Source organism: Stenella coeruleoalba (assembly GCF_951394435.1).
Source record: "Stenella coeruleoalba genome assembly, chromosome: 16".
Classification (NCBI taxonomy): Eukaryota; Metazoa; Chordata; class Mammalia; order Artiodactyla; family Delphinidae; genus Stenella; species Stenella coeruleoalba.
Genome location: NC_137162.1, coordinates 352,628 through 420,306, shown reverse-complemented (window position 1 = coordinate 420,306; position 67,679 = coordinate 352,628). Strand labels below are relative to the sequence as shown.

At 55.1% G+C, this 67,679-nt stretch overlaps 4 protein-coding genes and 2 pseudogenes across 11 annotated transcripts in view; 2 read left to right on the top strand and 4 right to left on the bottom strand.

Moving 5' to 3' along the window:
* ECHS1 (enoyl-CoA hydratase, short chain 1) overlaps positions 1 to 4,126 on the bottom strand; it is an 8,101-nt gene extending 3,975 nt beyond the window's left edge. The window contains exons 1-4 of the mRNA XM_079899641.1: positions 3,999 to 4,126; positions 2,629 to 2,826; positions 2,027 to 2,154; positions 1,096 to 1,195 (exon numbers count right to left, since the gene is read on the bottom strand). Coding sequence (XP_079755767.1) covers positions 1,096 to 1,195; positions 2,027 to 2,154; positions 2,629 to 2,826; positions 3,999 to 4,086 — 514 coding nt within the window. The 5' untranslated portion in view covers positions 4,087 to 4,126. The remainder of the gene's footprint in view (positions 1 to 1,095; positions 1,196 to 2,026; positions 2,155 to 2,628; positions 2,827 to 3,998) is intronic.
* Positions 4,127 to 11,827: 7,701 nt separating this feature from the next.
* PAOX (polyamine oxidase) lies at positions 11,828 to 20,146 on the top strand. 3 transcript variants are annotated; one of them, XM_079899640.1, is made up of 7 exons: positions 11,828 to 12,210; positions 12,635 to 13,121; positions 14,007 to 14,206; positions 15,769 to 16,021; positions 16,741 to 16,856; positions 17,593 to 17,750; positions 19,764 to 20,146. In XM_079899640.1, exons 1-7 carry the CDS (start codon positions 12,027 to 12,029, stop codon positions 19,965 to 19,967), a joined length of 1,602 nt encoding a protein of 533 aa, XP_079755766.1. In that variant the 5' UTR covers positions 11,828 to 12,026; the 3' UTR covers positions 19,968 to 20,146. The 3 variants fall into 3 exon arrangements, with proteins under 3 accessions (XP_079755766.1, XP_079755764.1, XP_079755765.1); XM_079899638.1 differs by having other exon boundaries at positions 11,965 to 12,210; positions 16,744 to 16,856; XM_079899639.1 differs by lacking the exon at positions 17,593 to 17,750 and having other exon boundaries at positions 11,965 to 12,210; positions 16,741 to 16,837.
* A 565-nt stretch (positions 20,147 to 20,711) lies between these two features.
* Positions 20,712 to 36,148, top strand: MTG1 (mitochondrial ribosome associated GTPase 1; the record flags this gene model as incomplete). Of its 4 annotated transcripts, none has more annotated exons than XM_079900058.1 (11): positions 20,712 to 20,955; positions 23,877 to 23,943; positions 26,368 to 26,470; positions 28,402 to 28,482; positions 28,985 to 29,041; positions 29,260 to 29,350; positions 30,601 to 30,662; positions 31,047 to 31,143; positions 31,446 to 31,527; positions 35,264 to 35,360; positions 35,615 to 36,148. In XM_079900058.1, the coding sequence occupies 11 exons, from the start codon at positions 20,712 to 20,714 to the stop codon at positions 35,699 to 35,701; spliced, it is 1,068 nt and encodes a 355-aa protein (XP_079756184.1). In that variant the 3' UTR covers positions 35,702 to 36,148. The 4 variants fall into 4 exon arrangements, with proteins under 4 accessions (XP_079756184.1, XP_079756185.1, XP_079756183.1 ...); XM_079900059.1 differs by having other exon boundaries at positions 35,264 to 35,354; positions 35,615 to 36,145; XM_079900057.1 differs by having other exon boundaries at positions 35,264 to 35,376; positions 35,615 to 36,127.
* A 1,286-nt stretch (positions 36,149 to 37,434) lies between these two features.
* On the bottom strand, positions 37,435 to 40,172 carry SPRN (shadow of prion protein). Its single transcript, XM_079900470.1, has 2 exons — positions 40,000 to 40,172; positions 37,435 to 39,173 (listed from the first exon to the last, which is right to left on the bottom strand). Exon 2 carries the CDS (start codon positions 39,155 to 39,157, stop codon positions 38,711 to 38,713), a length of 447 nt encoding a protein of 148 aa, XP_079756596.1. The 5' UTR covers positions 39,158 to 39,173; positions 40,000 to 40,172; the 3' UTR covers positions 37,435 to 38,710.
* A 4,111-nt stretch (positions 40,173 to 44,283) lies between these two features.
* LOC307175292 (ganglioside GM2 activator-like) lies at positions 44,284 to 44,869 on the bottom strand (annotated as a pseudogene). The gene has a single exon. The product of its transcript is annotated as a ganglioside GM2 activator-like (transcript).
* A 640-nt stretch (positions 44,870 to 45,509) lies between these two features.
* Positions 45,510 to 59,957, bottom strand: LOC307175150 (olfactory receptor 6B9-like; annotated as a pseudogene). Its single transcript has 2 exons — positions 59,894 to 59,957; positions 45,510 to 46,487 (listed from the first exon to the last, which is right to left on the bottom strand). The product of its transcript is annotated as an olfactory receptor 6B9-like (transcript).
* Positions 59,958 to 67,679: the final 7,722 nt, after the last annotated feature.

Below are 67,679 nucleotides of genomic sequence, written 5' to 3'. Positions count from 1 at the left end.
GCAGGTGGGGAAGCCGGGGGAGGCTCCTTTCCACACTCGGGACCCCTTGCCTGGTGCCCTGGGTCCCCTGCACCAGTACCTCTCATGCAGAAGTCAGACTACGGACAGACACAAGGAGCTCGCGGCCCAGGGCCCCAGACCCTGACTCAACCCAACCCAGGGGGCAGCTGGGGGGCAGCCTTCGAGCACGGCTTGCTCTGCTCCAGGTGTGGGACGACGCTCCTCTCTTCCGGGTTCCCGCCTCCCCGGCCCCGCTCCCCACCCGCTCCTGCTCACTCCACGGCCTCTAGCTGGAAAGAGAGTGGTCTGCCCGGTCATCCGCCCGTGGTGAACCCCAGGGCTGCCAGACCGAGCCAAGGAGCCACCTGAGGGGGGCACCCACAGTCCAGCAGACTTGGACACTGCCTCAATGCAGTGGAGACCTCAGGCACTGGGATGGGAAGACCCTGGTGGTCACCCTCAGCTGACCTCAGACACGCTCTCCTGACCCCACGGCTGCTCCCTGCCCAGCCCAGCTGGCTCGGGAGAGGCTCTGGGCTCCAGGCTCTACACCCAAGGCAGAGACCCCGTGGGGACACAGCCCGAAGTCCTCGTCAGGTGGACCGAGGGGCAGAGGTGTCACTGTTGGCCCACTGTTCCTGTCGCCCTGCCCATGGGGGATCTGATTCCCTGCTCTGAACCTGGGTGAGGCTATGGGACTCGCTCTGGCCACTGAAACGTGAGCTCTCAGTGTTGCCCCGTGGTCAGCGTGTTCTCTTCTCTGCGCTGCTGACCAATAAAGATCCAGCGCAGATGTGGCTCATAAGCAAGACTCTGCGGTTAGAATCCACCATGTGGCCAGCCTTTCCTGTTCGTGTCGGACAAGGGACCCAGCCACTCCAGAGGAGCCGGCACAGCTCCGAGGCCCCCAAGCCACTCTCAGCGCTGCTGTGCCCACGTGACCTTAGTGTGCAGACAGGCAGCCACCGTCCAGGCTCACACGACAGCCCCACGTGCTTTTGTCTGACACTGGAACAGCCCAAATGCCCCCAAGATGCGGGCAGATTGTGGACGATGACTTGAAGAACCAATACCAAAGCTACCATCAGTCTTTACCTGGGATGGTTCCTATTAGGATCTCTGGCTGCCCAAACTGGGCTTTCTCTCCGGCATAAATGATGTCACACATCATAGCAAGTTCACAGCCACCACCAAGCTGCAAAACAGCACGAGGTTCCACGGAGGAACCCGGTCAAAAATCACTGCTTATTTGAATTTTCTATTCAAGTGAAACACAGTCTAGGGTACAGCAAAGATTAACACAGAGATGCAAAGTTAGTTAACTGTTCCCACAAATTACCTATACAGTGGATGCCAGCAAACTTTCTGTAAAGGGCCAGACAGCAAATGCTTGCGGCTTTGCAGGTCCTACAGTGTCTCTCGTGGCAACTCCACTCTCTGCCGGGGGGGCTCGAAGGCAGCCAGGAGGGGGAGAACCGATGGCTATAACCTCTGCCCGCTGACCCGCTGACCCCAAGGGAGCTTTACTAAGGAATCGTGAGTTCAAACGCCCTCCTGGCTTCTCTACAGGCCACAACCAGTCCCAGAGCCTCTGAGCTGTCCAGGCGCCTATAGGAGACCCCGATGGACCAAACAGGGGAGGCAGAGCTTTCAACAGTGGTGAAAGAGGTTAGTTTACAGGGCAGTGCAGGTTGGGAAGCCATCAAAACTGCACAGAGAGCCAACACGTGTGCCCTTAACCTTGCCGTGGGGGAAAAGCACTCCCGGGGAGCCTCAGGACTGGGGGGACTTTACTAACAAAGGAATCTGAAGCCCAACAGCTGAATCCCCACTAACACGGCAGATGCTGAAACACCTCCTCCCTTTACAGCTCTTGGCTCTTCAGCGTCACTAGTCAGAAAAGGCCTGCGAGCCTAGGAACGAGACTCAGGTCTCCCCCAGATAAAAATCAGTTCTACTGCACACACACAAGTACAATTCCTTCAGGTGTTCTGAGTGCCAGGAGGTGGCATGGGCGGGCACTCACGGCGTAGCCATTGACAGCAGCTATGACCGGCTTCTTGACCCGAGAGAGTCGGTCCCAGTGGCTCAAGAACTTGCTGGAGTAGCAGTCCTGGAACGTTAGATTCTGCATTTCCTTGATGTCGGCTCCAGCTGTGGTGGAAATGAGGTCCCAGTTACCAGAGCAGAGACCCCACAGCAACAGGTAGCTACTGTGTGTGCCCCGCCCGCAGGCACCAAGGGTTGCAGGGGATGGCCACGTGGACACACAGCTGGGCTGGGGGTACAGTGCAATACGCTGTGATACGAGCTGATGGAGGTGATGCAGACGGATGTGGACAGGAAACAGAGCGGAGGGGGACTCAGAAGAGGCAGGGCTCACTCACTATTCACCCGCACCCGAGACGTGACTGCCCCTGAACAGACTGGTTTTGCTGGCGGGGCACATTCAACGTTAAACGTCAGACGGGCCCCTCCAAGCAGCCTGGGGTTTGGTCCCCTTTACGTAAGTAAACCCCTGAGTCGCAGAACCTTCCTGATGCATTCACGGAGGTGTAAGGCTGCCTGCCTCATGCCATGGGTGCGACCGCACACCTGGGCAGCCTGCCACCACACTGCCCGCCTCACCTGCAAACGCCTTCTCCCCGCCCGTGAGGACGATGGCCCCCACAGCCGGGTCCTCCTCGAAGGCCTGCAGTGCCTGGTTGAGCTCCATGATCAGGCCATCGCAGAGCGCATTGAGTGCCTTGGGGCGGTTCAGCTGGACCAACCCCACGTTGCTGTTCTTCCCCTTCTTGGCTGTGATGATGTATTCAGAGGCTGCGCCTGGGGGGAGAGGGGAAAAGGGGATGTCCACTCACGGAGGCACCAAACTGGGGGGATGCACCCGTCAGTGGACAGAGTGACCCTGACAGGACCCCTGAGGGCCCCTGCTCAGTCCCTGGTGGCTGCATCATGCAGCTTGTAGCTGCATGGGTGGCTTTTACAGTGCTCTCTGCTTTCACAGATATTGGAACACTTCCTTAAGTTAAAAAAAAACCCAGCAATGAAGAGCAGCCTTCCTTCTCCTGAATGCCTTGGTCAGCGCTTCCCAGGATGCGCACTAGAGACAGACTGGGATCCTGTAGAAACAAGGAATGAGGAAACGCCTTCTTTAAACAAATGCCAACTAGGTGAGGGCAGTTAAGCTGCAAACAGAACAGAGTTCCAGCCCTGCTGGGTGGACAGCCTGGTGGGAGGTACTCAGGCAAAGGGCAACTGCCAGGGTCTGGGCGGGGGCGGCCCGCTCAGAGCTGGGGCCAGCAATGACCTGGAGAAGAAAGTTAACCAACGTGGTGGCTTCCTTGAATGGGGAATCAGGGATCGCGGTACCTATCCCATGCGCTTGTGGGGACGTGACTGAAATCACACGTGTAAAGGCAGCATGCCTGTCACATACAAGACCAGGAATGATGGCTGGGTACAGGCCAGGATGTAGAAGCGGGTGGTCAAAGAGAACTCAGGTAAAACCCACACGACCTGGTAGCTAGGTCAAGTGGACACACAGGTGAAGGCAGAGGCCGCAGAGATTCTTTCCCAGCGACATCGACATGGCCAAGAGTTCCTGCTAAATGAGGGGTGGGGGGGTGGCGAGTGCGCTCAGGAGAGAGGAGGAGGGGCGCCCGGCTGGCTGGGGTGGGGCAGAACCGGAAAGACACACCCGGGGAGAAGCCGTGGACATGGGGAGGCCTGGGCAGGAGGCACTGCAGGACAGCACGTGCGACCCTTTCCAATTGCAGAGGCGCTAACCGCACGTTCTCTTAAAGTCTGAGGACTTTCACACCGAACGCTGAAATGGCCAGAGGTCTTGGCACTCCGTCCCGAGTCCTCGGAGTTGAGACGCTAGTGACCCCAGGGCTCCGCGAGCTCAGGCAGCAGGTGCTGGGAGGGGTCCGGCCCTGGGATGAGGGCCCGGAGGACCCCCACCGCGGGCCCGCCCCCCTCGGCCCCGCACTCACTGGAGGCGAAGGAGCGCGGCGCGGGGCAGCCGGGCCAAGTGCACAGCAGGACGCGGACGCTAGGCTGCAGGGCGCGCAGGGCGGCCATGGCTCTTGCGTGACGATAGGTCGCTACGGCCGCCCGCCCCGCAGAGCCACCGCCCCCCGGAGCCGCCCCCCGGCCGCACCAGTCAGGGCCCGCCCCGCCCACGGGCCAGCATCGCGAGATCTCGCAGGTCTCGCGAGATAAGCCGGGCGGCGGAAGTGGCCGGGGCGACGGGCCTGAGGTTTAGGAGTGAAGGTCAGTGTTCGGGGACAGGGGTCAGGGGGCGGGGGGAGGGGCACCGGTGTCCAGGAGGAGGGGCCGGGGCGGGGACGAGGGCTGGAGGTTCAGGTTCAGGTGGGTACCCTGATCCGCGCCGCCTTTGGCGGACCCCAAGCCGTAGGAAGTAGCCCTGAAGACCTGAGAGCAAACCCTCCGGGCTGGCCGAGCCGTGGGGGTGGAAAGACGCGTGGACCGCGCGCCGCAGCCCGAGCTCGGGGTGTGACCGCTCGGGGCCGGCCGGGACGCCCTCGTGGTCGAGAGGGACCGCCGGGAGGCCTCTCGAGTGCGCAGGCCCGCGGTGCTGGCCCGCCGGGCTCCTGGCGGAACTGTCCGCCGGCCTGCGCCGCCTCTGTTCTTCAGGCCCCGGCAGTGCCCTTAGCCTTCGGCCCTTCCCGCCGTTTCCGGGAAACGGCGTGTGTCTGGGTGCGGGGCAAGCGTGTCGTCCCCACACCCGGGTGACTGCGCCTCGAGCCACAGCTGGGTCCCGGATTCGCAGCTGGAGACAGTGGCTGTGGGGCATGGAAAGCCAAACTTGCTGAGGACGGGTAGACTGGAGCTCGCTAGAGCTGGGCGGATACACTTGTGACCTGAAGTCAGCCCTCAGGGCAACGTGCAGTTGTAACCAGCGCAGAAAGCCAGACTCTGACAGCGGGCGTTTATAGGACATCAAGCAAAGGAGTGGGAGACAAGCCTCAGATCCACTCAGACCAGCTCAGATAAGCCTCCGACCAACTTGATCTTTGAGGGGATTTTTTAAAAAGGGGAACAAAGAAAGAGGCTGGGATTCATCACTGTTTTGTGACATTTCTGTGACATTTGTGAATCTAGTTTCAGGAGTCAGGCTGTCTCTGGTTTACATTCTCAGGCCAGGCGGTCCATGGCTGGGGGGTCTGTGAGCTCATCTTGCCCTGGAGAAACAACCTGAGTGTGTATTAACGATGGTGTCTACAAGGGCACTTTCAGTACATTAGCGATGTTATCAACAGCAGTCATCTTAGTCACCTGACTCTGGTTGATTAGTGCTCAGTTAGCACAGGATTGAGGTCAGAGGGAACAAGAAAGGGAATAAAGTTTTGGGTGGAGAGACGAATCATGAACTCAGTAAGGGAACTCGGTTTTAGGGGGACTTGGTTTCAATAGCACGGAGAAATCAGAGATAATACTGCTAAGCAGTGTGGGAAGGAGTTGAGAGGCACAAAGTAAGTGCTTAGACAAGGAAAAGATAAATTATTAACAAAATGCTTCCTTTTAGAGGCATCATGTAACTGAGTTTTTCATTGCCAAGCACTGTGGCAAACATCCACCTTCTTATTTCTCTTCCTGTCCCATTTCGTGGTCCAGGTGCTCATGAAGTGTGTGCAGTATTATTCATAGCAGCTGCACGAGGTGGCTGAGGAACATTTTGCAACATTAAACAATTCATATCACTCTGAAATGTATGTATTTATAGGTCTAGATATAACAGGAGTGCAGCATAACACTCTTTACATTGGTAACTTGGTATCTATTGAACACTAGATTGTGAATAGTTTTATTTGTATAAAATAAGATGTAATTAAACTTTAACAATGAAATCATTAAATTACTTTGATTTATAAATTTCAAATGTTTAGACACATATTATTGGCCTCCGTTTGTATTCGTGCCCAAGTTCTGCAAATTCAAGGGTGGAGATAAAAAGATCAAGTACGTGGGAATCCCCTGGCGGTCCAGTGGTTAGGATGCTTTCACTGCTGCGGCCCGGGTTCCATCCTTGATCAGGGAACTAAGATCCCACAAGCTGCGTGGGGAGGCCAAAAAAAAAAAAAAGAAAGAAAGAAAGAAAGAAAGAAAAAGGTCATCTACAAATGAAGAGCAAAACGGATATTTTCAGGTAAATAATAAAATCCAAATCAGAATTGAATACTCAGCAAAACTTTATTTCAGGGCTGAGGATAGACTAAAGACATTTTCATGCAAAGAGAAACATTACCAAAACTCTTTACCAAAGGAGCCTCTGTCTTCGTATGGGCTGCAGTACTGTGACAGGTACCCAAAGGGAAATGGCTCGAAAGTAAAGGAAGTTTTTTCCTAACCCCCCCAGGGCTGGTGTTGAGGTCAGGTGGCTGCTATCCTTCATGAAGTAATTTAGGGACAAAAGCACAAGTGACAAAAGAAAAAAATATATAAATTGGACTTCACTCAAATTAAAAACGTTTGTGTTTCAGAAGATACAATGAAGAAAGTGAAAAGCCACCCCACAGAATGAGAAAAAATCTTGCAAGTCATAGATCTGATAAGGGTCTTGTGTCTCGAATATATAAAGAATACTTTCAACTTGCTAACCTAAAAAATAAAACAGCCAGTTATTTTACCAGTTTTCTCTATTTTATAGAGAAAAAGGAGGAAGTTGGGAGGGGTTGTTTTGAAGAAAAGTCAGTTGGAGGAAAAGGAGAGCTCAGGGTGCTGACAGCTTCTCGTTGGCCTGGCAGCTGCGCCATCACTTTCCTGTGAGATGCAGTGAATCTCCTGTTGGTGATCCTTCTCCTTAGGTCTGTAACTGACAGTCAGGAGGTACCTGCCTGGGCTTCCCTGGTGGCGTGGTGGTTAAGAATCCGCCTGCCGATGCAGGGGACACGGGTTCGAGCCCTGGTCTGGGAAGTTGTGCCACAACTACTGAAGCCCACGCGCCTAGGGCCGGTGCTCCTCAACGAGATAAGCCACCGCAATAAGAAACCTGCACACCACAACGAAGAGTAGCCCCTGTTCGCCCTTGACTAGGGCCTTGACTAGGGCCCTTGCTGCATGGCCAGTGGCAACTGTGAAGGGATGGGAAAGCCAAACACAGGACACAGGGTAGTTTCAAAGGTGACAGAGTCAGCTGATGGGACGAGGACAGTGGGGCTGCAACCTGAGAATGTGGCGGCAGCCATTGGGCCCCGCTGGCTGCCCAGAGAGAGGCCCCAGTGTGCCCGGAGTGGCCCAGGCCCAGCAAGGAGGCCTCCTGCACTGCAGGATGAGCACACAGACATGCTTCTCACAGCCCCACGAGGCTGCACCAGTAGCTTGATTTCAGGGGTTACACCAGGGACCTCACTGTGGGCATACCTGTGAGGGACCCAGAGACCAGTGGTGTATTTGTCTGTGGAGCTGGGACCCAAGGTCTGCAGGCTGAAGCGTCCCCAGGGTAGACCAGACCACTGGGACGTTGGCAGCAGCCCAGTGACCCCGCTGGGCTTCAGCTTAGCTGACCCTTGGGGGAACCTCACAGGAGGGAGCTACACTGAGCTGGGGACTTTGCTTCAGGTGGCAGAATGGGGGGTAAAATTTCCCCCTGCAAACAGGGACACCAGGGTCAGGGTGGCTGCACGCAGATGGGCTGTTTCATTAGAGTAGCCAGGTTGCCTGGGGTTTCCTCATTAGTTGCGGGATGTCAGGCTGAGTGACAAGGCCAGTGTCTGGCTCAGCGTTATGGCTGGTCCCAGGCCCAGCGCTTTAGCTAGGAGTTGGCGCTGCTGACCCCGCGCCGCCTCTGGGTCCAGTGGTCACTGCCATCGCCGAAGGCGCGACTTGGGCTCCCTGCCGGGCTTCGTGCCTCTCCTGCCCTGCGGGGACCGGACGAGGTGAGCCCCCGCCCGGGACGGGCACGCATGGCGTCCTCTTCCGCTGCGAGCGGGGCGCTTCATCCTGGCTCTTTCCCTGCGGGAGGTGGGGGGACCGCGACCAGCGTGAAGCGCGCGGGGCGGGGTGGGGGGGGTCACCAGCCATCTCTCGCGGGCCGCGGTGGGGTAGGAGCTTGGGGAGGCAGGACTCAGAGACGGGGGAAGGGCAGGGGGTGCTCCGCGGGTTGGGGGGTGCAGGGGTGGAGAGTGAAGAGCCCAGGGCCACGGGCCCAGCAAGCAGCACGCAAGCCACCCTCCGCTGCTGCCGGCCCCCGGGTAGCGGGCCATTGCTAGCAGTCATGCCGCGGGCACCTTGACCTGCTTGGCGGCCTGTAAGACCAGCCACCGAAACTGCTCAGGATCAGCAGCCGGTCAGCCTGCAGTCTGGGCACAAAATGGGAGCGTTTTCAGGGACTGCTTCGGGTCCACGGCAACAGCTCTCCCCAAGCCTTTCTTTGAAAGGGCAGGCATCCCTTGCATGCACATTTCATTGGAGAAACGACCACATATTTATGCGACTATTTTCTGTCTCCACTCACTGAGCTCCATGAGGGCTGGGATTCTGTCCGTTACTCAGGGGTGAGTCTTCACAGCTTGATTATTTGCATAGGTACTGTCTTATTGCTTAAGAAGCAGTTAGATTCCTAAACCCCTTTTCACATTCCAGGAAGTGGCACTGGGTGACTGGCAGCATCCTGGGAGGCTATTCTCTGCAAACAGGGATTCCAGGAAGGGGACAGCAGGCACAGTTGGAGGTGGGTCTACTGCATCCAGTAAGCTGACCCTCCCCACTCCTGTCCACTCTTTGGCTCCCAAAGTATTGGCAGCCAGGTCTATATGCTCCACGCAGGAGACTGGAAGACTCTTCCCAGGGAGCATGACCAACCCAAGAGGAAAGACCTAGGGATATGGATGGAGGTTCCCCAAATAACAGCCTACCCAGAATCAAGCTCAAATTTGATGAGCCCCACTCACAAACAGCCATCTGGTCTACCATTCCTCATCACCAGCAGACAGACAAACATAACCTGACATCTCAGAGAGCTTCTTCCTGGAAGACAGAGCCAAAAGAAACAGGAAGAAGAACCCAGAGCACAGCAACAGAGCAGAAGCATAGCACTTCACGCCTCCAGACCAGCGAGGACAATCTCCCTGGAAGATGAAGCAAGAAGACACCCTCCCCTTTCTAAAAAGAAGCATTTGTACGAGAAGAAAGGGCTCCTGGAAATGAACACTATGACAGCAGAAACGAAAGCCTCAATGGAAGAAATCACACAGAAAGTGTCACCGGGTTGACGTGCGTTATAACAAAATAGCTCTAACCAAGGAGGTCAACGGAAGACCCGGACCAGCAATCTTGGTTCCGCGATAGTAAGCAAAGAATAGCAAACTACCGCTTTAAGCTTAAGCATAAAGCTAAGTCTATTTAAGCATAGGTACACTCCCAGAGAGGGGGAGAGAGAGAGGGAGAGAGAAAGCGGGCTGTTTCAGCGAAGTGAAGCAAGACCAAAGCAAAGTTTATCAAAGCAAAGGTACACTCTGAGAAAGAGAGAGAGAGAGAGAGAGAGAGTGGGCTGTTTCTGTGAATTGAAAGCAGCATTCCCGTACAGGCTTAAGGGTGATATTTATTTATTTATTATTTATTTACTTATGCTGTAGCGGGCCTCTCACTGTCGCGGCATCTCCCGTTGCAGAGCACAGACTCCAGACGCACAGGCTCAGCGGCCATGGCTCACGGGCCCAGCTACTCAGCGACATGTGGAATCTTCCCGGACCGGGGCACGAACCCACGAACCCGTGTCCCCAGCATCGGCAGGCAGACTCTCAACCACTGCGCCACCAGGGAAGCCCCCAGGCTTAAGGGTGCTTTTAAGGAGCATTTTGCAGGGAGGCGGGGGCGAGTGACGGGGATCATTATTTGATCGACAGTCCCAAGCTCTGTAACAAGTTTACTGCTGCGCATTCTCTCATCCTTCAATCGCTAAGAAACGCCCACGGGGGCGGGGGGCAAAACCATACATGGATTTTATTATAATGATGGTATAATGAGTTTGGGTTTACTATAGGTTATACACCTGTCTGGTCTGGGCATGCGCAGCCCAGGGAAGTTCCCTTGTGTTACTGTGCCCCTCTTTAACAGGATAAGCTGCCCACAATATGACCATAGTTTCAACTGTTCTGGGTGGGGTCAGGGGAGAGTCCCCAGATGGTTGGGTGTGACTCGACTGCTTCTTCTCGTCTTTCTCGCCACTGTCACCTCCTTGCTGCTAATGTCTGACTACCTACCTAACAAAAGGAGAGCAGAAATGTAAAGTTGGGAAACAGGAGAGAACATACGTGAGCATTCAAGGGCCAGGCTCAAAGTCTGACAGCCTGAATTAAGGACTTTAGGAAGAGGTAAGAGTAAACCCTCAAGAGCTTGCTTAGGGATGAGTCATCAGTAGAAACAACTGATTAGTGAAATAATCAATGACATCATTTGCCAGGATTGAAGGATGGGAGTTTCCAGACTGAGGGCCCTTTGAGTGCCCAACACAGTAACAACCGAGGGACATGGAAGCACCACGTTGTGAAACTTCAGGAGAAGATCTTAAAAACTTCCAGGGAGGAAAATGTCCCCACTGCTTGTAAAGGATTAGAAATTAGAATAGCTGTGGATTTCTTCACAACACTCCTAGGAGGGAAGAGAAAGGGAGCAATGCCTTCAGAGTTTGAAGGAAGGAGATTCTGACCTAGAATTCTATGTCCAGGCAAACTACAAATCAAGTATGAGGGCAAAATGAAGACATTTTCAGCTTTGCAATATCTTTAAAAAAATGATCTCCCAGACACCTCTTTTCAGCTTCACCAAAACAGGAAAGTGAATCCAAGAACAAGAATATATGGCTGAGGAGGGCAACACAGGGAGCGAGAAGGGCTCCTCCTGGAGAAGGAGGAACACCCCAAACAGAAAGACTACCTACCCAGCCTGGGAGCTAGCTCCTCTCCCTGACTACCCTCACCCCACAGGGAACAGGTGGCCACGGAAAGTCCACGGAGGCACGGGTGCGCCGTGGTTTGGAGCAGCGGTACCCAAGTGTGGCTGAGAAGGAATGATGTGCCCTAACTGGGTTTACAGGGAAGCCTGAGGACCCTTTTAGCAGAAGGCAGGAGCTTTCTAATCCCTGCAAGGCAGTAGGGGAGACCTGCGGGAACTAGAGGAATTCTCCAGAAATGCCGCAGGCTTGAATGTGTCTTCCTCTCCTGGGGCCGGAGGGGGAGGGGGGACGTAAGACTTGTTTCTCCATTTACCGTTTATCTTGAACTTTGTACTTTATGTGTGCTGCATCCTGTGTTTGTAGACTTGTGACTGTGTATATACACACACACAACACACAAAAGTGTCGTCGCCTGGAGGCTTTCTCCCCGTCCCGCCCTGACATCTCAGCACCCACCGTCCACGCGCTCCACCGGGTCGGGAGGTGACGGCGCTCGCCTCCGCGTCTGAAGCTAGGAGGCTCCTCCTCCGCCTTCTGGTCGCCGTCCCCACGTCTTCTTAGGAAGGGGACACAACCCGACTGGCCAGCCGGCCGCCCCGATTCTCCCTCGGTGGGGACGCTTGCCCACACCGGCCGGTACCGGGGAATACTCACGGACCCTTCTGCACTCGCCCTCGCCCTCCCCGGCGGCCTTCCGCTACCATCCTAGGGCGTGGGCCAGACCCATAGGGGCTGCCCCAGGCCCAAACCAGAGGGGCGCGCGGAGCCAAGGGGGGCCGACGCGGGGGGGACAGCCTTGCCCCACGCCCCTTGCTCCACCTCCAGTCCCGCCTTCCGCCCCGCCCCGGGCCCCCTTCCTCTTCTGGCCCCACCCCGCGCCCCCATCCACTTCCGGCCCCGCCCCAAGTGCCCGGCCCCGCCCCGTGTCCCCGCCCCGCGCCCTGAGCCCCTGTCCACCTCTGGCCCCGCCTTCTGCCCCGCCCAGCGCCCCGAGCCCCCTTCAAACTCCGGCCCCGCCCCGCGTCCCGGGCCAACTTCGCGTCTCTTCCCGGCTCTCCGAGCCTCCGAGCGGCGGGGACGCGCGGGAACTGCCCGGGACGGCGCGATGCAGTCGAGTGACCGTCAGGCGGAGGCCCCTGGCCGCGGCCCGCGGGTGCTGGTGGTGGGCGGTGGCATCGCGGGGCTGGGCGCGGCGCAGAGGCTCTGCTGCCACCCGGCCTTTCCGCACCTGCGGGTTCTGGAGGCCACGGCCCGCGCCGGTGGCCGCATCCGCTCGGAGCGCAGCTTCGGTAACAGCCCTCCCGGAACTCCTTCCCGGAACTCCTTCCCGGACCCCCTTCCCAGAGCCCAATCCGTGCCGCCAGAGCTCTGCCGACTCCTGGCTCGGCCTCCGTCCGGGGTTAAGCGACCCGGAACCCTTATCTGGCCCCTTGAGTGAATCCTCGCACTGCTTCAGTTAATAAACCGAAGTTCACTGGTCCCCGAAACTCAGCTGCCCGCATGAGCAGGGCCCCTCCAGCCTCCAGGTCGCCCCTCCCGGGTGTTCCTCTTAAACTAGGTCTGATGGGCCCTGCCGGGAGAGTCTGTGGTCCTCAGGGACCGTGCGGGCCTCCGGCTGATTTTCAGAGCATATTTGGGAAGGGCAGGGCTCCGTGTACAGAAGAAGGGCTCAGGTGAGGGAGCCTCACAGTCGCCTCTCCTGCTCCCTCCCAGGTGGTGTGGTGGAGGTGGGCGCTCACTGGATCCATGGGCCCTCGCAGGGCAACCCCGTCTTCCAGCTGGCTGCCAAGTACGGGCTTCTGGGGGAGAAGGCATTGTCGGAGGAGAACCAGCTGATCGAGACCGGGGGTCACGTGGGCCTGCCCTCTGTGTCCTATGCCAGCTCCGGGGGAAGTGTGAGCCCTGAGCTGGTGGCGGAGATGGCCAGACTGTTCTACAGTCTCATAGACCAGACCAGGGAGTTCCTGCATGCGGCTGAGACCCCCGCCCCCAGTGTCGGGGAGTACCTCAAGAAGGAGATCCGCCAGCACATGGCCGGCTGGACAGAGGAGGAGGAGACCAAGAGGCTCAAGCTGGCCATCCTGAACAACTTGTTCAACGTGGAGTGCTGTGTGAGCGGTACCCACAGCATGGACCTGGTGGCCCTCGCACCTTTCGGGGAGTACACTGTGCTGCCAGGGTTGGACTGCACCTTTCCTGGGTATGTGCGTGCCCCACCCACCCAGACATTCCTCCGTGTACCCAGACCCCTCCGTGCCTCCCAGGGGTCCCCCCATGCACCCCAAGTACCCCCCATGCACCCCAGGGGTCCCTACCCGTACCTCAGGCCAAGCTTTGGCAGGCAGGGGATGGGTGGGAGAGACATGGGGCTGTTTGTCTTCCCTGTTTTAGGGAGATTGGTCATTTACTTCCCTAGTTTTGCTCACTTACGAAAAAGAAAAGAATTGTTCTCAAAAACAAGTGATTAAGGGCTTCCTTGGTGGCACAGTGGTTGAGAGTCCACCTGCCGATGCAGGGGACACGGGTTCGTGCCCCGGTCCGGGAAGATCCCACATGCCGCGGAGCGGCTGGGCCCGTGAGCCATGGCCGCTGGGCCTGCGTGTCCGGAGCCTGTGCTCCGCAGCGGGAGAGGCCGCGACAGTGAGAGGCCCGCGTACCGCAAAAACTCCTCCCACATTTAGGAGGCCGCCTGCTTGTAAGCACTGTGCGGGGGCTTCGACCTCAGAGATGGGCAGACAGGCCCTCCTCTGTGTCGATGTGGCTGTTCCCCCATGGGGCACTCACAAGACTCTCCAGGACTGCCCTGCACAGGGAGGGCACTGTGACCAGGCAGATGCCCAGAACAAGAGCCCTGGGCTTGGTGAGGAGGGACCTGCTCTCCACAGGTTACCTTCGCATCCCTTTGCTCATTTAACCCTCCCATGAGACCCCCTCCCTCCCTGCTCTCCTCCCTGGCTGAGCCAGGCCCCCAGGCCAAGACCACAGCCCCTTGCAGCTCCTTGATCTGGTGTGAGCTTGGAGGGCTTGTTTCAGAGACTCACCTCCAGGGCCTGGTCGAACCACGGGACACCTCTGTCTCTCCCAGAGGCTACCAAGGACTCACAGACCGCATCATGGCCTCCCTGCCCAAGGACGTGATGGTTTTTAACAAGCCAGTGAAGACCATTCACTGGGATGGGTGCTTCGAGGAAGCTTCTGCTCCTGGGGAGACGTTTCCGGTGCTGGTGGAATGTGAGGATGGAGGCTGCTTCCCAGCGCATCACGTGGTCGTCACCGTGCCGTTAGGTAAAGGCTCTCCAGCTCCCACCCCAGGGGCCCCTGGCCTCTGGCTTTCTTCAGCCTCATTGGCTCTGGGGCGTTTGTTGGCTGCTAAGCCTGCGTTTTCCTTCTGAGTTTAGGACAGAGTTACTTGGTTGTGCTTTGTAGCAGTCGAGTGCTTTGGAATAAAGTTTCACAGGAAGAGAAAATGCAGGGCAGCAAGTGTCTTACTCCTTTTGGAGGTAATTTATGGAAAGGTTGGGAGGTTCACCAAACTGCTTCCTTAGCGGTGGAGAGGGCGTGAAAGCCAGGTCTCGAGTTTAGGTCCCGGTGGTAATCGAGGAAGGAGTCGTGTGTATAATCCTATTTGCTTCCAGATCTGATGCTTCACACGCAAGTCTTGGAGTAGGAGCGGGCAGTTGGGTAAAAGGTGGAGATGGTTGAAAGCAAGTCTGTGCCTGCTCATCTCATTTACTCCTGAGGCAGCCGGGGACACATCTGCCCCATCCCCATTTGACAAATGCGAACAGAGATAAGTCACTTAATTGCCCAAGTTCACAAAGCTAGCAGGTGCCAGAGTGGATGGAAGATGAAGGGCAAGAGTCTCTGCCCACCTCCCACAGGTCCCGCCTGTCCCCTCGCAGAGAGTTGGGTGTGGATAAGCCTGCTCAGTGCCCGGCTCCTTTTTCCCACGGTGGAATCACACCACGCGTGTTAGCACAGTGTTCTGCTGCTCCTTCGTTTCCGAATCAGCACAGACAGGTCTATCGTGGTGTGTTTTCTCTTACGCGGACGGCCTTGTTCATGCACAATTGTGGTGCGTGGTCACTGAAGCTGCTGCAGTCAGTAGGTGCGTCGCTACGGCTGTGTGGTCACTGTTCACAGGGGGCCAGGCACCTGTCCCGTTTGTTCTTTACAGCCACACTGTGTTTTCTTGTATGTAGGTGTCGTTACTTGATACTGATGCAAATTTAGATGGTGTTCACTTGTTCTGTTGCACACAGTGTTGTACACGTGCGTGTTTAAAAACACTTGTGGGCGCGTATGTGTAGGATCAATTCCAGTAGCAGGAACTACTGAGTTGAAGCTCTGCACTGAGAGGGCGGCCGTGGAGGGACGGTCCCCTCTGTGCATGCTCACGGCTGGTGCCTTGTTTCCTGTGGGGTTGTTCGTCCTTTTCTTGCAGACCTGCGAGGTTGGCTTGTGCTGCGAATGTTTCATCTCCTCGCGGTTTGACTTTGGGCTGAACCTGCTTAATTTTCAGGTGGCTTCTGGGTAAAGCCGGTATGTCTCGCTGCCCCTCCAAGCTAACCCTGGGCAGACTGAGAGGCAGAAGGCTCAGGGGGGAGAACTGTCCCCACAGAGGAGTCCGGGGGCCATGCGACCTGTTCCTGCCTGGCCAGGTGTTCAGGGGGCCTGTTGTGTCCCTCCGCTGAGGTGCTGGCCAGGATTCCCGATGGCCAGCCTGCGTGGGTCCCAGACACCTCTTTCTCTGACTCCTGTGACGGGGTCAGGGTGCCTTCCTGTGGCTATCAGTTCTGGTTTAAGCGATTGACGTGGTGTAAACCGAGTCTACTTATGAATTCCAGGTTTTCTTAAAGAACGTCTGGACACCTTCTTTGAGCCACCGCTGCCCACCGAGAAGGCGGAAGCGATCAGGAAAATAGGCTTTGGGACCAACAATAAAATCTTCCTGGAGTTTGAGGAGCCTTTCTGGCAGCCAGACTGCCAGCACATCCAGGTGGTGTGGAGGGACACGTCGCCCCTGGAGGACGCCGCCCCCAAGTTGCAGGATGCCTGGTTCAAGAAGCTTGTTGGCTTTTGGGTCCTGCCTTCCTTCGGGTACGTGCTCTTCCCAGGTTTCTCCAAGGAAACCTGGTGTGAGCTCTGCGTGGGGTCCAGCGCTATGTCGATTCTCTGTGAGGTGTTTCTGGAGAGTTGGAATGGGTAGGGATCCCAAGGGCACCTTGAGTGGTGAGACAGACACCCTGGGCCCACCCCGTGCAGGGACAGATGGAGACCCACTGTGTGCTGCTTGTCAGCATCTCTTGGGACCTGGAACGTGTAATAAATACTTGCAGTTGTTTTCCTTGTAAGAGACACACTTTGCTCATTTACAAGAAAGTGTCTGCCAGATACCCAGGCCCGAACGCCCCTGGCAGCCGAGCCAGGGTCCGCATGGTGTGCCCCGTCCCCTCCGGCCCGTCACACGGGGTATTAGGAAGACACGCACCCGAGGGTCAGGACTTGATACAGTTAGTGACTCGCTGCCTCACGGGACACTGCAGTGGTGGGGCGTTTCCCAGTGCGTGTGGGTGGCAGGGAAGCCACCGGCTCTGTTCATAGGTTCTGTTGAGTCCCCGAAGGTGCTGGGGGTGGCCGTCCCCACCGGCGCTCAGTTGTGGAGACAGAAGGAATCGTCTTAGTGCCCCGAGAGTTCTGACCTTGCAGACCCCATGTCGAGGGGCCCTGGGAGTTCACGGCCACACTGGCGGAGCCACTGGCCCTGGTGGAGGCCGTCTGGGTGTTGCGGGTCTGGTCCCAGCGCTGCTTCTCTCCAGCAGGGCCAGCCAGGTGCTCTGCGGCTTCATCGCAGGGCTCGAGTCTGAGTTCATGGAGACGCTATCGGACGAGGACGTGCTCCTGTCTCTGACACAGGTGCTCCGCAGGGTGACAGGTACCGACTGCAGGGGCCATGCCGCCTCCTGCCCTGGTGGCTGGTCTCTGACAGGAACCAGACCTCTCACCAGACAGGAACTGGGTTCAGCCCTGAGTGTCTGGGGACTGTCCTTCCCATTAGTGCGTCACTAAGAGTTCTTGTCTCTGAGGGACACTTCCCACTTCTCTTTTCTAAAATTTGCCACCAAGATGAACACAGTTGTCCCTAATCAGAGCTTCACAGACAAGACGCTGAGGCTTGGGAAAGGCGGCGGTGCCTGTCGGGGGCTCTGCTTCTAGGGCCTCATGCGGGGAGCCCCTTACTAACACCCTCTGGGCCTTGGTTTTCTCCCGGGCAGTATCTCTCGCTTTTAGCTGCTAAGAGTCCTTAAGGTGAGAGGCTCCTTGGTGTTGCTGTTGTTGTTGTTTTTTTAATTAATTAATTAATTTACTTTCGGCTGCGTTGGGTCTTCGATGCTGCGTGGGCTTTCTCTAGTTGCGGCGAGCGGGGGCCACTCTTCATTGCGGTGCGTGGGCTTCTCATTGCGGTGGCTTCTCTTGATGAGGAGCACGGGCTCTTCTAGAGCGCAGGCTCAGTAGTTGTGGCGCACGGGCTTAGTTGCTCGCGGCATGTGGGATCTTCCCGGACCAGGGCTCGAACCCGTGTCCCCTGCATTGGCAGGCGGATTCTTAACCACTGCGCCACCAGGGAAGTCCCAGAGGCTCCTTGTTAATGCGAGTGTCTCTTGGTCTAGGGAATCCCCGGCTCCCCGCGCCCAGGAGTGTGCTGAGGTCCCGCTGGCACAGTGCCCCATACACCCGGGGCTCCTACAGCTATGTGGCCGTGGGCAGCTCCGGGGACGACCTGGACCTGCTAGCCCAGCCTCTCCCTGCGGACGGCAGGGGTGCCCAGGTAGGACGCAGCTGCCTGGCGAGGGCACTGGGGTCCCGCTGAAGGCCCAGGGCCCGGGATAGGTCCCACGAAGGCCAGGGATGCTGGGTGCGATCAAGTGGGGGGCTGGGGCCCCGAGACTCAGAGTCCATTTTCTTTTTGAAACTAACAGTAATTTTACAATGTGTTATTTTTATCAGAATTATACATACATGTGGCTTAAAGCGTCAGAGGATTCTATGGTGCTGGCTAACAAAATGAAATAAACAAAATACAGCACTCTGCTGGGGGGCATGCCGTTGCCCCTTCCCGGACTGTTCTTCAGGCTGATTCTGCTCTCAGTAACAGGCTTGTGCTACCACTGTTTTAAAGCCATTTTATAAAATCGAAGTATAGTTGATTTACATTGTTGTGTTAGTTTCAGGTGTACAGCAGAGTGAGTCAGATACGCACACACACAACACGTATTTTTTCTCAGGTTCTTTTCCATTATAGTGCTACCACTTTTTACAAAACATCTAACTGTGTAAAACTTTAAATGTTACAAAGGTTGGCAGAACCTTTGGGTTCCTGTCTCCAGCTTCACAGCTGTCTGTTCCTGGTGTCTCACTGCCCTGGCCTCCCCCATACCTTTACTAGGCATGTCCCACAGGTGATGTCATTTTATTTGCAGATGTTTCGGTGTGCGTCTCTAAAAGATCAAGGACACAGCACTGTTATCACACTTAAAAATTCACAATAGTTGCTCCACATCATCCAACATTCTGTGTTCAGTTTTCTAAGCCTTTTTCTTTTTTGGCCGCGCCTCGAGGCACGTGGGATCCTAGTTCCCCGACCAGGGATCGAACCCGCGCCCTCTGCACTGGAAGCGCGGAGTCTTAACCGCTGGACCGCCAGGGAAGTCCCTCTAAGTGCTCTTTGATTTTTCAGTTTTAAGAATTACTGATTGAATTCTCACCACGGCACATAAAGTTTTAGCTTTCTTGCACTCATCTGCCCACCCAGCCCTCAGACCTCTCCCCACCCTCCAAGGTGTGCCGCAGTAATTTTGCTAAGACTGCTACTCACTGTTGACACATCCTGTTTGCCGTGGGCACTCTCCACACCTGAGCTGGCAAGGGTGCCTTTGTTTCTTTTCCAGCAGTGGAAACAACCACTTCTCTGGGCCGATGGATTCTGTAGGTGGGCACCGTGGGACGGTTGTTTCTGCCCCACGACATCTGGGGTCTCAGCTGGGAAGATGACGGGCTTGGGGTGACTCAGGGCTGGGGCTGGGGTCATCTGAGGCTGCCTCTCTCATGTCTGTCCTGAGCATGGCTGGGACGCTGGCTGGAGCACCTGCCCCAGGCCTCTCCATGTGGCTTCCTCACAGAGTGGTGGCCGTCACGCTGCCCTGTGGCCGCCTGGGGCTCCAGCGCAGGCCTTCTGGGGAGGGGCAGCTGCATCGCTCCAGTGACGGAGCTGGGAAGTCAGGAAGCACCACTCCTGCCACACCTGCTGGACAAAGTGGTCAGGAACCTGCCCAGATTCAAGGGGCCGGACACAGACCGCACTTTCTGTGGGAGGAGTGTCCGAGGATTCACAGCCGTGTAAAGCCCCACGTTGGGTGTAAATGCTGCTTGGAGAGCCATGTCCCTTAGGGTTTTGAAGACGTTCTCCTGCGTTGCTGCTGGAAGCCTGAGGCCGTTCCGATGCCTTTCTTCCCTGTGTCACCTGGTTTTCAAATCTCTGAGGAAGCTTGAATGAGCAGGAAGCCCCACACTCACGCTCACTCCGAGCCCAGCGGCGCTGCCTTCTGGCACATATTCACTCGTCTGGGATGCTCTTGAATTACCTCACCGTGGTTTTTTTTTTTTCCTTTTTCTTTTTCTGGATTTCTGGTTGGATGGTGGGCTTCTGAGTTGGCCCTTGAATTTTCTTATCTTTTTCCTGCTGGTGTCTGTCTTTTTGGTTTTTCGCTCTGTGTTTGGGGAGGAGCGTGTGAGGCTTGTGGCCGACCCCTGGCACCCACCCTAAGCCCACCCTTCTTTGCAGCTCCAGGTCCTGTTTGCAGGGGAAGCCACACACCGGACGTTTTACTCCACCACGCACGGAGCTCTGCTGTCCGGCTGGAGGGAGGCTGACCGGCTCATCGCTCTGTGGGATTCGCAGGCACAGCGGCCTGAGCCCGGCTCTGAGCTCGGCTCTGCTCCCCCAGTTCCCGGGTCCCGGGGAGGCTGGCCCCACCCTTTCCTTTGATGGACAAGGTTCAGTCGGGCTTGGGATTTGGGATGTTAATGTCACTGGGGTCAGCTCCCTCCTTTCCCAAGTCGCTGGAGTCCGGCCAGGGCTGAACTTGAGCTGAGTGCGAAGTCTTCCTGGAGAAGGGAGGGGTGGGATGCTGCTGCTGATGCGGTTGGAAGAACATAAACTGTGTAAAAGTGTCCTTTGTCCAGAGTCGTCCTTATGCCTCGGAGCTGCAGCATGGGTTGCTCTGTCCTCATCGTGCCCCGGGCTCAGGTCACTGCAGGGCCCTGTGCCCCCAGCACGTGGCCCGCCTACCCCGGCCACCCTGGACCCTGGGTGTGTTCACGGGTGTCTGAATTCTCGTTGCTGGTGGCAGCAGAGCCAGTGGACCTCCCCGTTGTTCAGGCACTGGCTGCCCTACGGTCTGGGCGAGGGCCAGTGAGTGTGAGACAGGAGTGTGCGGGGGAGGGGGCACCCTTTTCTGACCCGAGGGCCCAGGGCTTTCTGGAGGAGGTGAACAGTGAGGCCTGAAGGGTGCAGAGGAGTGGGTGCCCGGGGCGGCATTGCTGTGAGCGTGTGAGGGTGCGCTGGGCGGCGCTGGGGTGAGCGTGTGAGGGTGCCCTGGGCGGTGCTGGGGTGAGCGTGTCAGGGTCTCCTGGGCAGTGATTGGGTAGATGGTGGGGAGTGTATCGGGGGCCTGGGTGCTGTGCTCAGCTTCTCTCATCTTCCCTCGCTGCATCCTCAGAGCCCCAGGGAATGGGCTGCACGGCCCCCATCTCACAGCTGAGGAAAGGACAGAAGCCTCAGGTGAGGGTGGCAATGGCCAGTCTCATGGCTGCCACGGCAGAGCTTGGGCATCTTTCCAGGACCATCCCGGGGAGGCGGTGCAGCTGGAAGCTAGCCTGTGCAGGGAGGTGCAGGAGCTGCAGAGGCTGGGACTCCGTGTGGCAGGCACGGGGCCCACCGGCCTGGCGCCCACCGGCCTGGCACCTACCTCGAGGTCAGTGGCTCCTGACCCTCCTCAGACCTTGGGCTGCAGGGTGTGTCCTGCTTTGGGTTGGGGCCCTGGCTCCCTGGAGGAGTATATGCATGCCTGGAGAACTGCCTCTGGGCTTCTCTTCAGCCCCAAGTGGCCAGGCTCTGGGCCGTGGTGCCAGACACGCCCTCCATCCTTCATCCTGGCACCTTCTTATTGACTTCTCATCTTGGGTCAAATCACCCTCCCAGGGACCTTCCCTCTGCCCCCAGAGGTCTGTCTGTGTGTCCACTGCTTTGTGTCCCTGGAGTTGTCTCACTTGGGGCACCTGCCTGTCAGACAGCTGAGAGAAATCTGGGCTTCAGGAGGGTTTTTATTTTCGTTCTTTGGTCCTAGGGCCATGGAAGAACACAGCGTGCATCAGGCACAGAGTTCTGTGTTGTTGACGTCTCACGTTTCATGAGTCTGGGTGCAGGACTCAGGCTGTCTGGGCTGGCTCAGGAGGGGTGCTGGGAGGCCTGGCAGGAGGCCCAGATGGTCTCAGTCAGGCACCTGGAGGGCTTGTCTCAGCCCCAGGAACCATTAGCTCTGAGTATTAGGAGGTTTAAGGCCATCAAGATGACAGTAGTGATATCTTTGTGCTGAGAATCTGAGCATCTTTGGAGTTTTAGGAGCTTGTTTAAAAAATTCCATTAGGGCTTCCCTGGTGGCGCAGTGATTAAGAATCCGCCTGCCAATGCTGGGGACACGCGTTCGAGCCCTGGTCCGGGAAGATCCCACATGCCACAGAGCAACTAAGTCTGTGTGCCACAACTATTGAGCCTGCGCTCTAGAGCCCGTTGGCCACAACTACTGAGCCCATTTGCCACAACTACTGAAGCCCACATGCCTAGAGCCCGTGCTCCACAACAAGAGAAGCCACTGCAGTGAGAGGCCCGTGCACCGCAATGAAGCGTAGCCCCCGCTCGCCGCAACTAGAGAAAGCCCACGTGCAGCAACGAAGACCCCACGCAGACAAAAATAAAATAAAATAAAATAAAAAATTACATTATTATCATACTCTTGTAACTCGAAGTGCAGTCAGTAGTTACTCAGACTTGAGGTATAAAGTTAAAATCTGGTGGCCTAGTGGTTAGGACTCTGGGCTCCCACTGCCATGACCCAGGTTCAACCCCTGGTTGCACAACTCAGATCCTGCAAGCCATGCTGCGCGGCCAAAAAAAAAAAAAAAAGTTAGAATCTGACTACATTTATACAGAGTGTTGGGACAGTGAAGGGAATTTTGAGGCTGTTTGTACTAATAGGTTTAATTTAGCAGAACTGCAGTCAGTTTTTGCAAAGGTTTGTTTGTTACATTAAAATCCAGAGTACTTAGAAAAGGATGTTACACTTGTAAGTTAAATGTTAAATATCTGAAAAATTTTGACCAAGTTTGTAAAAAGGGACCAAACTGACAGCGGACTGCTAAATTTTGTTACTTATGCTCAGGATACGCTTAGGAAGAACCAGGATTTTTTAATTTAATGAATTACTGAACCCTGGACCCCGATAACCCCCGGGACTGCGTGGGTCCGCCCCTAGCTCGGAGCCACGCCCCTGGCTCATAGCCCCGCCCACGGGCCCCCGCCCCCTCTCGGGGTCCGCCGCTAGAGGCAGAGTCGTTCGCGCACGCGCGGGCCGCGCTGCGGAAGCTTGGAGCGTCGGAACCCTTGTGTGGGTCGCGGGCCCGGCGGAGAAGTCCGTTGATGGAGCGGTCCGCGGCGCTGCGCGGAGCTCGGGACGCGGCGCCATGAGGCTCACCACGCGCGCGCTGTGCGGCGCCGCCCGGGCCGCCTGGCGGGAGAGCTTCCCCCTAGACGGTCGCGACGTGGCGCGCTGGTTCCCGGGCCACATGGCCAAGGGTGAGGTCCGGCGAGACGCGGCGGGGCCCACGCTGTTTACCCGGCTCTTCGCGGGTCGCCCGCGAGCGGGGAGGGCGGGGGTCGTAAGGCCCTTCTGCCACTCGGCTCCTGAAGCCTCAGTTTACACATCTGCTTTGGAAAAGATAAAGTCCTGACGTTACTTTGGAGACTAGATGAAGTAGGGGTAGGAAAGCACTTTACAAGTTGTATTCAGCTATTCAGTCACCTCAAAACCTTTGAGACGTAGATCGAGTTTGTTGTCTTCTGCCCAAACCTCTCTGGGAGTTTCTTACCGTTCATTTGTCAAAGTTTGGCCCCAAGAAGACATGTAGGACGGGTCCAGCCCTTCCCCGTGTGACGGATTGCCACGCTCCCCCTGCTCCCGCCCCCTTTGGCGCCTGCTCTGCCAGGCTCGGTGACGGGTGCTCCGCGCGTCGGTGCTCGGGAGGGACGGGGCGCCCGCGGGGGGCGGCATGTGGGGTGAGGTGAGATGTCTGAGGATGTGCATAAATGACAGGGCTTGGCTGTGGGAGGGGAGGCTGAGGGGCGGTGTCACTGCTGAGCCGCAGAAGAGGAGCATTGTTGTGTTCCTAGTGCGGGGTGAGTTCAGTGCCTTGTGTGTGCGTCGTCCAGGGTGAGTGGCTCAGGTTGGTACCTACACCATCGTCATCTCCACACAGTATTGAGGGCCCCATGAGTCAATTCGTCAGTGTTTCTCTGCTTTATAGATGAAGACCCATAGAGGTTAAATATTCCACCTAGAGTCGCCCACTTGTGGAAGTGGTGTGGACGGATGGGCTCTGACCTCACCCTGTGATGTGCAGGTGTCCCTCAGGCAGGGACCTGAACTTTCTCTCCTCAGCCACCAGGGTTGAATTTGAAGGAGACACAGTTATTGTTTAATAGAGCACTGCACTCAGATGTATTCATTTTAGGTTGTTTATGATGGTGTGTCATTCTTGACAGTTCAACTGAAATCTTCTACCTCTCTTAAAAGGCCATGGACCCCTTTCTTCCCTTAAGCGTCCTTCTTCTGTTTTCCAGGGCTGAAGAAGATGCAGAGCAGCCTAAAGCTGGTGGACTGTATCATCGAGGTCCATGATGCCCGGATATCCTTTGGTGCTTGTGACATTGTGACTTATAACAAGCAACACATATTTGGTCTGTGTCCTGGTTCTGGCACAGAGCTCCTGAAAGTCTTGGAATTTCCTAAGTGAGGAGCTCCTTAAGGTGTCTTTTGTTATGTTAATGAGGTGATTTTGGAAAAGACCCTAAGTCACCTAAGGTGGGGAGCTGGTTGCTGGGGGAACCAACCTTGATATGGGAGCCTTAGAACTTTCAGTCCTACCCTCTGACCTTACGGAAAGGAGAGGGGCTGGAGATTGAGTTCAGTCACCCAAGCCCAGTGATTCATTCTGTCCTGCCTGTGTAATGAAGCCGCTGTAAAAACCCAAAAGGTTGAGGGGTGGGCTGGGGACAGCTTCTGGGTTGGTGAGGTGTCGAGATGCAGGCATAGTGGCATATAGAGGGAATGGAAGCTCCGGGTCCCTTCCCCGTCCCTCGCCCTATACGTGTTTTCCATCTGGCTATTCCAGAGTTAGGTCTTCTTATAATAAGCCTGATCTAGTAAGTAAAATGTTTCTCTTAATTCCTTGAGCCAGTCTGGCAGACTGATATTGCTAGGACCCAAGGAGGGGGTCGTGGGAACCCTCCTTCCATAGCCCGTTGGTCAGACAGCATGTTGGTTGTCACCAGGTGACAACCTCGACTTGCAGTTGGTGTCTGAAGTGGGGGGTGGTAGCAGTCCTGAGCCCTTAACCTGTGGGGTCTGATGTCATCTCCAGGTAGATAGTGGCAGAACTGAGTTGAATACTAGGACACCCAGCTGGTGGTGGTGGAGGATTGCTTGGTGGTGAGGGACGTCCCCCAACCCCATTGGCATTGGGTGCAGAACTGTAGTGCAGGGGAGACCCTCCTGAGTCAAGCAGAAGGCATTCCTGGCTTGTTACCTTGTTTCTGTCTACCTCCTCTGGTCCCTGCTCTGGTCCAGTCAGCACCACAGTGGTCAGCGGCGTCACCTGTCATAATTATTGGCATTTGAAGCAGTGGTTCTCAGTCCTCGTTACGCACGAGAATTCCCCCAGGAGGCTTTTGAAAATACCGATATCTGGGCCCCTTTACAGGCCAGTGAACCAGAATCTCTGTGGGGCCCAGAAAGCTCCCCTTTGATACGCAGGTGGCATCGTTTCTCTCAGACCTCTGCCTGGCACGCCCAGGCCTTCCAACCCAGTCCAGGTGGGATATGAAACCTCCATTAAAACGTTCCTGCCAACCAGACTTTGCCCGCTGTACTTGAGGCGTGGATTGGCAAGATGTAGCCATCTCGCTCAGTATACTTTTCAGAGCCTGCTTTTGTTGTACTTACCTGAGCTGTGTTTAGATTTTCCTTGTACGGCGAAGGTGTTGGCTTGAGAGTCATTGCCATCTCTAGGGTGGAGGGCGAGGGACTGTTTTCTCTTTCAAAGGCCTGTGGGAATTTCTCTACTGTAGGCTAAATGTATCAGTTCGTACAATACCTCATGCCAGTCCGAAGGGCTTACTGGCAGTTATATGTCTGATTATTGAAAAACAACGAAACCTGCCCTTACCGCTCCGTGTGCTGTGATGAGAGGCCGCCTCTGCTCCTTTAGTCCCTAGATGTTCGATTTCTCCTCCAGGTCGGCGCCGTGAGGGAGTCTGGAGGCTCTCAGCGTCATGAATTAGCACAGGCTTGGCTAGCCTCTGAGGGAAGAGGGCTGTTTACGGAAAGTCCCTTTGTTGTGTGGGTGAGGGCACAGCACTTGACTGGGTGCCTAGACCCAGGGCACGTTGAGGCCTTGGCCTCGTAGTAGACAAGCACCAGGTAGGGGCCGAGTGCTCACGAGATGAAGACACAGACAGACCTCCCTCCTGCCTGGGTCCGTGTCACGGGAGGTGGCACTTGGCAGTGAGCGCCAAGGGCCCCTGGCTGAGGGAAAAAGGGCCTGCCCATGGCAGTAAGGAGGCAGGTTCACTGGAGGTCTTCGTGGGAACTCCACAGGGTGGTGGCGGTGGGTGGCGGCGGTGGTCTGACATATGCTAGTTAGGACTCTGTGGGAGGGACTTTTTTTGAGCCATCAGATCGTTCTGGCAACTGAACAATGGTCTAGTCGTAAAACCTTCCAGTGGGCTTTGTTTTTTGCTTTTGCCACCGTCGTTCCTGTTTGAGAAGCCACTTGAGGGCCACCGCCCTGTCTGTGCTCTGCCTCTTGTCCACAGGAAGGGGCGAGGGGCCTGCAGTGGCTCCTGGCACTGGCGGGGCAGGCACGCTGGGGGGTTGGTCTTGGTGGGAGGCTGGGCTGGCCCGAGCTCGCTTGCTCCCAGACTGGGCTTCCTCTGCCCTGTCCCTTCTGAAGGTTTCCTTTCGAAGGTGGTCCAGTCTGCGTAACAAGACGAGGCAAAGTACGTTAATTGACTGGTAAAGCTTTGAAGGAATTTTGCCTTAATTTGGCCACATCCCACTTTCAGGCCGAAACCCTCTGTTTCAGGAGACCCTTGGGCTTAAGCCTCACTTGCTCGTCCTCAACAAGATGGACCTGGCGGATCTGAAGGAGCAGCAGGTAATGCCCCGCAGGGCCTTCCGCGTGAGCGCCCCTGAGTCGGACCGGATCACTGGGCGGACGTGGTGTCAGGCCGCCCGGGCCCGCCGGCTTTAGCAAACTACCCTTTGTTTAACTCATGATCCAAGTGATCGAAGCGTGCGCCTCCTGTAGCAGGTGGCCGGGAGGTGCGGCCGGAGCCGAGCGCCCCACGTGGCGGCCACTGGACCCGCGAGGCTGTGAGCACGTGGGTCGTAGTTGCTGCTGTGAGGCCGACGTCCACGTTTTATTTCACTTTCATTCGCTAACGTTTCTGTTGCCTCATGAGGTGAGTGGTCGTCCCCCGGACAGCGCTGGCCTGGAGGCCTCCTGGTGGCTGCATTTGCCCCTGGTGTCCTCGCTGGCCAGCCCCACGGCTTCCCAGACCCCTGGCTGACCTGTGGGCTACCTGCTGCCCACCGAGTGATCTGGAAGCTGGAAGGCGGGTGGCCCAAAGCAGCTAGGGGTTCCCTGAGCCCTGCGGGACGGGGATACAGTGACCAGGCCGGAGGTATGTTTCGCCTTGTCCCTGAGTAAGAGAAACGTGACGATTCAGGAAATGTTACTTGTGAAGTGTTCTGCTCTGCTTTTCTTGCTGTTATCAGATCCTTTGTAAAGAGGAGGTGTCAGAATCTTGAAATCAAGCCAGTGTTTTTCTTCTGTGGAGCTCTTCCTTTCACAGCAGCAAGAACACGTTCCTGGTTTCTTAGTTGGCTGTGGTACATTGAGTTATTTAAACCCCTGCCACAGGCCTGTAGCACCCGGTTTCCAGGGAGATGCAAGTGCTGAAGCCACAGGGTGCTTTGTTCATTGAGAACCCGAGCGGAAGACGTCGCCCATCAGGACCCTGCCCCTGCCGTGCAGGCTGCGCGTCTGCTCACTGAAATCCCTCCTGCCGAGCGCGCTCCGCTCTGAGAACAGAACCCCGCGGGTTTCACTGCAGGGGCAGTTGTCGTTACTGGTGATCACAAGTTCTCAGCTGCTTTGCTTCGCTGAGACTTGGGTTGTGTCAGCCATCAGTTGTTCCTGCTCCAAAATGCTGATTTTTGTGGAGTGACGGGCACACTGGGTGGCCTGACAAGGGGACACGGGGGTGGGGGGGTCTCACCTGTGGGAGGCGGCTGGGGTGTTTGCCCCTCCTCTCAGGTGCTGCGGCCAAGGGCTTGGGGAGGAGAGGAGAGGAGAAGCCCCCAGGGTGGCTCCGTGTCTGCCTCTGTGGAGTGGGTGGCAGCGTCCCGTGCAAATCTGTACACTTGAAGCGCAGCTTCACGTGTGTCTGTGATGCCTGACCTTAATCTGCGTCCTCATAACAAATAACATAAATGAGTAAAACTAAATGAATTAATGAACGATTTCTTTGTTCCTTTAAGTAACTCAGTAGCTGATCAAAGAGTGCAATACTGGTTGTAAAAATATCAGTCATGCGCTGATGTTGCTTCACGTTACGGCCAGTAAGTTCATATTAACCTTAGTTTACTTAGGGGCTTTTAAAGTATTCCTTGTACTTTGTAATCGGATGGGGCTCAAAGCTTAGTTTCAGTGGAGCTCGTTGTGTGGAAGCTCGTTAGGAGGAGTGGGAGGGATGGTGCGACCAGACAGAGACCAGCGCTGAGCAGTTCCAGTGCTGGGAGTGACTTGGAATGACCTGGTGTGGCCTCCTCTCTCTGTGTCCTCACATGGAGCCAGCCGCCCAGGGCCACCCCGGGGCCAGGCTGCCCTCCTTGGACGTCTCCTCAGGCAGCCTGGCCCTGGTGCTGCGTTGCCCCTTGCGCTGCCCGGTGGGCCCAGCCTCCTCCCTGAGTCCCTGGCCGCTGCGGCTCTGGGCTGGCGAGCAGATCTTGGGCGTTAGCGTGTGACACTGCCCATGTCTTCATTTAGTGTTTAAAATGGAAATTTCGTCTTGTCTCTTTCAGAAAATTATACAACACTTAGAAGGAGAAGGCCTAAAAAATGTCATTTTTACCAACTGTGTGAAGGATGAGAATGTCAAGCAGGTGGGTTTTTCTGTTTTATGCTCTAACGCTCTGCTTAAATACGTTAAAGAGACGCCACGCATTAGGCTGTGCTTCTGCAAGAAGCACAGTGTCGGAGACGACCCGTAATTGCTTGGGTCTGGGCGCGCTCATCTCCCGGTGCCAAGGGCAGCACGGGCCTGACGGCTGACGGTGGGGAGGGAGCAGAGTCAGCCTGCGAGACGCGTTCCGGGTCATAAGGTGGAAGGGCCTGTGGAGGGTCTAGTGCCTGTGTTCCCAGTTGTATTTGAGAATGTCACCGCTGGCGTGCATCTTGTTAGCGGGTGCTGGCGTCTGTCCTGCTGGTTCCTGGTGGAGGGACGAGGTGGGCACAGGCGACCCCCACCTCCGCCTGCCGTAGCGCAGCCTGAACCTTGACGTGTTTGGACCTGAGCTGTCCGGTGCTGGGCGCTGGAGTGTCCACCTCCAGAAGCTAAGGGTGGCCAGTTCCCCCAGGAAAGGGCCTGTGGTCTGTTTCTTGCAGATAATCCCGACGGTCACGGAGTTGGTTGGGAGCAGCTACCGCTACCACCGAGGAGAGGTTGGTGGTGGGCCAGTGCCAGCTGTGGGACGTCCCTCCCGCTGGGGAGCCCCAGACCCAGCTGCCGAGCACAGCCTGGGGAGCCCCCTGTCCTCCGGGTCTCCGTAGGTGGGTGAGCCGGGCCGGTGCAGCGACTGTCCTTCCTGTTAAGCTGGCCTGGGCGTGTGTGGGTCTGGGGGGTCTGGCTGGGCCGCTGATCCCTGCTCTCGCGCCTGCAGAACCTGGAGTACTGCATCATGGTGATTGGGGTCCCCAACGTGGGCAAGTCATCGCTCATCAACTCCCTGCGGAGGCAGCACCTCAGGAAAGGTAGTTCCCCGGGGCAGGCTCTGGTTCTTGTGCTGGGACAAACTTCAGAGCCCGAGACCCCAGCTCGTCAGGGGGTCTTTTCCCACCAGGAGGAGGTGACAGCCTGGCACGCAGTCAGCTGGTGAGACACAGTCATTCCCTTATACATTTTATGCTTCGTTCGCGTTCTCTCTTCAAAACTAAATGCTTAATTACAGTGTTTAGTATGTGCGATGACTTTCCTAAACGGTGGTAGTCTCGTCCTTTCATTTATCTGTCTCTGACCCGCTGTGCTCAAGGTGTGTAGGAAACGTGGGGTGCGACGTCAGGCCGGGACCTGGGGAGGGGGAGCCCCAGGCCTGTGTCCTTGTCCCACGCCTCTCAACTTTTGAGACCAAGTCTGCACGAGCGTGTCCTTCGGGCGCCACCCCAAAGCCCGAACAGTGCCAGACCGTCATCTCGGGCTGTTTCGCTGCCAACTGGGGAGCTGTTACAGTCAGCTGTTGTTTTGTTTATTTTTCTTTAGTTGTGGCTTTAAAAAACATCATTGGCATTAAGTACGTTAAGTGCTGTGCAAACATCACACCACCTATTTCCAGATTTTTCCATCTCAAGCGGAAACTCTAGACATAAATGGTAGCTGCCCTCCTGAACTCCTGGGAGCCTCTGGTCTACTTTCTGTCGTGTGGACTTGACAGCTCCGGTGTCACATAACTGGAATCACAGGATTTGGCCTGTGTCAGGCTTATTTCACGGAGCCTAGCTCTGCAGGGTCCACCCGTGTTGTAGCGTGATTCATAATTCATAATTCCCTTCCTTTTTCGGGCTGAATAATACTCTGTGGTGTGGACGGACCACATTTCGTTTATCCATCTGTGCCGACGGATGCATGTGTCCCTTTGTTCTTGTGTTGATTCAGCAGAGGGTGCAGAGTCTGCTTGGGCCACACCCTGAGCTGGGCCCCAGGGCAGCCAGTGTTCAGAGCACAGGCGGCCTCTTGGTCAGGAGTGGCCCCACCGACAGGCTCTTCTGGGTGGTGTGGGGGCAGATGCTTGGGACCCGGTCTTGCAGGGAGGAAGGTGATGGCGGCGGGCAGCTCTGGTCCAGACGTCACGGCCGTTGCTTAGCAGGTGCTGGGCCACTCTCAGGGCCGGGAGACAGTTCTCTCCTGGTGTTAGGGGCCCTCCAGGTCTCCACGTGTGTCGTTGCTCATTCTGTAGCTTACCTGCCTGTGTGTTTAACAGACACTGACACCCTCTTTTATCCTGCAGGAAAAGCCACCAGGGTGGGCGGCGAGCCTGGGATCACCAGAGCTGTGATGTCCAGGATTCAGGTAGGGGCCCTCGGCTGCCGGGCCTCCACCGCCCCTTCCCTCTGCTCTGTCCGCCAAGCGCCGCCCCAGTCCTCACAGCAAGCCTGGGGGAGGGCACAGGTGCCACCGCGTCTCACAGGTGAGGGAAGCTGCCCGAGGGCACACAGGGTCAGGGCAGAGCCCGTCCTCCTGGGAGGAGGGCAGCTGCTGGGTTCCTGCTCTTATTCGTTCTCCGCATCACGCGGGAGTGGCATCCTGTGGGGTAGCTGAGAGCTGGTGGCAGTGACGACACTGGCGGGCAGGCTCTGGGGCCTCCTCAAGCCTGGGGGGCCCAGCAGAGGGCCTGGCGGGAGGGGCTGCTTGAGGCTGCTCGAGCGGCTGGCCGACTGCCCTCTGTGCCCACAGGTGTGTGAGCGGCCGCTGATGTTCCTGCTGGACACCCCTGGGGTGCTGGCTCCCCGGATCCAAAGCGTGGAGACAGGCCTGAAGCTGGCCTTGTGTGGTGAGCCAGCCCCCCACAGTAGGCCCCCAGGCCCCCAGGCTGGGCGCCTCGTGCCAGCCTTGGCCTGGCTGCCATAGAGATGTCCAGAGCTGTGGTGCAGGACGTCTCGGGCAGCGTGTGTGGTCCTGGCTCACAGGTGACACACTCTGCACCCTCTGACCCCACCAGTCCTCCTGGCCTGCCCTGGAGGGGCGCCCTCCTCCCGTTTAACAGGTGGGGCGGGGCTGGTGGGGGCAGGTCAGGCCACGGCTTGGCCTCCTCAGCGGCACGTGTGTGCGCTCACCCTTGCTGCCTGTTCCCAGGAACCGTGCTGGACCACCTGGTGGGCGAGGAGACCCTGGCTGACTACCTTCTCTACACCCTCAACAGGCGCCAGCTCTTGGGGTGAGTGTGGGAAGGCGGGCCCTTCCTCTCCCATCCCAGACAAACGTGACTGAAAAAACAGAACCGTTAAAGTACTGTAGACAGATAGCGTGCAGTCCTTTGAAGTGTACAGTTTAATAGACGTGTGAAAGCGTTCCACGGTCCAGAAAACCCCCCCAGTTCTTATGCTGCTTTGTAGCCCCTCCTTCCCGCCCCTTCCTGCCCCATCTGCTTCCCATCACCTAGAATCTCACGAGTGGAGCCACATGGTGCGGACTCCCTGCTCAGCCCCGTCGTCTCGGGATTCATCCGTGTTCTAACACTGGTCACCACTGGGAGGTTTCATTGTGCAGACATCTGGTTGGTTCGTTCTCGCTGCTGAGGACGGTGTGAGCGCCGGTGTCCCGTGGGGCCCCAGAGCTGTCCTTTATCACAGGGGTCCCCAACCCGCAGGGGACCCGGTACCGGTCTGTGGCCTGTTAGGAACCGGGCCGCACAGCGGGCGATGAGCGGCGCGTGAGCGAGTGAAGCTTCCTCTGCCGCTCCCCGTCGCTCCGTGTCGCTCGCGTTACCGCCTGAGCCACCCCATCTCCCCCCAACCCCGTCCGTGGAAAAACTGTCTTCCACGAAACCGGTCCCTGGTGCCAAAAAGGTTGGGGACCGCTGCTTTATCACCTTGAGGACATCAGGCACAGGTTATTGACTGTCCCCAGAGAACCAGCTTTTGGTTTCATTGACTTTCTCTGTTCTCTTTCTTCCTGGTTGCTGTTGGTTGATTGCTGTTCGGTCCCTGTTCCTTCCTTGTTTCCGTGTTCCTGACTCTCTTCCTGTTTGTGCTGCCCGTGGGGAGACGGGCTCTCCCACCACCGCCTGGGCTGCTCTCTTCCCCGCTGTCCTGGCAGCAGCTGCTTCGTGAGTTTCCAGGCTCCGTTGTCGGGGGTGGAAAGCGTCAGGAGGTCATTGGGTTCTTCTGGTGGTTTGAGGACGTGACCCCCCTTATCCTTCAGGAGAGTCTCTGCGTGCTCATCTTTCCTGTCGCGTTGCTTTGAGCTTGTGCGTCTTTACTTGTAAAATGTGTTTGTCGGCTGCTTGTAGTTGGGCCTTGCTTTGTACGCAGTCTGACCGTTTCTGCTTTTATTTGGGTAGCCCATTTACATCTGATGTGGTCACTGACGTTAGGTTTCCATCTGTCATCTTGCCATCTGTCCCAGCTATTCTTTGTTCTTTTTTCCTCTCTCTCTCTGGCCTGTTTTATGATTCCCCTTTGTCAGCTTGTTACCTGTAGCTTTGGAGGAGGTAGCTTTAGGGTTTGTAGAACACTTTTCGGGGGTGTTAATGCCGGGTGTGGTGTGAGGGCCTTTCCGCTCTCCTCACCCTCACCTCTGGGCCGGTCTCGTCACACCTTTTGCTTTTATGTAGCAGACGTGCTGCCGAGCTTTGTTTATGCACGGATGTAAGTGGAGGCTCGATCTCGGCAGTTTCCTCTGAGCCTCGCCAGTCACGGCTCCTTGTCTGTGTGTGGACCCGCCCTCCCTCTGGGGCCATCTTCCTTTCCGAGGGTTTCCTGTGACGCTCACAGTGACGCAGGTTGCTGTTTGTCCGAAGATGTGCTCATTTCACCTTAGTTTTTGAAGGGCGTTTGCCCTGCGTGTAGATTCTAGATGGACGATTTCCTCAGTCCCGCAGAGCGGCTGTTGTTTCTGATGAGAAGTCTGTCTGTCTGTCCTTGTTCTCTGTATTCATGGCCCTCTGGCTGCTGTTAAGATTTCTCTTTATCAAGTTTTTGAGCAATTTATGGCGCTGGGCCTTCGTGTGGTTTTCTGCGTGTTTCTTGTGCTTTTAGTTCCTCGGGCTCTCGCATCTGTTGTGTAGTTTGTATCACATTCGGATGATCTCTGGCCATTCTTCCTCTCTCCCAGGACTCCACCACCCAGGCACTGGCCGCGGGTGCCGCCGGCTCAGCAGTGCTGGCTCTCCAGTCCCCTCACCCTCCCTTCTGCAGATCTGACCTGCTTTAATCCCGAGTGTGTGTTTTCACAGTGCTCTCCTCTAGATACTGGGTTTGGATCATTTTGTTTTACTATCTTCTGCGTGTTTTCTTAACTTTGTAACCACGGGAACGCAGTTCTAATAACTGATTCAACGCCTGGGAATTCTAACATCTGGGGCGGTTTCAGGTGACTGGTTTTCTCCTCGTAATGGCTCTGTTTTCCTGCTGTGTGTGCCTGACAGCTTTTGACGGGGGGCGGGCACGTGAATCGGACCTTTCTGGTGACAGGTGTCTTTATATTCCTGTTCTGGGACCGTTATTTGGAAACACTTTGGTCCTTTTGGACCTTCCTTTTACAGTTTGTCAGGTGGGCCTGGAACAATTCCCAGGGCATCCCGCCCCCTCCCCAGCCTGTGGATCTTGGGTTCCGTCTGTCCCGGCTGCTCCCCTCCTGCCTCTTGGGTGGCTCTTCCTGGCCTCTGGCCTTGGGAAACTTGCTCTGCTGACCATCTGAGGGTGGCTGTCTGCCAGTTTCCCGAGCCCTCTCCCTGGGCAGCTCTGCCCTGTCTGACTCGCCTGCAGCCGGCAGCTGCCCTGGTCCCCAGCGCCGTCTCTCCGCTCCGGGCTCCCCGGGGCCCCTCCCTGCACTCCTCCTTCCCATGGCTACACTCTTTGTGGCCTGATGTCTGGGCCTTGAAAACCATTGTTGTGTGAAGTTTTGGTTGTTTCTTCCTTTTTTGTTATTCCAGGTGGCGAGTAGACCCAGTCCCTGTTAGCCCATTTGCATGGAAGTGGGATTTGACATATGTGGGTTTTTTTTGGTTTTGGTTTTTTTTGGCTGCATGTGGCTAAGCGTGTGGGATCTTGGTTCCCCAGTCAGGGATTGAACCCGTGCCCCCTGCACTGGAAGCACGGAGTCTTAACCACTGGACCGCCAGGGAAGTCCTGGAAGTAGAATTTGAAATGTCATGTTTTGCTTGATGTTCGAGGCATTCAGTTTGGACCTCCGCTGTCCTCGGTGTTTCTGGGAAGCGTGACAGCCGACTCCCTGCGGGTGGCAGGTCTTGGGCGTGTGTGGGTGGGAGTCTTCCTTGCCTTCGATCTCTTGGGGACAGAGGGGCCTGCACAGCTGCTGCTCTGGGAAGTTTGATTTTGGACGCGCATTCCTCGGGGTTGTCGTTCCGAGACCGGCTCCGATGCTCACGTGGGGTCCAGGCGCGAGGCCTGAGGCCCGTCCGGCCTCCCCCACTCTGCAGCTGCAGTTCACATTGCAGCCCTGCCTGCCCGGCGGGCGGTGAGGGGGAGGGGCCAGCGCAGGTGCTGGTCCAGGGGTCCTGGCCCCGGGGCTCAGGGAGGCACGTGTCCGTGGAAGACGCTGGTCTCCTTTGGCCTCTCAGCCTCTGATGTGCCGCACCCGTCCCGTGCTGGCTCTTCCCCCCAGGCCCAGAGCACCAGTCAGTGGGGAATACCACCGTCCATCTCCGGCCAGCCACCTAGAGGCACCAAGGCAGCCTCGGCAGCAAACTGAGTGTGTGCCAGTGGCCGGGCTGCCATCGTGGGAGGCCAGCTCAGGGCCAGGGGATGACACCGCTGGGAGCAGCAGCCTTTCTGACCGCCGCCCCAGGACCCCGGTGGGGGAGGGGGTCTCGGGCAGCTGGTCGTGGCCACGCGGAAGGCAGGTGACGATGAGGCCCCCAGGTCCACGTGGCGGTCACCCGCACCCACGAGGGGTCATTGGTGGAGCTGCTGACCATCGCCTGTGTGCAGGTACGTGCAGCACTACGGCCTGGGTGAGGCCTGCGATGACATCGCCAGTGTGCTAAGGCGTGTGGCCGTGAAGCTGAGGAAGACCCAGAAGGTGAAGGTGCTGACGGGCACTGGTGAGACCCGGTGGCCCCAGGCTGGGCTCGGGGGGCGGAGCTTCTGGGGGAGGGGCTCTCGGTCTGGGCTGGGGCTGGGGCAGGGTGCGTGGGGCGGCCCCACCCTCTTCCTGTGGCTTCTGGAGGCTCCAGCTTCCCAAATGAGCAGCGCAGGCGCCCACCTGAACGGGCCTGAGGTGGGTGGGCTAGAGCTCCCGAGTGGGGCTCCGTCCTTACTGGGCCCTCCTGCTTTCCCCAGGTGACGTCAACGTTGTCCAGCCCAACTACCCTGCGGCCGCCCGAGACTTCCTGCGGGCCTTCCGCAGCGGGGTGCTGGGCCCCGTGATGCTGGACCGGGACCTCCTGCAGGGCCCCCCTGCGGCGGAGCCCTGACTAGTCCAGCAGGAGGGCCTCGCGGCTCCACGGCCAGGGGTGGGCACCCGGGAGTCCCCTGTCCACAGGCTCCTTGCTGGTCACTGTATACTCCCCGGTCTCTGCTCTAGGAAGGAGGCCATGCCCTCCTGCTGCCCAGCCCAGCCCCTGCTTACAGGGGACTGAGCCTGGGTGTGGACATCAGGGCAGTGGACGTCCCTGGGTTCCTGGCGGGGGGAGGAAACTCACTCATGTTCAGTATCTCCTAAATATTCTCTTGAGGAGAAGCTGGTGTTTTCTCAGAAGGAGTTGAAAGTGTAATCTGTAATTTTAAAATTAAAAGGCCTGTCTCTGTGGTTGGCCCTTTTGTTGTGCACCTGTGCAGCCCCTTGGGCCCCTCACCAAGGAAAAACGGAACGTGAACCACTTAGTACCCAAGGCTCTTGTGTAAGAATCCCGACACGGAGTCCTGGGTCCCGCAATAAGAAACAGTCTCATTGGCAACAGAGTGTTTATTTCACTACTAAAACGTGCAGACACACACGGACAAGAGGTCCCAAGTAGCCGTGGCAGAACCCAAGGACCACCTGTCCCCTCGGTGGCCGGGGCCGCTCTGCTCACAGCCCAGCTGCACACAGGCCGGTGTGGTCAGCGGAGACCCTAGGCCTCCCCACCGCCTCCCAGCACCTTCCAGCTAATGAGACAGCAGGACTTTTTCCCGGAGGCGGTGCTCAGCATTGCTGTGGTCGCACCTGAAGGGGTGCAGGAACATGACCACCAGCTTGCATTCTGGAGAGGCCGGAGGGGGGAAGGGGCGGGGATTGGGTAGGCTGCACCTGGTCAGCAGCCCCGGCCCTTCCTGTAGGCGCCCCTCTAGGTCCTGCCGCCCCGCGTGGCTGCCCCACCCCCAGCGCACCTGCCAAGTCTCCTGAGACACCCACCGGCCTCCTGCCGGGACCCTGACCCGTAGGGGTGGGAAGCATTCAGAGACTCGCAGCTGTGCCAGACGCCAGATGCCGCTGGAGTCGGGCTGGTGTGTGGAAAAGCTTGACGAGCGTGCTGGCGGCTCACGCTGCAGAGGCACGTGAAGGTCTGGGCCAGCCACAGTCCAGGTCCGGGTGGGTCTCAGGCTGAGCACAGCCTGGCCGGCCCATCAGGGAGAACTGAGTCAACCGAGGGGCCGCCCCGATGGGTCCCCCCGTTCAAGATTTTAAAACGGCCACGCTGCCTCTGAGGCCCCGGCCAGGGCTTGGCCACGACCTGTTGGTCTTTGGGAGCGTCGAGCTTGGTTCGGGAGGACAGAGCGCATCTGGGCGCCGCACCCAAGAATGCTGGCAGTGTGGACACAGGAGGCTGCAGGGAGCTGCGTCCTGCAGCGGAGCGCCTGGGTCTTCGGAGGAAAGTGCTTGGCCCAGGTCCCGCGGATAATCTGGAGACCTTCAGTGTAACCAGAGCCGAGTGCCAGCTGTGGGAGAGCAGAGGTGGCACGGCTCCTGGGAGATGCTGGTCTTGGCACTGGCGTCCATCAGCTGAGCCCAAGGGCCCTGCAGCCCAGGGGCAGGCGAGGGCAGATCCTGGAGGCAGCCCTGCCGGGGAGGCTCCTGCTGAGCACAGGAGAGCCTGAGCCGGAAGCCAGAGCCCGGGGCCGTCCTTCCGAGGGACAAGAGGCTATTCAAGCCACAGGACATGTGAAAGAGCTGGGGCCCCAGGCTGAGCTCACGGCCAGTGGACCAGGCTGGCGGCTTGAGGGAAAGGCACCTGAGAGGTGAAGGGCTGGCCTTCCGCGCGGGTGTTGAGTGCCAGCCGCAAACCCTTGTCAGGACGCGCCCTGTGGTTTCTTCAGAGGCCGCTCTGGCCTCGCTCTGACAGCCCTCGGGGTGTGGAGGAAGCTCGGCTTCTGGGCTTTCTTCTGCTGGACAGGTGCCCTCACATCTGGTGGCACTTGCTGGGCACTGGGGCCTGCCTTGTGGCCATGCCGGCCGTGGGTCTGACTGGAGCCCCGGCCCCTCCGGTCCACCTCGCCCTCAGCTTCCGAGGGGCTGCCTGCCACAGCTGCCGTCCCCGAGTACAGGCGGGGCTCTTATCCTGGAACGTGGACCTGGAGCTCAGAGCAAATGGAAAACTCTTGAAGTTTAAACAGATTTTCTTTTTCTTCCAAAATAGGTCCAAGAAGAGCTGTTTCAAGTCAGAGCAAAGTGGCTTTAAGGGAGCCCCTGGCGACGGGTCTCGCAAAGCGTCTGCCCGTGGGGGGACACGGGCACGGGCCCTGGGCCCAAGGGCAGGGGCAAGGCGTGGGCAGTTCCTGTGGGCGAGGGTATCCTGGGAGCCGTCTGGAGAACCACGGGGCCACGTCTGGGCTCACTAATCCACAGATGTGGCCCCCTTCCTTTCTGGAAGGCAGCACACTACAGCCTGCGAGGGAAACCTCTCCTCTCCCCCAAATCCTCAAGTCCTTTGGCCCACTGGGGCTGTTTCTGGGGGGGATGCCACCACGTCCTCAGGGGTGTGGCCGAACCAGCCCAGCCTGAGGGCCCACCTCTCTGCCTGGTGGTCAGCACCGTCCACACCTCTCAAGTGTCCAGGTGGGGTCAGGGGAGCTAGAGTGGCCTGAACAGCTTGTAGAGTGGTGGGCAGCTGGCCAGGATGGTGCAGGAACCTCAGGACACCTGCCTTTCTGGCTGGGGGGGTACCCTAACCTCCAAGTGGCAGGCAGGGCATCCTGGAGCTGAGGGGCCGCTGGTCCCCTGGTAGGGTGGGAGGTGCGGAGGCTGGGGAGGGGATCGGGCAGGAGGGGGAACAGGAGGTGCCTCTGGGTCATAGGAGGAGAGGCTGCTGGACTGTCGGGAGTTGGCCACGCAGCTCCTCTGGGCTCAGAGGCCTTGGGCAGTGGAGGCAAGGGGCGCTCAGTGCTGGGCAGCCTCTGTGGTGGCTCGCGGGGCAGGCGCGGGCTGGGGGCAGATCTGGCCCCCGAGCCCAGCCCGGCCTAGGTCCGCAGCAGCCCCAGGGCGCCCAGGGCACCGCCCAGCAGCAGGCAGAGGTGAGGGTCGCCCATGGGCCCCGCGCCCGAAGTCCACGCCCGGTAGCTGTAGACGCTTCGGTTCGTTCCGTTGCCGCCGGGTGCGCCGTCCTCGTCGTCGTCTGGGCCGTGCTCCCCGGGCCCCGCGGCCCTCCTCCAGCTCGAGCCCGCCGCCAGGCCCGCGGCTGCCCCCGCCGCTGCCCCCGCCGCCGCTCCCGCGGCCACGCGCAGCGAGGAGCCGGCGTAGCGGGGCGCAGGCCTCACGCGCACCCTCGAGGCCCCGCGCGCGCCCCCGCGCAGCCCGCCCCGGGCGCTGCCGCGAGCCCCGCCACGGCCGCCCTTGGCCGCGCCGCTGTCGCAGAGGAAGGTGGCCGCTAGCAGCAGAGCCCAGCACGCGGCGGCAGTCCAGTTCATCTTCGTGGAGCAAAACCTGCGGGAGGATGGAGGAAGGGACCTCAGCTTCTGCGAGGCCCAGGGCGCCCGGGGCCTGGGGACAGGGGCTCAGCATTTGGTGGTACATGGGGCCCCAGCACCTTGGAGCACTACCGGACCAGGCTGGCGTGGGCTAAGAGGAGGAGGTTGTAATGCCTGAGGATTAGGGACTCAGGCTTGGGGAGGGCGTGGGCTCTTGTTCAGTAACTGGGAAGGGGCGGCAGGGGGTGAGAGGGTTCAGCACCTGCGGGTTATTCTGTGCTTGGGGTGGTGGTGGTGGAGTAGGGGCAAAGAATGGGCGGTGGTGAGCACCATCCGGTGGACGGGGGGCGCTCAGGCCTGGGGAGGGGGCCCCGTATTCTGGGCTGCTCTGGAAGGACCGACTCCGGTCTCCAGGGCTCGGCAGGACCAGAGGCCACCCTGGGGTCTCAGGGACCGAGGGTCCCCAAGGAACCAGATCGGGGTCTGGAGAAGGGACCAACGGTGAGACTCGACCCGGCCCTCCCACCCCTTCCGGGGCTGCGCGGGGCCAGAGCCGGTTCGGGCCTCGCGGGCTCGTCACCCTGTGCGGACCCCGCCCCGCCGCCGCAGGCCCGGGCCCAGCTTAGCGTCGCCTCCCGCCCGCTTCTGCCTCGCGCTCCCCCCCCCCCCGCCCCCACCGCCTGGCTCAGCCGCTGGGCCGGGGGACCGGGATGCGACCACCTGCCGGAGGCTCCACCCTCCGCCCGGGCCCTGTCGGCCCCTCGCTGCGTCTTCATTTCTAGCCCGGCGGGCGCCAGCCCCAGCCTCCCGGTGCGCGCCCACATTCCGCCGCCCGGCCTTACCAGCCACGGGCCTCGCTCGGAACCGCGGCGGCCGCTCCAGGGACCGCTGCCGAGCGGGAAGGACGGAGCTGCGGCGGAGACTGCACGGAGCGCCGAGCGCCGACCGCCAAAGCGCCGAGCGCGGAGCCTGGCTTTTGCGTGAGGCATCCGCCCTAGGCTTGGGGGTGGGCAGACGCGGAGGCGCATCCCCCGGGAGACGGAAGGGAGGAGATAAAGGCAGGCGCTCCGAGGCGCAGCACCCCGTCCTAGCGGCCCCCCCCGCACCCCCCCCCCCCGGGTCCTGTCTCTCGACAGGACCCTCTCCCCCGCTGTCTTCAGCACCCGGTGCGCACACCGCCACCTTCCCACAGTCCATCCCACTCCACCCGCCCCAAACCCTAACCTCTCCCACCCCACCCTCTCCCGTTCCTCATTTCCATCCTTCCCGGGGTGGGTGTGTCCCAGACACAGGGACCACAGAATGCGACGTCGGACCCTGAGCTCCTGACCGCGGTGCACAGAGAGGGGAGGACGGCTCTCCAGGGCCGAGTCCCAGAGCAGCACCCCCTCGTGGGCCCCCCTCCTCCCGCCCTTTAGTGCCCACTGTTCAGGCTCCTCCGGGGGTCCTCAGGTAGCCCCGCCACCGGTAACCCGACTGCTCAAGCCAGCGGGCCTCCCCGGTCCCGGCCGGATGGGACTCTGGGGCCACGTCTGAAATGGTGCTGTCTTGCTTCCCAAGGTTGGTTTGTCCTCTGGAATCTCTTCCCCTCCACCCACTGACTCTAGGCCTTCACCCCAGCCACTCCACCTGGGGACACCAGGCCCTCTTGATGGTGTCGGAGGTGGGCACAGGGACCTCCTGAACTTCAGAGGGTTGTTATGTGATTCGATCTCTCAGCTTCCATCAGACCCTCGTGGTCCCTGGAGGCTCAGCACCGCTGCTCCACACGTTCTCCTGGGCAATCTCAGGGCCTGTGGGTTTCAAATGCCACCTGGGCCAGAGGGGCAGCGGCCAAGTAGAGAGCCTCCCGCCCAGCCTCAGGGACTGGGCTGCTGTGGTGATGGATGGCAGGAGGGGTAGGGACAGAAATGGGGGTTCGTCCAAGGTTTGCATTCTCTGGTTGAGCCCCCCCCACCCCCGGTCCCACGCACAGAACGGCCCCCAGCGTGTTGCTCACCCCAAGGAAACAAGGGCGTTTCTCTGACGGTATCAGGAAGCACCTGGAAGCCCCGGCGCGGTGTGGGGCCTGCTGGGGACAGCTGCCGCTTTGGCCTCTCAGCGTCCTTTCCCTGTTCCGGTCAAAGCATCCTTGTGTGTGCCCTGGGGAGCCAGCCCTCTCTTATGTTCGGCCCATGGGTCTGACTGTGACTGCCCCCTCCCCTGGTCTTGTGAGGGGATGTGGCATGCCCTGTGGCTCTTCCTGGCCACGTGGACCTGCTTCCCGGTGTAAGGCCCCTGGCCGCGGTCTGAGCTGCTGAGAGAGGCCGCTCTCCTTCCGCGGGAGGCTGTGCCTGGAGCCGTTGCATGCGAGGACCTGTCACCCTCGTGGAGCCTTCACATGGAGCCCGAGGGCAAGTGAGTCGGGCCCTGTGCCCCCTCGACCTCCCGGGTCAGGCAGCGCCACAGCTGACGCCGTGGACCTTCTCTGGATGAGTGCTTTCCGTCACCTGCACTTAGAGGGTCCCCAGCCCGATGGCCCGTCCCTGTCCCCTCATTCTCAAGGGTCCTGCCGAGCACAGGGAGCTTCCAGGTAGCCTTCCCACTGCTTTGCTTTAAAGTGTGAACAGCAAACAGCGTTTATCAGGCATCCAAAGACAGAAAGTCTGCAACACAACAGAGAAAGGCCAAGGTAAAGAAATGGGGTGAAAAAAAAGGCTCAAGAAGTTTGAGGAATTAGAAGATAACCTAAGAAACAAACAAAAAATATTCCAACTCATAGGCTCAGAAAAGCTGGGGGGATACTATTTATATAAGAACAGGATGCTGTGACAAAGGTCGCGGCTAAGAACGAACCTCTGAGAAACAACCAGGAGAACTGAATTATAAAGGTAAGGAAATTTCCCTGCATGAGCAGCAAACGATAGCAAATATGAGAGAAAGGGCACGGTTTTGGGCTCTGAGTCTGACAGATAGTTGTTCGGAGGAGAGAGAAGAACCAAGGGCACCACGTAGGAGGAGCCACGGGCTGAGGCTTAATTAACCCTTTTCGAGACCCTAAACCTTTTCTCTTAAAATATGTAAGGGAAGCACAGAAAAAAATTTAGACTATTTTATGTTTAAATATCAACATGAAAAATCTAAATAAAATGTTAGCCACTGAGCCCAAGAGTACATCGGAAGCAGGTCGCACCACTCAGGTCCAGGTGCTTTCAACAGCGTCAAGTATGCGGACGTGCTTCACTCACTGCTGCACCAAGGGAGAAGAACGCTCATGATTTTCTCAGAAGGAGAATACAAAGCATTTCATTTCTTAATTTTTTTTTGTTTGTTTTTTGGGGCGTTTTTTGCATGTGAAAATGTATTACTATCGTGCCGTCACCATCAAAACTTACGATATTGGTCCTTTCTTCTAACCTTTGCGTTAAGGCCAAAAGAGAGACATTGGCTACTTTGACAACCTACAAGACGACTCCAGGAATGTCACCAACAGCATGACCTTTGCGACCAAATCCAGCAACCAGAACTTCATCATTTTCCTCCGTAAAGTTCAAACAACCATCACTGGGTGCAAAGGCTGGGACTTGGGGGCCATCCTTCATTAACTGAAGCCTGACACACTTCCCTACGGCAGAATTTGGCTGTTTGGCTCCAACCCCTACTGTTCTGAGCACAGTTCCCTTTGCGTGAGAAGCGCCTCCGTAAGGGCTGGCCCTCTGGGCTCTGGTTCTTGTACCGTTTATCAGGCCACTTCTGGTCTTGTCAGTGGCTACGGAGCTTCCTGGCAGGATGAAGACATGCCATGGGCCTGAGCAGAAGAGAGCCATTTCTTAATTTTTAAATGTTATTTTTTAAATTGAAATACACATGACATGTAACATGTTGTAAATGTAAGGTGTCCAACATGTTGATTTGGTGCATTTGCATATTGTCATACGATCACCATTGTCAAGCATTTGATTTCCATCAACGCTCATCGGTGGGAAACATGCCAAGAACACTAGTTGTTGAAATGAGTTTTTTAACTCGATTAAGGCTGTATTTCAAAAAAACCCTCAGCAGACATCATACTTAGTGGAGAGCCTTTAAATGTGTTCCCTTAAAAAATAGAACAAGAAAAGCTTCCTACTCTCACCACTTCTGTCGATCAGAGTAAAGTCTGGCCTGAGACCAGGAGACAGCCATGCACTGGAGAAGCCACAGCCTCTGCAGTTCGACTGCTTACCACCCCCCGCAGCTGGGGAGCCAACGACCAGGCAGAGCTGACGAAGCCTGCATCCTCCTGTGGTGCTTACTGGCTAGAGCTAGACAGCAGCTGTCCCTACGGACCGGATGTGCCCTTTCCAACTCACCCCAGTCCCCTCATCCCTGATTATACCCCCAGCTCGAGACTGGGCAGCAGCTGCCTCGGATCGGTTATGTTATACGAAGGAAAGGATGGAAGATGTGCCCGGAAACAATGTGATGTTCTGCGTGGTCCACTGATGTCTTGCGCTTTGCCCTGCAGGCACCTGAGTTCGCAGACATCTTAAACACATAGAGCATTCTCAGATAGCTCTCCCATCACATGCCGTGCCTCCCCAGGATACACTGTGCCCCACTGTTAGCTGGGCAAGTCTAGAAAAGAACACTAAATCATAGAAGTTAATGGAGGAACAGACTGAGATCGACTCCTTCAGACCCTTCATTGTAAGAGGGGGTGGGAGTAAAATGAAAACTGTTAGTACTCTCACTCTGCTTTTAGGTCGGTGACACACACACAAAATCAATGAGAGAAGTCATAAAGGTACTTCAGGAGACCAAGACTGGGTCAGTCTGAACAGGGGGTCACAAAACACGTTAGCCCCCTTCCTTGACTGTTTAGAAAATGAGTTGAGTTCTTAGAAAGCCACGGGGGTGAGGAGGAAAATGCAGGGGCCAGCCCAGTAGACGTCCTGGGCTGTCAAAAACCACCAGGCTCATCCTCGCTTCGGTTAGGGCTGCTGGCCCACGCCTAACGATTTTGTAGGTGGCATAAAATGACTTTCAGCGGGGGAGTGTCATCATTGTAGAAAGGACAGAGAGTAGAATCTGGCCTTGGCCAACGTAAGACAGAGGGAGAGGATGCCTTCCTCACACCCCTTCATTCTGCTGTGACAAGTGCCACCTTATTTGCCCTTTAGGGAGGCGGAGACTCTGACACAGCCCAGACGCTTCCCGTTGCTCAGGATGATCTCCGACGGGTAGTTCCCGCTGCTGAGCCAGCTGGGCAACTGCAGGGCAGGCAGGAAGAAGTTAGACTTGGGCAGTGAGTAGGTGCCTTCTTTGAAGGAACAGTGACAGGGAAGCCCACAGGTGTGCAGGGGTTCTGGACAGGGATTCTCAAGGGGAGTTAACACTTCAAGCACATTACGGAAGTTCTCGTAGGCGCAGCTACCAAGTTGCTCCACACCTGGGACTTTGACCCAAAAGCCAGCCACTTCGTTCTCCGGAGCTAATACCACTTTCAGAGGATCTTTGAGGCCCACAGTGGTCCTGACCGCAGCATTGATGGTCACGTTCCTGGGAATGACAATGGGGTCAGGTTCCACAGTCAGGCTGTTGACCACCGCAGGGTGCTTCCCCTCATCGCAGTTACCCCAGGAAACGCCACCGAGCCTGGAGAGCCTTCGAGAGGATGTGTGCAGGAGCTGCTGGGCCGGCGAGAAGCAAGCCCAGGGAGATGGGGAATGGGGCCTGCATCAGGGCGTTCATCACAGAGGGTGGGTCCTCACCGGGTTAACTACAAGTTCTGTGGAGGTGACAACGCCTTTAAATGCCTGCCCGTATTGGTTATGCAAAGCTGTGCGTTCCAACATACACGCACTTCTGAAACCAAAAGGAGAGGAAGGAAGAATAAGGCAGATGCAGTGTTTAAGGAGGTAATGGCTGATAACTTTCCAAGGCTGATGAGAGAAAGCAAGTCTCGAATTCTAGAAGCGTGACAAACTCCAAGCATGATAACTACACACGCACAAACACACACAAGCATACCCTGGACACCAAACACAAGAAGATCTTGAAAGCTTCCAGGCGTGGGGGAAAGCCAGAGATTGACCAGGTCACAGGTGGTCGGGGGAGTGAAGGTGGAGGGGGACCTTCCCGGGAGCTCGGAGTGAGCTCGTCCTGGGCTGAGGAGCTGTCCCCTGATCGGGTGCTGAAGCTCCCTGTGAGAGGCAGCTGGAGCCTTCGGAGTTTCTCGGCAGCTCCCACTGTGCTCCCGTCTCAGGGTGAGGGGGGAAGAGAGGAGCTTGCTGGCTGCACTGGGAGAGAGCCATGGCCTGCCTGGTGTTGGCTGGTGGCTGTGAGCAGATGCCGGGGGACGGATTTGAAGTTCCTCCCCCTGCAGCTGGTGCTAGGAGGGGCCAGGGGCCTGGTGGGGTTTGGCCAGGGCCTCGCTGATGTCGTGGTTCGGCAGGCAGTAGATGTTGGGGTTGAGCCGTGGGGTCACAACCAAGTAGACCCTGAACACCAGCTTGTTGAAGTCGAAGGAGCTGATGGCGTGAGGCCAGGTGTGCGTGAAGATGGTGGTGGTGTAGAAGATGGCCACCAGCGCCAGGTGGGAAGCACAGGTGGAGAAGGCCTTGTGGTGGCCGGAGCCTCCTGGAATGCTCAGCACTGTGGCCACGATGTGGGCATAGGAGACCACGGTCACTGGCAGGAAGGTCGCGAGCACAGCCAGGGCTGCCACGAAGTCCAGCACTTCGATGGTGATGGTGCCGGAGCGGCAGAGCCGCAGCAGGGGTGAGATGTCACAGAAGAAGTGGTTGAGGACGTTGGGGCCACAGAGCCTGAGGCCGGAGGTGAGAGCCATGGACACAAAGGAGACCAGGAAGCCACCCAGCCAGGCGCTGAGGGCTAGACTCAGCAGAGCCTCGAGTCCGTGATGGCCGGCTAGCGCAGCAGGCGACAGATGGCCAGGAACCGGTCACAGGCCATGGTGGCCAGGAGGAAGCACTCAGGGGAGCCAAGGCAGAGGAAGAGGAGCAGCTGGTGAGGCAGCCTGAGAAGGAGACGGTCCTCGCCGAGGCCAGGAGGGCAGCCCGCAGCTTGGGGACAGTGACCGAGGTGTAGAGGGTCTCCAGCACCGACAGGTTGGCCCAGAAGTAGGACACGGGTGTGTGCAGTGGCTGGCTGGCTCTGATGGTCACCACGATGGCCAGGTTCTCCAGGACAGTCACCATGTAGATCGTGAAGAATGACCCGAGCAGTGGCCCCTGAAGGTGGCACAGCCCAGGGAAGCCCAGCAGGATGACATCTGTCACCAAGGTCTCAGTGGAGTTGGTGGAGTTTCTCATAGCCCTCCCTGGCAGGGGGGTCACTTCTGAGTACCCTGGACAGCAGAAAGATGCAGGTGTGATGTGTGCTGGGCAGGGGGCCGGGCCGTGAGAGCTGCATGGGGCACTGTAACCCTTCTCAAAGCCGCTGCAGCACTGACCCCCTCTCAGCCCAGCACGCACCTCGCCCTGAGCTAACACCTGGCAAGGGGGCCTCGGTGCCTGCACACCGCTGCGCGCAGATACACCTCTTACCTCCACACTCATGTGGGTGCTCTCAGGTGCGTACTGTTCCCTGTCCCAGCACCAGGTACGCGGACAGGCATGGGAGTGCGTGTGCCCGTGCACACACACACACACACACACACACACACACAGGTGCATTCCTGCACACACCCCCAGGTACACGCACACACACTCACACACAGGTGTATGTGTACACATAGCAGGAGAGAAGACCCATTCTGCCTGCCTGGTGTGCCGTCTTAGGCTGTGTGTCTGGGCACTTCCCTGGCCTCCTCCACGTGGGCCCTCAGGGACTGCTGCTCTGTGCTGCTCTCTGGCCAGGGCCCCTCAGGCCTCAGGAAGGACACCACTTCCATCAGATGGCCAGCCGGCTCTCCAGGGGTGAGCAAAACCTGGGCCAGGGGTTTGCAGGGCTGGGGGTGTGGGGGGAGGGGTGTGGGGGAGGGGGTTTGGGGGGAGGGGGGGGAGGGTTGATCCCCACTTTTGGTGTCCCCACATGACTCTCCGTGAACCGACCTGAGGTCTTTATCCTGTGTTTTCTGAGCATCAAAGTGGCCTTTGGGGGATGGTGGAATCGGTCCACTCAGAGCCTTTCAAGGGCCTCGCAGTTTGGGACTTTCGTGCCAGGACGCCCAGGAGTTGGGTGTCTGACGGATGGGCGAGTGGCAGGGAGGTGGGCGGGCTTGGGCGGAGCCGGGCAGTGCTCCCTGCTGGTGGGTGAGGGGCTCCTGGGGCCTCAGCTCCTCTTCAACCCCTCCCCCGCTCTGCGAGGTTGGGGTCTGTCCAGCAGGACCGGGGGCGCGCTGGAGGGGGAGGGTGATTCCCGCCGGCAAGTGTACTTCTTGGGCGACCCTCAGCCGGTTCCTTCTACATTGACCTTCCCTGGGCCGGGGCTGAGCTGGTGGCTGCTCCTGGCTCACCTCGAAGGGGCTTGGAGACCCCCACTGATGGCGCCCAGTGCTCAGCCCCCTGGGAAGGGGCTGCAGGAGGGCTCAGAGCTGGTGGGGGGTGCAGAGGGGACTGAGGACTGTGTCCCAGTCCCTGGCGATGTGAGACCCGTCGGCGATGCGGCAGAAGAGGCTGGGCCTGAGAAGGGGCTGCAGAACCGGGGTTGGTGGGCCAGCTTGGACATGGGACATCAGGGCTGGGGGCTCCAGGAGCCCGTGCCCTGCTGTCTATGCCGTGCAACTTGGTGGCAGGTGTTGGGGGCACCCAGAAGGTGCTGCCCTCGTAGCACCCCCAGACCCTTTGCCTCAAGACCAAGGTCACTGCCAACCTACCCCACCCCTCCCCTCGCAGAAGGTCTCCAGGGAGGGTCTAGGGGAAGTGCCGCATCTCATTGGGTCCTGCTGCCTCAGGGCCCAGGTGGCTTTTCTGGGGCTCATTAGAGGCTTTGCCCCCCCCCAGCCCTGTCTTCTGGAGGATGCTAATTGGCATTCTCACCAGCGGGACTCAGAGCAATTTGCAGGGTCCACGGAGGGACTGTGAGGGGGGAATATGATGTAAGGGGTGGGACAAATAGAGCCCGGCCTGTCACCTGCCCTCCAGGTGTCCTGGCCCTGGTGACGCCTGAGACTGGCTCCCAGTCTCAAGGCCCTTCCCTGAGGTCCAAAGGGGAGGGGCTGCTACCCTATAGCAATCGTTTTATTTCCTCTCCATGCAGAGCATTTATTTATTCGTTGGTATAAAATAAGGTAAGGGACTCTTGTAAACCGGCTCTCCACTCAAGACCTACACAGTGGCTAATAAGTGACCTTAGTTCCTCCCCTCTGCCACCCCTCCTTCCCTCTCAGAGGGACCACTCACGGGGGTTCCCCTGCTGCCTAAAGCATTTTAATTATAGATAACACATTGCTTAGTTTTGCTCGTACTCAAACGTCATAACAAAGGGTATCATGCTACATGCTGTCTTCTGGGTCTTGCTTTTTCTGTTGCGAAGATTCTTACCCTTCGTGGCAGCTGTGCTGCGCTCATTCTGACGCCTGCGCAGTAACATTCTATCGTGTCTGCCTCGCGGTCTGTGCATTTGCTCTCTGTGCGCAGCTCCTGAGTGCGGGGCGCCAGGGTTTCTCTTGCAGCCACCCCTATGAATGGGGGTGCTGGGGCTGAACTTCACATGCAACTGCAAGAAAATGCCAAGTTCTTTCCTCAAAGTGGCTGTAGTGATTACACTCCTACCATTGAACTACATCCTCTACAACAGATGGTGTTGGTGGATTTCCTAATATTTGCCAATTTGGAGGCTAAAAATAGCATCTCACTGTGAATCGTCTTTCGCTGCTTCTCTTGCTATGGTTAGTGTCAGTGAGTGTTTCTGCTTCTGTGAGATGCCTGTGTGTGTGAGTGTGTGTGTGTGTGTGTCTTTTGCCCATTTCTCTCCATGGTGCCACCTTTTACTTATTGATTTGCAGGAGTTCTCTGTATATCCTTTTCTAAATTTCTTTATTGAGGTGTAATTTACACAGTGAAGTGCACAGACCTTAAGTGTTAAGTTTGATGAGTTTTGACGAATGCACACACGCATGGAACCCGCACCTCATCAAGATACCCCAGAAGCACGCTCCTTCCCAGTCAACCCTTAATCCCCCACTTCGAGGCAGCCACTGTTCTGATTCTTTTCTTCATAGATTAATTCTGTTTCTTTCTAGAATGTAAGAGAAACGGAACCACCCAATATCCCCTCTTTTGTCTCTGGCTTCTGTCAGCATGTTTTTGAGGCATGTCCAGGGTGTCTGTGCCCGTTCCACTATATAGATAGACCATGGTTGTCTGGAAGAGTGTTATTTAATTTCCAAATATTTGGAAATTTTCTGGAGATATTTCTCCAGATATTTTAATTTCATTGTAATCAGAGCACATCCTTTGCATAATTTTGCATCTTTTAGAGTTTGAGATTTATTTAATGCTCTAGAATATGGGCCTGTATTGGGAAGTGATCTGTGTTCATGGGTCTATTTCTGGATCCTGTTCGGTTCCATTTGTCCCTCAGCTCGTCCTCTCTGACGCCGCACTGCCTCGATTACGGCAGCTTTACAGGCTTGAAGCAGCTGGTGCGAGCGCTCTGACTGTTCTCGTTCTTCAAAGTAGCTTTGGCTCTTTTAGTTCCTTAGCTTTTCCATAAATTTTAGATTCAGCTACTTGATTTCTATAAAAAAATTCTGTTGTAATTTTTATTGGAATTGCATTGAATCTAGATCAGTTTGGGGAGAATTAACATCTTTACAATATTGAATCTTCCAATACATGAACATGGTCTATCTCTTCATTTTTTGGTTCATCTTTGATTCACTTCATTAGTGATTTTTAATTTTTACCATGTTTTGCAAATATCTTTCCCCAGGTTATAGCTTTTCTCAGTTCCTTTAAGACGTCTTTTGATGAACAGAGTTCTTAATTTTTCAGTTATTTTAGAACAGTTTTAGATTTGCAGAAAAGTTGCAAATTTAGTACAGACAGTTCCCGTATACCCCATACCCAATTTCCCCTAATGCTAATGTCTTACATTAGTGTGGGGTATGTTTGTTACAATTCATGAACCGATGTTGATACATTATTATCAAGTAAAGTCCATCCTTTAGTTGGATTTCCTTAGTTTTACCCGACGTTCTCTTCCTGTCCCAGGACCCCCTCCAGAAAACCACTTTACATTTAGTTGTCATGCTTCCTTAGTTCCTCTTGGCTGTGAGCTTCTCATACTTTTCTTTTTTTTTGACAGTTTTGAGGAGTTTGGGTTATCTCTTTTATAGGATGTCCCCAAATTAGGGTTTGTCTCATGTTTTTCTCATGATTAGACTGGGGTTAAGGATCTTTGGGGGGAAGACTACAGAGATAAAGTGTCCTTCTCATCACGTCGTATCAGAGGTCCATAGAGGTCCATACTGTCAACAAGGATCGTCAGTGCTGGTGCTGACCTTGATCACCTGGCTGAGGCCGTGTGTCATCTCTCCTGTCAGGTTACCCACCAGCCTTCCACACTGTCCTCTCTGGAAGGAGATGATTACATCAGCCCACACTTAAGGAGTGTGGGGGGGGGGCGGTCACGCTCTCCCGCCTTGAGAAAGGAATATAGACCTAAATCACTTGCAGTTCCTTTGCATGGAAGATTGTCTTTTCTCCTCATTTCTTTATTTATCCAATCAGTCCTTTATATCAGTACAGACTCACGGATTTTATTTCATACTTTGGGTTATAACCTGATGCTATTCTAATTATTTTGTTGCTCGAACCATCCCAGCTTTTGTCACTGGGAGCTCTCAGATGATTCCTGGGCCCCTTGGACACGCCCCATCATTTTGGCTTTTCTTTTGAATACTTACTTTCTGGTGCTGAGATGCCCCAGGCTCATCCTGCACATTTCCTGCTATACCTGGAATCAGCCATTTTCCCAAGGAGCCCTGGTACCTTTTATTATACGATGATATTAGAAACCAACCTCTGGGGACTTCCCTGGTGGTCCAGTGGTTAGCACTCCGAGCTTCCACTGCAGGGGGCACAGGTTCGATCCCTGGTCAGGGAATTAAGATCTCTTGTGCCACGAGGCATGGCCAAAAAAAAAAAAAAAAAAAAAAGAAAGCAACCTCTGGGTGCCAGCAGTGCCTGTCGCTACTAGGATACTGTTATCTCTAGGCCCCCTTGCCTGACAGAGCAAGGAGACCTGTGTGTACAGTAACCTGTGTGCACACACTTCCACACGTATTTCTGTATGTAACACCTGTATCTGTGCTAAGCCAAACAGGAGACCTTACTGATGTCTCCAGCTCTGATCCGTCACCACATGGACCATCCCATCCTCCGTGCTGTGCTTATCTGTAGATGTCCACTCCGACAGTGAAACCCCTGGCTCCCACTGCCCATCATCCATTAACTTAATTGTCCAATTCCAGTTACATTCCAATTACATGCAAAGTGGTGGTAGAATTGTTAACCTGTACTCTGTTAGGAAAAATCTTTGTCAACTAGAGCACAGTGCTGTGTAGTTTCTCCTGCCATTGGTCTTACAGACTCCACTCATTTCCACGGTTACTTAGACTAGCACCTTTACACCCCACGTCCTGCAGTGAGGTTTTTCTTGCATTCCTTATACAGTTCAATTGTTTGCCACCTTCTGCATTCCATCTAGAGTCCCCGAGCCTCCTAAATGATTTTTTTTTAAGTTTATATACATTGAAGTTCACGTTTTGTACAGTAGAGTTCTGTGGGTTTTAACAAGTATCAATATCATGTATCCACCATTACACTATCACAGAAGAGTTCCGCTGCCTTAACATCCTCCGAACCTCACCTGTTAAACCCTCTCTCCTCCCCCCGGCCCTTTGGCACTTACTGACCTTTACTGTCTCCACAGCTTTGCCTTTTCCAGAATGTTATAAAATTGGACTCACACGGTGTGTAGCCTCTTCAGACTGGTGTCGTTCAGTTAGCAATGTACCTTTAAGATTCAGCCATGTCTTTTCGTGGCTCGATCGCTCATTCCTTTTTAGTGCTAAATGACATTCCACTGGATGGAATTAGCACTAAGTGGACCACAGTTTATTATTTGCTCACCTATTGAAGGGCATCTTGGTTGCTCCCAGTTTTGGGTGGTTATGGGTAAAGCTGCTGTAAACACTGGCATGCGGGTTTTTTCGTGGGCATAAATTTTCAGATCAGTTGGGCAAATACCTAGGAGTGTGACTGCTAGATCACATGGCAAGACTACATTTAGCTGTTAGGAAGCTGCCTAACTATCTTCCACAGTGGCTTTTTCATTTGCTTTCCCTCCAGCAATGAAGCAGAGTCCTTTTGCTCCACATCCTTGCCAGCATTGTGCATTGTCAGGCTTTTGGATTCTAGCTGTTCTTATAGGTGAGTAGTGGTATCTCCTTTTTAAAAAATTTATTTATTTATTTATTTGGCTGTGCTGTGGGGCATGTGGGATCTTAGTTTCCTGACCAGGGATCGAACCCGTGTCCCCTGCAGTGGAAGCGCAGAGTCTTAACCACTGGACCGCCAGGGAAATCCCTGCTTTTTTTTTTTTTTTTGCGATACGCGGGCCCCTCACTCTTGTGGCCTCTCCCGTTGCAGAGCACAGGCTCCGGACGCGCAGGCTCAGCGGCCATGGCTCACGGGCCCAGCCGCTCCGCGGCATGTGGGATCTTCCCGGACCGGGGCATGAACCCGTGTCCCCTGCATTGTCAGGCGGACTCTCAACCACTGCGCCACCAGGGAAGCCCATCCCTGTTTATTTTGATTTGCAATTTTCTAGTAAATTTTGTTGACCATCTTATCATAGGCTTCTTTTTCATCTGTGTATCTTCTCTGGTGAGGTGTTAAAGGTCATAATTTTAACACAGTCAAAATTTTCAATATTTATTTTTTTACAATTCACATTCTTTTTTTTTAATAAATTTATTTTATTTTTTTAAATTTAGTTCTGGCTGTGTTGGGTCTTCGTTGCATTGTGAGGGCTTCTCATTGTGGTGGCTTCTCTTGTTTTGGAGCATATGGGCTCTAGGCTCATGGGCTTCAGTAACGGTGGCTCGTGGGCTGTAGAGCGCAGGCTCAGTAGTTGTGGCGCATGGGCGGAGTTGCTCTGCGGCATGTGGGATCTTCCCGGATCAGGGATCGAACCTGTGTCCCCTGCACTGGCAGGCAGATTCTTAACCACTGCACCATCAGGGAAGTCCCTGATTCACATGCTTTTAAAGGACATTCTTGGCTACTCTGAGGTTAGAATAATGTTCATCTATATATTCATGGAAATATTTTAAGTATTTCCTTCTTTTTTGACATTCTTTTCTTTTTTCCTTTTTAAAAATTGAAGTGAAATTCACATAACATAAAATGAACCAGTCAGCTCCCAATTTGCTTTCTGTCTGTGGATTTACCTATCCTAGATATTTCGTATAAATGACATCAATATGATATGTAACATTTTGTGTCTGGCTTCTTTCATTTAGCTTAATGTTTTCAAGCTTCATCCATGTTGCAGCCTGAATCAATACTTCATTCCTTTTTATGACTGGATAATATTCCATTGTAAGTATATACCAACTTTTCTTTCTTTATCCATCTCTTAGGGTTGTTTCTACCTTTTGGCAATATGTGAATAGTGCTGCTACGGACCTTCGTGTACAAGTATTTGCTTGAGTACCAGTTTTCAATTCTCTTGCACCAGAAAGTGATTCAGTTATACATACATATACATACATACATATATATATTCCTTTTCAGATTCTTTCCCATTATAGGTTATTACAATATATTGAATATAGTTCCCTGTGCTATACAGTAGGTCCTTGTTGTTTATGTATTTTATATATACTAGTGTGTATCTGTTAATCCCAAACTCTTTGGTAACTGTAAGTTTATTCTCTATGTCTGTGAGTCTATTTCTGTTTTGTAAATAAGTTTGTATCATTTTTTTAGATTCCACATATAATTGATAACATATGATATTTGTCTTTCTCTTTCTGACTTACTTCACTTAGAATGATCATCTCTAGGTCCATCCATGTTGCTGCAAATGGCATTATTTCATTCTTTTTTATGGTTGAGTAATATTCCATTGTATATATATATACCACATTTTCTTTATCCATTCATCTGTCGATGGACATTTAGGTTGCTTCCATGTCTAGGCTATTGTAAATAATGCTGCTATGAACATTGGTGTGTGTGTATTTTTTAGAATTGGTGTTTTCACTTTCTTTGGCTATGTACTTAGGAGTGGAATTTCTGAATCATATGGTAGTTCTAATTTTAATTTTTTTGAGGAAACTCCATACTGTTTTCCAAAGTGGTTAATATCATTTGCAAATATTTTTCTCCCATTCACTAGGTTGTCTTTTCATTTAGTTGATGGTTTTCTTTGCTGTGCATACAATGGAATATTATTCAGCCTTAAAAAAGAAGGAAATCCTGCTATATGTGACAATATGGATGAACCTGGAAGACGTGCTCGGTGAAATAAGCCAGGCACAGAAGGATGAATGCTGCGTGTCTCCACATATACGAGGCATCAACAGAGTCAAACGCATAGAAACAGAGGAGGATGGAGGCTGCCAGGAGCTGCGGGAGGGGAAAGGGAGCTGTGTTTCAATGGGTATAAAGTTTCTGTCATGCAAGGTACGTTCTGGAGCTCTGCTGAACACATGGTGCTTATAGTTAACAATAGTGTGTTTGCACCTTAATTTTGAAGAATGGGACAGTGGTGTGGTGATGGGGCCCGGGGTAGCCTTGTGTCCCCGTGCTGCACAATCCCGAGAGTGGGTAGGAACCTCCCCCTCCCCCCAGAGCACGGACTTTATTGTCCAGCTAGTTGCCAGGTGTTTAATGAGGCCCGGCTCTTGTCCTAGGTACACCATACTAGGTGTAGATACAGCAGTAGGAGACACAGTCCCTGTCCATTTGAGGCATATAATCCAAGTATTTCTCAGGAATTACTCCATGGTCAGAAATAAAATCTGGACTTAGCTGCCTGTATTGCAAGGAACATTCTTTAAAGTCAACATTTTAAGGAAAAACATTACACCCTGCACTTACATAGTAGGAAATTTCTTCCTGGTAACATCAGCTTCATCATTATCAATAAACAAGGTTTACTTTTGTTAAAATTCACCTTACATTCCCCTCCTCTGTAATTTGAATAAAGATTTTTAAAAAATTAATTAATTAATTTTTGGCTGCATTGGGTCTTCATTGCTGCCTGTGGGCTTTCTCTAGTTGCAGTGAGCGGGGGCTACTCTTCGTTGCAGTGCACAGGCTTCTCACTGCACTGGCTTCTCTTGTTGTAGAGCGCGGGCTCTAGGTGCATGGGCTCAGTAGTTGTGGTGCACGGGCTTTGTTGCTTCATGGCATGTGGGATCTTCCTGGACCAGGGCTCGAACCCGTGTCCTCTGCATTGGCAGGCGGATTCTTAACCACTGTGCCACCAGGGAAGTCCCATAAAGATTTTTTGAAAAGGGAATTTTATGAGGTTAAGCAGTGGAAGGAAGGGCTTAGGTATAAATTTGGCCAACAGTTGTCTGGGCAAAGGAGCTCTAGGGTGTTGAGTGAACCCAGCTCATCTCCAGGCCATTTTTACTAATATTTTGAGGACAACAGAAAGCCCCTGAGGGTGGATGGGAACCAGTAAGCATGCAAAGGTGGGGGGCTGTCCCTCCTGTAACCACGGTACGTCCTGTAAGACGCTGTCTGAGCTTGGCCCTGCTGGTCCTGAAGAAGCAAGCCACCATCATGAGAAGGCCTGTGGGAAGGCCCCAGGGCAGGGCACGGCGGTGGCCTCTCGGGCCGAGAGCAGCCAGAAAGAAAATGGGACCTCAGTCCCACAGCTGCAGGGAGACAAATTCTGCCTGAGGGTCCGGCCCTGGTCAAGCCTCAGATGAGAACTCAGCCCACCTGACTGCAGCCTGGGGCCCCGAGCAGGACCCAGCTCAGCTGTGCTCAGGCCGGCGCCCCACAGAGACCGTGAGATAACAAATGTGTGTGGTTTTGAGCCACTAGGTTTGTGGTGATTCGTCGCTCAGCGCAGAAGAACACAGGTGGTGAAGGAAAGGGTGCTGGTGATTCGTCGCTCAGCGCAGAAGAACACAGGTGGTGAAGGAAAGGGTGCTGGGCTGTAAGACTGAAAATATTTTTAGAATCAGCAGTTACCTGAAAGGCGTTCCTGTGTCTGCTCTAGCAGGTCTTCACTGAGAGTAACCTGAGGCCTACAGCACCTCTCCAGGTCCACACAGGTGCTGTTGATCAGGACCAGGGGAGGAGCACAGCAGCCAGAGCTGGCGGGGCAGAAGAGAGCCCCCTCAGGGGTCTCCTTTGAGGTCTGTGCCAGTCGGTCCTGAATGTCTGTACAAGTGGCAAATCCCCGTATCATCAATTTTATTGATGCTCTCAAAGAACCAGCATTTGTTTTCATTGATTTTCTCTCTTTTTTTTCTGTGCTCCATTTCACTGATTTCTGCTCTGATCTTTATTATTTCCTTTATTCTGCTTATTTTTGTGCTTAGTTTATTATTATATTTCTAGTTTCTTAATATGGACGCTGATATCATTGATTTAAGGTCTTTCTTCTTTTCTAACATAGGTGTTTGATGCTATGAATTTCCCTGAGTACTGCTCTAGGAGAATCCCACAATTTTTGATATGTTGTGTTTTTATATTCATTAAAAACAGTTTCTTATTTCTCTTGATTTCTCATTTAACTAACAAGTTATTTAGAAGTGTACTGTTTCCAAATATTTGGAGACTTCCCAGGTATCTTATTCTTTTATTGGTTTCTATTTTAATTCTATTATGATCAGAAACATACACTGCATCACTTTCAATTCTTTTAAATTTGAGACTTGTTTTACAGCCTAGAATAAGGGTCTATCTTGGTAAGTGTTCCATGTGCACTTGAAAAGCATGTATTCGTCTGTGTCTTGTGGCGTGTCCTCTAGGTGTCAAGTAGGTCAAGTTGATGGCTGTTCAGTCTACTGTGTCCTCCCGCTTCTGCTTGTTCTGCCCCCTTGGGTTTCGTAAATACAGTTGTTTCGTCGAGTTTCTCCTGAGTCCTATGCTGGCAGCTGCTCGTCATCTTTCACTTCTTCACGCGCCTTCTCACCTTTGATTTTGTGCTGAAGATGATATTTGAAGCAATATTTGAAGGAATGACTGGCATTACTCTGATGTAATCCCTCCCTCCAGGAGGGATTTTGTTGGTTTTTACTTCCTCCAGACACATGGTGGTGCTGGTTGTTTAGAATCCTGTGACTCCAAGTTCAAAGTCTGCACTTTCATGCTCTGAGGATTCTCGACTTGTGGTTGTCCTGGGCCCCGGGGAGCTGGATCTTGCCTGAGTCACCCTCGTTCCCAGGGTGCAGCCCCTCCCTAGGCAGGCTGTGGGTTTGCAGGGTCACCGTGTTTGTGGGGTCTGTAGGGCCTCAGCTGGCCTGAGGGCCGAGTCTGGGCTCCCCGCACTAGACACCGGTGGTCTTTGTTCCTCAGCCTGGCAATTTCTCACTGACTCTTGTCCCTTTGCTGCTTTTAGGATTAAAACGTGGTTCACTCCCCTTATCTGGTTGTCCTCCAGGAAAAGGTTAATCTGAAGTGCTCAGTTCTCCAGCCTGGGTCTGGAGCTCCCCATGGTTTCCTCTGCGTCTCTGGTACTCTTGCTTAGATATCAGCTCTCCGGGCCAATTCCCTGATTTTGAAACGTGTTTGGTATCCATTTTGCATGTCAATTCTTGCCTTGATTTTCTGAACGATTTCTTCAATTCACTTCTAATCCTTACTGAGATTTTATTTCTGCCATCATATTTCCAGTTTGCAAGTTTCTCCCTCTCACTCTCTCTCTCTCTCTCTTTTTAAAAAGTTTTTATTGTTTCAACAACGCAATCCATGTTTTCTCATGTCCGAGGATATTCACAAAATTCTTTCCCTTTGAGCTCTGCTTCCTCTGACTTCCAGTCCTTCCTTAGTTTCGCTCCATCTTGCCTGCTAGAGGCTCTCATCAGATGTCTGGTGACCCTCAGCTCTCAGCCTGCACTGGAGAGGCCCAAAATGCTGACTATACCCAGGAAGGGTCACTGGGCTGGGGCCCCCACTGTCAGTGTCCTTGGTTCTGGGCATTCGTGGGAAGTTTTCTCAGAGAAGTTCCATCCAAGCTCCCATCTGGAGGGACCAGGGTGCAGGACTGGGGTCTCGCCATCAGATATCTGGGTGTGTCCTCCCTGGGCCTCTGTCTCTGGAGTTCTGGGCACGTGTCACCACCAGAGCAGCTGCTCTGCTCCCTCCTGTTGGGTCCCTACCCCCTGCCCCACGTCAGCCTGTCGCTCAGTCCCAAGAACGGGCCCTCCAGACATCCTAGTGAGCTTCCAGGTCTCCAAAGCCCATTTAAAAGTCAGTCCAGGGACTTCCCTGGTGGTCCAGTCGTTAGGACTCCACACTTCCGCTGCAGGGGTCGCGGCTTCGATCCCTGGTTGGGGAACTAAGATCCCACATGCCACATGGCGCGGGCAAAATAAAAGTCAGTCCACTCATTTGTAGTGTGGCTGGGGTTTTAGCTTTTTGTCTGCACTGTACGGGACTCAGAACGGGGCCCTGTGTGGGTCCACACACTTGACGTTGAAGTAACACCCAGTCGAGAGCCGGCTGCCCAGCGAGGGCGGGAGGGGAGCCGACTTCTGTCTTTAGGACCTGGTCCTTTCAAGCCCGTGAAGACAATTCCTTGTAACAGGGGAGATGCTGCCGCCAGCCCTGGCCCCTGCTGGAACAGGCTGCATCACGTGTGCAGGATGTATCTGGAGAACAGAAACCTCAGCCTCGTATCTCTGCCCTTGTTTCGTGTCTGCTCCAGGTGGCAGGAACCCCCCGTTTTCATCCTGCAAAGACTTTAGGAGGTAGCAGAGCCCCGAGCTCCAGGGTGTGGGCTCTGGGATGGGCAGCTCGGGTTCAAACCCTGCCCTCCCCCGGCCACCTGAGCCTTGGATAGGACAGCTGCCCTCCCCGCGCCTCTGCTCTCTCAGCTGTCCCGCGGGGTCATGGCGGGACCCTGGCTGAGCTCACCTGCTACAGACCCTGGGGTGCCTGGTGGCTACAGGGGCGGCGGCGACTCCAGGCAGAAGAGGGAGCCTCGTCAGACCTCGGTGGTGTGGTGTCAGCTGCCGGTGTGGCCAGGGCCTGGGTACCACTACCCCGGGCCCCCGTCTCCACTCTCCCACTATGGCTCCTGACAGCCATGTCTGCTCTGAGCTGCCGCTGACTGGCTGTGGGACTTGGAACAGAGATCTGTACTCACCCAGCTCCTGTTTCTCAGTCTGAAAGATGGAGCAGAAGGGCCACTTCTTTGATGGGGTGGGAGGTGGGCCTGAGTTCTCATCACACAGATGCACGGGGACAAACCACAAGGTCCCCGTCTTGCACCACCACGTACCAGTCAACACACGTGCTCCCCAAACCCAACACGAGCGCAAGAGCCACACACCGTCCCCCAGACTTAGATTCACTCACAGGTGCCTGCACCCTCCGCGCCCAGCCCACAGGCCCCCGAGCAGAGCAGGCGTTCACGTGGACACCACACCCCCCGGCAGATGAAGACACAGAGACAGCAGTGCCCGTGCCCCAGAGAGACACTCAGACGTCCCTGTACGCATGCCACCTGCACAGAAACACATGGACAAACACGGCTCTGACACAAGGGTAAACCCCCTACCACAGACACGCTGCCCTGCACACGGGGGCCAGTCAAGACACGTACCCGGCTGCCGACAGCCCTGGCTGGCTCGCTGCCCATTGTTGCGGGAATGGGCACACACAGGCATGCGCTCGGACACGGGAACACAGGCACACACACCCTCAGCTCCACCTGTGCTGAGACTGATGCAGTCTCAGGCGGTGGGGCTGGGCTCAAGCCCAGCCCTGCCCACGCTCTGCTCACCTGCCATGGGGCGCCCGATAGTCCTCTGGGGCAGGGGCCTGGCAGACGCGGCTCCTTACCTGGTCCCGAGCGCTCAGAGGGACTCAGGTTCTTCACGGGTGTTCGGTTGGGTCAGGGCAGGCAGAGGCTGACCAGGGGCTCCTGCAGCGTGTGTCCTGCTGACAGCTGAACCCAGCTCTGGACGCCGGGCCTGCGGATCTCCCCATCCCAGGACTGTTGCGTTCCCTGCGACCATCCAGGTGCATCCCTCCCAGGATAGAGCTCTGAGGATGCAAAAGGGATGAGCCTGGCTGCAGAGATTCCCTCCACAGTAAAGAGACCGTCTCGGGGGAGACAGCAGCTGATGCCTGAGATGGAAGCAGGCGCCTCCTCTGAGGTCCCTGTTTCACAGCAACGGGAGTCTGGTCTTCTGGGAAAGCACAGCGGACCACAGCCTCCTCTGCGCGGGGAGAGCGGCCGGGGGCTGGGCAGCCTGGGAGCCCACACCACCCGCCTCCCAGCCCACGAGTGTGTTTCCAAAGCATAACCGAGCCTTAAATGGGAGGCTGACGTCGATCCTCAGTCACTTTCTTCTCACATGAAAAGAGCCCACAGAAGGGAGAGGCAGGCGGAGGAGGACAGGGCCAGGCTCCTCCCCCTCCAGCCCCCACCCGTCCCAGGGGCCGGTGCACAGGACACCCACACGGCCCGCAGCTCCTCCTGGGAGGCCAGGCCTCCGCCCAGGGGCCCTCCTGTCCTGTGATTAGCTCTGTCAGCCAGAGTGGCGGGAATCAGAGCCCAGAGGGAAACCTGCCCTCCCCCGCTGTCCTTGTGGGACCACAGCCGGTGTGACAGAGGTAGGATGTGGGCGCAGGTGGACACCCTGCCATCCAGCGGCCGCTCAGTGCAGCAGAGGGGGCTCGGGTAGAAACCACTGCCCACCCCTGGCCAGAGCTGGGGGCACAGGAGCGGCCTGGGCCGTGCCCCACACCCTGCTGTCCTGGGTGGGCTCCACGCTGCCTGCTCCGAGTGGCTGGGGCTCCCGGCCGGCCGCATCGTCACCTACCTCCTTGCTCTCCGGTGGTCCACTGTGAGGGTCACATGAGGTGGACGGAGAAACCCTTTAGTGAGGCACGAAGGGGTGTCGGCCCTAGGACCCTCTGCCCAGGAACCCGCAAGGGGCCTCGGCCGCTTCCTGGCACGTGGGGCACAGACCTCGCCATCAGTCTCTGTGCTGAATCAGAGAAGGGGTCCCACAGGCTGCAGGGGACAGCTTACCGGCCCCTTAAAGGTGGGAGAGGGCCCTGCTGCCACTCCAGCTGCCCCGCTGGTCCCGGGTGGGGGTAGCTTGGCTGTGTGTCCCTCTGCCCCGAAGTCATTTTACAGAAGTCCTTTACTCCTTCATCGTTCAGAGGCGTTTGCTGGGTCCTCACTGGTCTCCGCCTGGGCTCTCAACTTCAGATGCAGCAGTGAACAGACAAGTTCCTGCCACGCGGAGCTGGGGTGCTGGAGGAGGTGGATGGCAGGCTGGTGAGCAGGCCCTCCTGGGGCCCACGGGTGGTGACGCGTGCCGGGTGCAGGGCAGGGCTGTGGCTCGTGCCGACTCCTGAGGGCCCAGGGGCACTGGAGATAGCAGGGGAAGGAGGGCCAGGCAGAGCCAATGGTGACTGCAAAGGCCTCAGGGTGCTGCGGCGTGGGCTACGTGCTGGGGAGGGGCCTGGGGCAGAACCACGGCCGAGCTCAGAGGTGGGCGCCCCTCAGTGGTCAGTGCACATAGCCTGCTGGTGTCCTCGGCGCTTGGCTTTCTCAGGGAGAGGTGCAGGGCTCTGACCAGAGCGGGGCCAGATGCATCTTTGCTTTAAAGGAACGAAGTGCCAGGGTCTGGTCTGGGGCTGTGGCTGCAGGTTGTAGCGTGCACTCTAGTGTGACTGTGGTGGGTCAGTCACATCCACCACAGGATGGATTCTGGGGCAGAGCCCGTGGGCTTGGCTGATGGATTGGACGTAGGTGTGGAAGAGCCAGGAGTCCCAGGCTCTGGGAGCCATGGGATTGAGGGGTTCGGTGGAAGTCAGAAGTAAGTTTTCTGTATGCTTATTTGGAGATGAAAGGACAGTCAGGTGGAGACGTGGACGTGTGAGACTGGAGTCCAGAGCTGGGCTGGGGGTGGAGGTGAGCCTTCGGGGGTCCGTCTGGGCACGATGGCATTTCCTCACGAGGCTGAGAAGAGGCCCAAGGCCTGGGGCCTCCCACGGCCGAGGGTGTGGGATGGGAAAGGAGCCTGGAGCGGGCAGGTTGGCGGGGAGGAGTGAGCCCCGGCGAGGCTGGTGAGGTTGGTCTTCTTTAGCGGTTGAGGATGTCCTTAACCTCGCCTGGTCCACCATGTTCTCAGGATGCCAGAGCTAATGTATTCAGGATGTAATTTTAAGTGACTGAGCACGTGGCCAGCCCTGATGACCACGGGAGGACGCTGAGACGTGGCGGTGGTGTGGGTGGTGTGTCCACTCTCACTCTCTTCCTGCTGGGCCTGGGCGCAGCGGCGCAGCTGTGGGCTCTGGGGCAGGGCCGCCCACCCTGTGCACCTCTGTCTGCAGCACCGTGGCCTCAGCCTCCCCCGGCTCTGCCTGCGGCGGAGAGGCCGCTAGAACCTTCCAGGGGGTGTGGCTCCGGCCCCACGTGAGCCTCCCTGGCCGCCCACCCGCGCCACCAGTCCGCTCAGGGCTTGCTCTCCTAGGGCAGGTCTCCCCACCGCTGCGCCTTCCTACCTGCCTGGGACCTGGCACCGCCGCGCACCCACAGAGACTGACGGGTCGGATGTCTCTCCCGGAGGCCTGTTCGGCACGGGCTGCCTCAGGCTGCAGAACTGCTGGGACTTCTCGCTTGTTTGTTGACGATTTTGGCTCACGGTTGGAGCCCAGGCATCCGTGGACAGCCCTCTCGGCTCACGGCCGCTGGTTCAACCTCCACTTCCCAGGGCCCTGGACCCCACGCCTCGTCAGCCCCTCCGCACTGACACCCCGGCTTCCCACGGCCCACAGCTTCCGCTCTTGGCCTGCCTGTTTCTTGGGTCACTCCCACAGCACCCCTGGTCCCACCGCAGTGAGCGCTGCCCCCCTCTCCAGGGTTGGCACTCACCCACCCCCTGCAGAGCCCCCATCTCTGGCTCTGCAGCATGAGCTGCCTTCCCGGAAGGCTTCCTAAACTCTACCCCCAACCCCTTCTCGGAAAACAAGCCACAGGCTGGCCGGACTTCCTGCCTCCCCCAGAGACCTTATCTTTACCCAGTAGTTCCTGCGCCAGGGCACGCTGAGCTCTGCACCCCAGCCCCACACCTCCAGGGCCCTCGTCCATCTCGGCTCCTGGGTCTTCACCTCCTTTCCTTCCAGCATCAGCATGGAAATTCCCACCTCTGCCCCTCGGTAACCGGCACCCTCACTTCCTCACCCCACGGAGGCCTGCCTGGCCCCTGGAGGTGCCTGGTGGTGTCTGCGGGGAGGAGTGAATGTACTCCTAGACGCTGCTCTCTGCTTCCACCCCACGCTGCCCAGCTGGCCCTTGTAGGAGACCCCCGACCACCACGGACCGCGTCCAAAAGGGGCTGCTGAGGGCTGCTTCTAGTTGACTTGGATGATATTCCCACTCATTGGATTCCGTGTAAATTTTAGAATCATTCTGTCGTCTAGTCCCCCTCCTTCAATAGTTTAATTCGGGAAAATTTTACGTCTTTGCAAGACTGAGTCTTCTGTGAACTTGGTGCCTTTCCTTCCTTCCTTAAACTTTCCTTCAGTGTCACTCAGTTTTCTCATAAAGCCTCCACCTCTTTCATTAGAGTAATTCCTAGATATTTAATATTTTTGTTGCTTTTATAAAGTGTATCTAGTTAAAAGAATTCATTTTCTGTTTATTCTCACATATAGAAAAACGAGTGACTTGTTATTGACAAGTTATCCAGTTATCTCGATAAACTTTCTTCTGAGTTCTGCTAACCTATCTGCAGATTCTTCTGGATTTTCACATTCCCAGTGGCCTTGTCTGTGAGAATGACAGTTTCCAACACTTATGATTTTCTTCTTAACTTACTGCGCTGGCTAAGACCTCCAGGGCAAAGTCAGATAGAACTGGTGAGAGTAGCCTGTTTTTGATCTCAGAAAGTAGGACGTTGGCTGTGAGCTGTGTTCTGGTGACACTTCTTATCAGATTAAGGAAATTCCCTCCCACTTCTAGTTTACAAAGTCTTACCTTATTTATTTATTATCAAATGTATATTGAATGTTATATACTTTTTTTGCATCTCTGAAGATGACTGTGATTTTTCTCTCGTAGTATTTCAATGTGGGAGTTTACAGTGATTTTCTAACGTTAAACCGACATTGCGCTCCTGGAGAAAAGCCGGCTTGGACGTAATTAGTATGTTTTGCACACATTGCTGATTCTGTTGCTTCTGGGCCTGGGGTTTTCTCTGTGGGAGGCTTTTCCTTCTTTAAACACAGCATTCTTGAGGTGTAATTGACACACTAAATAGCACACATAAAAAGCATACAGTTTGGTCAGTTTTGACGTATGTGCACACCCAGGAAACCCTCACCACGACCAAGAGAACATGCATTTCCACCAGCCCAGAGCTTCCTCCTCTCCGCCCCCGGCCCCTCCTCTCCAGGCAATACTGACCTGTTTTCTGTCCCTGTCAGTCAGTTTCATGTAAATGGAATCATGTCCCTGTGGCGTGTAGTTCACCCTTTTTATTCTGTTTTTATTCTGTTGTGTGGATTTGCCACATTTGCCTGTTGCCAGCCGTTTTTGTTGCTTGAGTTTTCGGCTGTTGTGAATAATGCAGCTATGAACGTTCCTGTACAAGACCTTTCATACGCACAGGCTTTAATTCCTCCTGGGTAACTACCTAGGAGTGAGAGGGCGGGATCGCGTGGTGGGGTGTGTGTAACTCGCTGTGAAATGCCGCACCCTCCCCGGGCGGCTGCAGACCGTGAGCGCGGCTGCCCACGTCTTCACCGATGACGCTCGGCGGTCTTTGAATTCCAGTCCTTCTGACAGGCCTGTAGGGGCTGCATTGTTGTTTTAATTTGAAATTCCCCAGAGGGTTATTTGCCATCCATGTTTCTTCTTTGGTGAAGTTCAAATACTTTGCCTATTAGATCATTGGGTGATTTGCTTATCCTTGCGTATGAGGGTGCATTATATCTTCTGAATATCAGTCCTTTCTTAGATGTGTGCTTCTCAAGTATTTTCTCTCGGTCTGTCGTTTGTCCTTTGCGCTCTCTATTTCAAAGAAAAGTTTTAAATTTTGATGTAGGCCATTTATCTATTGGTTCTTTTATATTTTGTATTTTGGGGTCATATCTAAGAAATACTTGCATAATCCCAGGTCACAAAGGTTTTCTCCTATGTTTTCTTCTAGAAGTTTTATAATTTTAGATTTTACATTTAGGTCTATAATGCATTTTGAGTTAATTTTTGCATATGGTATGAGGTATGGATCAAAGTTCACTGTTTTCTACTGAGTTGCTTTGATAAAAATCCATTGTCCATATATTTGTGGATCTATTTCTGGTCTCCCTATTCAGTTCCATTCGTCTGTTTGTCTGTCTTAACACCAATGCATTTTCTTGATTCCTGTAGCTTTATAATAAATCTGAAATCAGGTGGTGTCAGTCCTCCAAATTTGTTACCCTTTTTCAAAGTTGTTTCGGCTCTTCTAGGTCCTTTGAATTTCCACATGAGTCTTAGGATAAACTTGTCGATTTCTACAGACAAGTTTTCGGGAGGCTTCGGATGAGATTACATTGAAACTAGAGATCAGTTTGGTGAGAAGCGATGTATTAATGATGTTGAGGCTTCTGGTCCAGGGACACAGAGCATCTCTTGATTTATTTAGGCCTTTAATTTGCCCCAGTGGTCATCTGTAGTTCTCAGTGTGTAGATCTTTCATGTCTTTTGTTGGGTATATTCCTAAGTAGTTCATATTCTTGGTGATGTTGTAATTGGTATTTTCAAGTTTTAATTTGCAATTGTTTGTTGCTAGTATATAGAAGTACAGTTGATTTTTTGTACATTGATCTCATGTCATGCAACTCACTTAGTAGTCCAAAAAGCGAAGCAGAGACATGGAAGATACATAAAAGATCCACACCAAACTTCTAGAGATGAAAACCAAATGTATGAGATGAAAGTTACACTGGATGGGACAATATATATTTGTTAAATAAATTATAAGAAAAGATGAATATAATGTGTAAGGAGAGGAGAGTTTCAGTAAGATATGGATAAACAAGAAGAAAAACAAATGAAAATCTTCCAACTGAAAAATACAGTATTTGCTATTAAAATCATTAACAGAATTAGTATCAGATAGGATGTGAAATAAAAGGATCATGTGAAATACTACAATATTAATTCAAGACACGCTGTCGTGGGTTTGGGATGCTTATTGTATAAGCAATATAGCTAAAAAGTCAATAGAAATAAAATGGAATACTAAAAAAACAACCCAAAAGAAGTTAGGGGAAGAGGAGCGAAGAGCAGCTGGACAAATAGAAAACAATGGTACGGCAGACCTACACTCTACCATGCCAATAATTGCGTTTAATGTAAATGGACCAAACAATCGAATTAAATGGTGGAATGGCTAAAAAAACAAGGCCACGTTTCATGCTATTTACAAGAGATGTACTTTAAATAGAATGACACAAATAGGATAAAAATTAAAAGATGAAAAATGTATACCATGCAAACAGTAAGTATATGAAAGCTGGTGTGGCCACACGAATGGCAGATAAAATAAACTTCAAGATGAGGCGTATTACTGAGATTGAGGAGCGTCTTGTAATGACAACAGGGCCACCTCTCCAGAACGACAAGGTAATCTTACAGGTGAATGCAGCTATTAACAGTTTCAAGATATGTGAAATGAAAATGGACATAACTAAGAGCAGAAATAGACAATACCACATCATAGTTGGAGGACTTACTGTTCCACGCTCAACCATTGCTAGAAAATGAAGACAAAAGATTCAGTTATTCATAGGAAAAGTAAACAACACTACCAACCAAAATGACCCAAGAAAAATTCATAAACCTTACACTGAACCCCTGCACAGTACATATTCTTTTCAAGAGCACATGGTATAGTCACCAGTGTAGACTGTATGAGGCAATACAGTAACTGTCAATAAATCAGAAAGGATTGAAATCAGAAGAGTACATTCCCAGACCACACAGAATTAAACTAGAAATAAATAACAGAAATATATTTCGAAACTCCCCCAAATACTTGGAAATTAAGCAACATACTTCTCAGAAACCATGGGTCGAAGAAGAAATCACAAAAGAAATTAGAAAATATTTCAAATTGAGTGATGAGGAATACAAAACAAGCCTTTTGACAAAGATGACTTCACTGGTGAATTCTGTCAAACACTTAAGGAAAAATATTGCCAGTCACCCACAAATTGGAGACAAGGAATAGAGGAAAAGGAAATACTTCCCAAATCTTTCCATTAGGCCAGCATAGCCCTCAAAATCGACCAGGAAATACAGAGCAATATACTTTGTGAACATAATATTTGCAATTAGACTTTAGCAACATATAAAACAGATAATATAACATATAAAACAG

Bases quoted from the DNA above. Each gene is read 5' to 3' on its own strand.
- PAOX (XM_079899640.1), top strand. From the start codon at position 12,027: ATGCAGTCGAGTGACCGTCAGGCGGAGGCCCCTGGCCGCGGCCCGCGG. The intron at 16,022-16,740 runs GTACGTGCTCTT...GCTTCTCTCCAG, and splicing joins TGGGTCCTGCCTTCCTTCGG to CAGGGCCAGCCAGGTGCTCT. The intron at 16,857-17,592 runs GTACCGACTGCA...CTCTTGGTCTAG, and splicing joins GGTGCTCCGCAGGGTGACAG to GGAATCCCCGGCTCCCCGCG.
- SPRN (XM_079900470.1), bottom strand. From the start codon at position 39,157: ATGAACTGGACTGCCGCCGCGTGCTGGGCTCTGCTGCTAGCGGCCACC.